General features: G+C 34.8%; 2 protein-coding genes across 2 annotated transcripts; one reads left to right on the forward strand and one right to left on the reverse strand.

Annotated features, from left to right (window-relative positions):
* Nucleotides 1-12,895: 12,895 nt before the first annotated feature.
* On the reverse strand, nucleotides 12,896-16,741 carry LOC120152902 (conserved oligomeric Golgi complex subunit 4-like). The gene is made up of 2 exons (XM_039164994.1): nucleotides 15,107-16,741; nucleotides 12,896-13,649 (listed from the first exon to the last, which is right to left on the reverse strand). Exons 1-2 carry the CDS (start codon nucleotides 16,730-16,732, stop codon nucleotides 13,020-13,022), a joined length of 2,256 nt encoding a protein of 751 aa, XP_039020925.1. The 5' UTR covers nucleotides 16,733-16,741; the 3' UTR covers nucleotides 12,896-13,019.
* A 12,903-nt stretch (nucleotides 16,742-29,644) lies between these two features.
* LOC120152664 lies at nucleotides 29,645-31,004 on the forward strand. Its single transcript, XM_039164848.1, has 2 exons — nucleotides 29,645-30,006; nucleotides 30,905-31,004. The coding sequence occupies exons 1-2, from the start codon at nucleotides 29,717-29,719 to the stop codon at nucleotides 30,945-30,947; spliced, it is 333 nt and encodes a 110-aa protein (XP_039020779.1). The 5' UTR covers nucleotides 29,645-29,716; the 3' UTR covers nucleotides 30,948-31,004.
* The last annotated feature ends 41,085 nt before the right edge of the window (nucleotides 31,005-72,089 follow it).

Here is a 72,089-nt window from a genome sequence, read left to right on the forward strand (position 1 = left end):
AAGCATAATCTATTAAGTATTAGTCAATTGTGTGATAAATGATACAATGTCTTGTTTGAATCAAATGGTTGTAAAGTTTTTTACATTGCATCTAATAGGCTTATGCTTATTAGTCATAGAATAGGAAATATATACATGGTGCATTTAGATTTAATTAATATGACTAATTTATGCCTAGTTGCCAAGGATGATCACGATAGTTGGTTATGGCATAGGAGACTAGGACATATAGGCATGAATGTTTTACAAAGGCTGATTCAAGGCAATTTAGTAAGGGATTTGCCAAAGCTAAAATTTGATAAAGATAAAATCTGTGATACATGTGCAAAAGGAAAACATAAGAAAGCTTCCTTTAAATCCATTAATGATGTATTAACTAGTAGAGTATTACAATTGATCCATATAGATCTTTTTGGGCCAATTAGAACTACTAGCTTGGGAGGAAAACAATATGGTTTTGTATTGGTAGATGACTATTCTAGATATACTTGGGTTCTATTCTTAAATACTAAAGATGAAGCATTAGAAAATTTTATCATTTTTTCAAAAGTAATCAAAAATGAAAAAGGTTACTCCATTTCAAGTGTTAGGAGTGATCATGGTACTAAATTTGAAAATCTTTGATTTACTGAATTTTGTAATTCAAATGGGATTAGCTATAATTTTTAAGCACTTAGAAACCCTTAACAAAATGGAGTTGTTGAGAGGAAAAATAGAATTTTAAATGAAATGGCTAGAACCATGCTTTGTGAAAACAATTTGCCAAAATATTTTTGGGCGGAAGGCACAAATACCTCTTGTTATGTAATTAACTGAGTAATGATTAGGCCTGTTTTGAAGAAAACTCCATATGAAATTTTCAAAAATAAAAATCCTAGCATTAGTTATTTACATCCTTTTGGATGCAAATGTTTTGTTTTAAACAATGGTAAAGACAACCTTGGCAAATTTGATGCTAAAAGTGATGAAGGAATTTTTTTGGGTTATTCCTTAAATTCTAAATCTTATCGAGTATTTAATAAAATAACTTTAGTGATAGAAGAGTCTATCCATGTTGTTTTCGATGATAATCCCCTTCCGAGGAAGGATTCTTGTGTTGATGATGACGTAGGTATTATAAATGCAAATGACATTGGAGAACCATCCTCAAAGGAAAAATTGAAGGATGAGAAAACTCAAGACGTCTTCAAGAATCTAACCATTGAAGAAATAGAAGTCACATACCCAATAGAGTACAACTATGTCAAGGATGTAGAGATTTTAGGTGATCCATCCAAAGGGGTAACTACTCGATCTTCTCTTAGGAATATTTGTAATTATGTTACATTTATCTCATGCATAGAGCCTAAAAATGCTAAAGAAACATTAAATGTTGAAAATTGAATCATGGCTATGCAAGAAGAGTTAAATCAATTTGACAGAAGTAAAGTATGGACATTAGTTGAAAGGCCTAATAATAAATCTAATGTAGGTACTAAATGGGTGTTTAAGAATAAGCTTGATGAAAGTGGTAACATAGTGAGGAACAAGGCTAGACTTTTTGCTCAAGGCTATACTCAAGAAGAGGGAATAGATTTTGATGAAACATATGCTCCCGTAGCTAGGATGGAAGCTATTAGAATGCTGTTGGCAATTTCATGTTTCAATGAATTTAAATTATATCAAATGAATGTTAAAAGTGCATTTTTAAATGGTTTTATAAAAGAAGAAGTGTATGTGGAACAACCTCCTGGTTTTGAATATTCAAAATTTCCAGATCATGTTTTTAAATTGACAAAAGTACTATATGGTTTAAAACAAGCTCATAGAGATTGGTATGAAATATTGTCAAATTTTTTAATTGAAAAAGGTTTTTCAAAAGGGAAGATTGACACTACATTGTTTTTAAAACGAAAAGGTAAATATTTATTAGTAGTTCAAATTTATGTTGATGATATAATATTTGGTTCTACTAATGATGCTCTTTGCCAAGAATTTTTTAAGCTAATGCAAGGTGAATTTGAGATGAGCATGATGGGGAAGCTTTTATTTTTCTTGGGGCTCCAAATCAAGCAAAAGAAAGATGAAATCTTCATAAATCAAGCAAAGTACGTCAAAGATATACTCAAAAAGTTTGGATTAGAAATTTTCAAACCCCAAGCCACTCCTATGAGCTCATCTACAAATCTTGACAAAGATGAAGGACGTAAATATGTAGATGTTAAACTTTATAGGTCTATGATTGGGTCTTTACTTTATCAAACCGCAAGTAGACCGTACATTATTTTTAATGTTTGCTTAGGTGCTAGATTTCAATCATGCCCTAAGGAATCACATCTACAAGACATTAAGATAATCTTTAGATACCTTAAGGACACTACTAGTATAGGACTTTGGTATCCTAGAGACTTTAGCTTTAGCTTCATGCCTTCTCGGATGTGGATTATGGATGATGCAAAATAGATAGGAAGAGCACCTCCGGTACTTGTCAACTCCTAGGAAATATGCTAATTTCTTGGTTTTCAAAGAAGCAAAATAGTGTTGCATTATCTACCACTGAAGGGGAATACATTTCAGCCGGTAGTTGTTGCGCACAAGTTTTATTGATGAAACAAAAACTTTTAGACTATGAAATTGAAGTTGTTACCATACCTATCAAGTGTGACAATATTAGTGCTATTTGTCTCACTAAAAATCCCATCCAACACTCTAGAACTAAACACATTGAACTTAGACATCATTTCATTAGAGATCATGTCACAAATGGAGATGTAGTTCTAGAATTTGTAGATACTTTGCATCAATTAGCGGAAATTTTTACAAAACCTTTAGACAAAGAAAGATTTTGGACACTTAGGAGAGAATTAGGTCTTACAAACCTACCTTGATTTGGTGTTTAAAATAATTTTAGCACTTTTAGTGATTAAGGAAAAAAACATGTAAAAATGACATTTTTGATTGCCTTCTATACTAATAGTTAGGGGAGTTTATGATCTTTAGTGAAAATTAATAATATGTTCAAATTAGGTTTAATTATGATTTTATTGATTGAATTTTCGTGATATGAGTTGCCAATACCACTAGAGCTGATTAATTTTGCATGCTAAGTGTTTAAATAAAGATTTTTGACAATTTTGTGCACTCAGTATCGATACTGGTAAACCAGTACCAATACTTCTCTTTTTAGGTATTGATACTACTAGCACAGTATCGATACTTCTTCAATAGGTACCGATACTATTCTTAACAGTACCGATACTCCTTGAATGTGTATCGATATCCCTAGAGGGGTACTGATACAGCCGGGTTTAGGCTTTAAAATCCCTAAAATATCATATTTTTGCAAAATCCCCAAATACACAAACACCCCGTCGTTCCTTCCCTCTCCTCTACCAAATCACCACATTGCTTCATTCCTTCGATTTCAAGTCGAAATTCAACAGTTTTTCAACTCCTAATCCTGCTAGTATCATTAAAATCATGCAAACAACACTACATTCCATCTCAATCCAATTTTTCAAGGTAAATTTTTCTAAAACACTATTTTATTGGTTTTTGAACATATGACTAGTTTTAGTCAATTCTAGTTCAAATTAGTGATCGGCCATTTTGTAGATTATGGTTTTACACTAGAATCTACAACTAATTTTATAAAAAACACAAGATTTTTCAAAAAAAAATTTTGAATTTCAAAATTAAAAAAAAATGTTTTTGATTTAATTGTTGTTTTTGATCTAATTATATCATTTTCATAAAAGCTATACATATTATGATTTATCAAACTTAGTTTTCAATATTGCCAATTAGATACTAAGTTAGAGAGCCTTGAATATTGAGGACTCATATTGAGTTTTTGGATTAATTATGTTGCATACATATGTTGTTTAATAGTAGGTTTATCATTCCAATTTCCTAAACCATGTCTAAAAGAGCTAGGTCTACTCGATCAAACTAACCACAAAATCCACCTCCTATTCCACCTCAAAATCCTATCCCTAATGAACCTGAAATGACCATCCTTAACTCTTGCTTTAACGAATCTAACTATAGGGGTCTCTACGAAAGGAACGTTACCCATTTTGAGTCTTATAACATTAGGGAAGAACGTATCCCATCTCTTAAGGCTATGGTAGAAATGAAATTTAAATACCTCCCTACCCTCAAATATTGGAAATTCGATAACCTTTTTAAGGTAAAACCAGTGGTTTATTAGCAACTTGTTCGTATTTTCTATTCAAATGTCGCGTGTGTACAAAATGAGTCTCAAACCGCGACCGAAAGTATTCTCTCTTATCTCTTAGGGAAATACATTAATATAGACTCAGACTATATAGCTAGTGCATTTGGACTACATAACCGAGGGTTAGATAATGAGAGAGATTTAGTATCGTCTCCTTATGAAGTCAAGTCTAGAGCGATTATTTTAGAGTACCAAGATTGTTTTCTTCATCTTATCATCTCTTGGTAGTTTAGACCATCCAGAGGAAAATACTCCACACTTATAGCTCTTGACTTATAGTGGATACATTGTATCCAACATAACAAGAAAATAAATCTCCCTTAAATTATTTTTGGGGAAATAGTAGACACCGTAAACAATATTCTTTCTAAACGAGTAGAAACTTTAGTTTATGGTTACCTACTTAGTAATATGTTTATAAAAGTCGGTCTTAAGGTAGACCTAGATGTATCTATCCCACTCACCTCCGAAATCAACTTTACATCTCTTCGAAAATTAGGATGGACGGGTGACAAAGACAATTGGGTTTGCTCAACAAAGAAAACTCTTGGTGCTAGATCCTCACGAGCTGCTCCGGCTCCGGCTCTAGAGCTTGAAGATCTCTTACAGGATGTTGACGATCCCGTAAACCATCCTGAAGATGAGCCAGCTAGGCAAGACAGTACAATGCCTCCATACTTTAAGTCTTTTATGGGATATTGGACTTGAGGTTCGCATCCTTGGAGTCCCACTTGACTGCTATGAGAACTCAACAGTTGGAGAATCAAAGGGAAAATCGAGCTCATCAAGAAGCAATGGAAAATAGATTCAATGTAGTAGATGAGAGACTCGACGCACTCACTCGCGATGTTACTTTCCTTAGAGCACATCGATTCGATCCCGATCCTCCTACGAATGATTGACCACTCTTGCTAGTTTTCTTTTAGTTGATCTTTGTTTTTGAACCTAACCATTGTCTTAACATTTTGATGGATTTATGTTTTGGATATTTTGTGTGTTGAATGCTTGACTTTGAATGATTAATATTTTGATCTTAAGTTTTTTGCATCTTAGTACAAATATGACGAATCTCAATTGCATATTGTTTATGAATGTTGATTCTGTGGACTAATGGCTAATATTTCTCTTGGTTTGATCTTAGCAGCTTAAACTATACATCAATTTGGCTATTTTGTTTAAAATTTATAAAGTCTTTTTGATTTAACAAAAAGGGGGATAATATAGTAAGGGAAAGTAATCAAAATCAATTTTTGAAAATAAAATGATTTTTCAAAAGAAAATCTTAAAATTTCAAAAATATTTTGTTATATCAAAAAGGGGGAGATTGTTGAAATTTTTTTGATGTTTTGATATAACAAATAAAGTGTATTAATTAGATTTTTTATATTTATTTGAATATTGCAAATATTACTCCAAGTCTTCAAATTTCAATTTTACTCCTTACTTAAATAAGAAATTGTGTTTCACTTTTAAAATATTTTTGAAACAATTTTTACAAAGTATTTCGAACCATAATCGAGTCAAAATTGAGTTTTAAATAGGGTAGTACCTATACCTCCTTGACAGCATCGATACCTGCTAAACATCGAATACAAAAGTGGTACCGAATACCCTACAGGGTACCAATACCCTTATATAGTAGTACCGATACTAGTTACGTGATTTTGACTCCGATACAAACATCGAATGCAAAATGGGTACCAATACCATGTGAGGTATCGATACCTTTGGTTTTGCAATGGTCAAAATATGTGAATTTTATACAGGAAGTATCGATACCCCTTAGTGGAGTACCGATACCCATACGCTTCCAATAGCTTTTTGAAGTGGAAAACATACAACAACTGCTCTATTGACTCCATGATCATCCCCAACATTCAGAATTCATTCAAGGGGCATTTAAACAAGTCTTGAAGCCATTGATGAAAAACAAGAAACAAGTTTTGAGAAAGAATTCAAAGAGAGAAAGCCTTAAACTTATTGTTTGAGCAAATCAAGTCTACATCCATTCAATATTCATTTTGCTTTCAAGAACACCATTTACTCAATTGTATTCATTCTTGAGTGTTCTTTCTATGTTCTAGAATTGTGCAAATATCTTACCTTCTGAGGTTTTTCTGTAAGTTTGCAAAGTTTGTAATTTTCTCTTTTAGAAGAGAGTGTCTCAAGAATTTCAGGTATAATTCTTGAGGGAGTTGTAAGGTTACTCTTTGTCCTCAAAAGAAAGACAAATTAGTGAATTTGTGGAAAATCCTTAGTGTGGATAGCTAAGGTAGTGGACGTAGACTTTGGTTGAGAAAGTCGAACCACTAAATCTTTGTGCAAATCTTTTCTATTTTCTGTCAAAGCTTCCACCAAAATTTTAATTGTCAATTCACCCCCTCTTGGCTATTTCATCCGATCGATTAACTCAACAGAAACGCCTCAATCGAACATCGGAAACTCAAGATATGCCCATTTTTGCGAAGATAGCGCGTGTACAAAATTTGATAAGGGCCCAATACGAGAATTTCAATTTATTACCAATTTCCAATTATTTTATTGATTATTTGTGAATAGATTCAGCTTTATACTTTTCACTATTTATTTAGGGTAATATAGTATCTTTTTTATGGCAGGATTTATTTTTCTTTTAATTAGTGTATCTAGCATTAATGAAAATATGTTAGGATTTTTTTTTTTGCTTTTAGGTTTTTTGATAGCCTATAAATAGTCACTCTTATTTTGTAATAAAAAGGGGAGAAAAAAGAGATGATTATAACAAAAAAAAAATACCAGCAATAAAAGAAAACCTTTAACTAAAGGTAATTCGTTCGCTTTATTTTTGTTCTTGTTACTTTGTTTAACTTCGATCTTATTTTAATTTTCTTCTTTTTCTTTTTAATTTTTTTAGGATAGGAAACCGAGGAACAAAGAAAAAAATGGCTTTTAAACTAATCTTCATGGATTTAGCCTTTCTTGAGATTTCTTAGTGAAAACCGATAATCTTCCTATTTTTTATCTTTATTTTATTATTATCATTATCATTATTATTATTTGTTTCAATCGATCGCATTCTTTATTTTACTTAAAAACTATGTGGGAGTAAAGAAAAACAAGGAACAAGGAACAAAGGCTTTTAAATAATTTTCATAGATTTAGCTTTGAGGTTTTTTTTTATGAAAATCAATGGTGGATCTTAGATGATTTTGTTTATTTATTACAACCAAGTTTGATTTCTTTCTTTCTTTTTTATTTTGCTTAATTCATTATGATGCTATTATTTAATTAAATTTCTTTCTATTTTCACTTTTAATCTGCTTTAAGTCTGTAACTCACATTTTTACAATTTATTTTGATTTTCATCCATTAATTTACTTTTGACCGTATATTTATTTTCTTTATTTTTTTTCATTTGTTAATTTGCTTACTATGAGTTCCGTATCTTTTTTTTAATTTACTTTGATTATTATTTTTTTCATTTTTATTCTAAATTAATTTTGTTTTGTTTTAGATTTTACGTCTATGTTACTTTTTCATCTGTTGTGTGTATTTTAAAACCTCTATTAATTTCATTTGTATTCTTATGCGTTATTTTTATATTGGTATCCATCATTCTTTAGCTTATTTTTGCTAATTAGACCCAAGTTCTTTTTTTAAATATTTTAGAAAACACTAATTTATTTTATTTTACAGTGATAAATTCTCAAAGGTAAGTAAACCAAATTGAATTTTTAAATTTTTATTTTAAATTTATAATTTTCATAGTTAAGACAACCCGATAATTGATTGGTACCGAAAAGGTGATTCAGGGGTTCTCATCCTTCCCCGATCGTAGAGGATTCCCGAATCCATCAATTCTCTAGTAAGATGCAGATTCGGTAAATGGAAAAATCAAGGTGTCTGATCTACCTCAATCGAAATTATTGGTGGCGACTCCATCACGATTCCAAGTTGAAGTTCAAACCCGGGATCACCCGAAGGACCGTTGCGACACTGGCAATTCCTGCAATCTTGCATGATGCATTATTACCCATCAATATAATTCCTGTTGACACAACTTCATAAGTTACAAACCAATCACAATTGGGACACATATGATAGGTACACCCAGAGTCAAGGATCCACTCTTCGCTAGCCTTTGCATTGTCGTTAGAAGCCACTAGGAGCTTGTACTTAACATCTTCTGCAACATCCACAATGTCAGATATCTCTGTGGAGTATTATTTAGCATCTCTCTTTATCTTATTCTAGAACTTGTAACTCTCTACTTTAATATAACCTTTCTTTTAAAAAAAATGACAAGTTTTACCTTGGTTGGATGATTTTGATCTGCTTCTTCCTTTACTATCAGAAGAACGCTCGGTAAGTATAATATGAGCAAAGTCTCAAAGATTCAAATTATATCTATTCGGTAAGTATAATGGGAGCGAAGTCTTTAAATATTCTAATGTTTCTCCCTTTGATGTTTTATATTCAAGGTCGAATATTTTTTAAGAGAGGGATGATGATACATGCATCACAAGGCTCACATCAAAGGAAGGTGGACTAACTCTTTCAATTGATCAACACGACCAAGCCTTGGAAAAAAGAACAAAATAGTAGCAGACTTGCGACTACTTTTTAAATAGAATTATGTTGTTATTTGTTTGACATGTTTTCTGGAGATACGATTGACTATCTCTTATATTTCCAACGGCTCTTGAATCGCATCAATCCAATAGCGGGAACACAAGATATGCCCATTTTAATGAAGATAATGCATGCATAAATCCAAATACGGGATTACTATGATATTTTTGTAAATATTACAAATTTTCAATATTTTTATTGATTATTTATAATATAATTTGAGATATGATGATGCATTATCTTTTATAATTATATTTAGTATTTTATTAGGGGTTAAGACAATTTCAAAACATTATTTTTAGTTTATCATTATTTTATTAGAATCAAAACATAATCTTTAGTTTATTAATATTTTATTCAGTAGTTACTTAGATTCATGAAACTCCTCATACTATATAAAGGAGGCTCTATTCACCATTGTAAATCAGATTTCTTTGATTAATAATACAACGAGAGTTCATTTTTACAAGTGTTGGTTGTCTTGTGCCTTCAAAGCATTCTTCATTATTGAGTTCTTTAAGTTCTTCGTAAGGGAGCTCTTCACACTCCGGTTTGCCATCTTATTACGATTAGGAGGGCTGGTTAAGTCGATTATCGAGTTTTCCTAGTCAATTGCCGCTAGGATAGTTCGTAGGACAACTATCTATCAATCACCACCGTAATCATCATCGTCAAATCACCATTATCACCCATCACTACCAAAACCCTACTTTTGGCTAAGTATTCATGATAAGCCCATAAAAAAGGCTATATTTTGTGTCTTTTTACTTAGTTTATTGGTTGTTTAAAAGCACGTTTAGTTGTATAGAGTTGTATTTAGACTCGTGTAGTTGTATATGGTGGTGATGTTTTGATACAACATTTTATTCACAAAATTGGTGCTTTTTAAAGGGAAAAGTGGTGTTTTGGTGGTGAATTGTGCAGGTGAAATAGGTTATAGGAGAATTAGAAAATGTCGTGACATTTTGGATAGAATTCCTGGGCGAAAAATGTTGCACCACTCTGGACGGTATTTCTGGGCGTAGAAAAAGACAAAACGACAAAGATATTTTATTGTTGTTGCCAGTTGTCACACATGAATCCCCTCTACCAGCTGTCCAGCCCACACATGTGAAGGAAATATTCCCTTAGGGCACGCAAAACATTAGGGCACAAAACCTTATGATCCCTTACTATAAATAGTTAAGGATACCCTCATTTTGAGGTAGAATAGGTTTTATGAGATAAGTGAGAAAAATAAGAGGTGGCCACTCTTCCTCATTCTCTTCTTCATCGTGGTGACCTCAATTGTTGGAGCTCTAAGGGGATAAAGCTTGTTAACCTTTGAGAGAAGCAAGGCACTAGAAGTGGTTCACAATAGTCCACGGTGGCTCACGGTTTTGAAGTTTTCTTTCTCCTTTAGTTGTTCTTTATCACTTCATCTTTTATTGGATATAGGTTGTATTAAATGGTTGATTTTGGATGCTATGTACCCAGCCATGAACTAACTTAAGTCGGCTTGGGTTTACCTTGGATGAAGTTGTTTTGTGTTCGAATGAATGTCGAAGCATTTCCAGTTTTATTCACTGTTTTATTTCTTAGATTTGTAAGAGCTTTCGAGAGACAACCTTTCTCTATGTTTGATGCTTGATATCGAGAGAGTTAAGCTTAGATCTATTTGGAAAATGGGGTTGAGCTGGAAAGCAAAACCTTAACTCGCCTTAGAGATAAGGAAAGAGTTTCAACGACTAAAAGGAGTAAGGCTTATTCGATAGTAATCTGTTACTGTTTATGTTGAGAGGTATTGCTGTAGCATTTTCACTATCAGGTTTCTTACTAGAGATAGCCTAGAAGCATCTTGGAAAACTATGTCGAGCATTGTATTAATTGGGAAATGTTAAACATTCATTGAGGGCAAGACATAGTATTCCAAGATAGACCCATCCATTTATCCAATTCTTGAGAGTTTTACATGTGTGAGGTCGTATCGTTGTCTTATCTTGTACACCCAGTTCTCAACACAAGTTTTCTACAACATTACATTACTTTACCATTTTGTCAAAGCATTTCACACTCCATACTTGACGCTTTGCCACAGGATTCACATCACCCTGTTCATACCATCATATATATATATATATATATAATTGTTTATAGTTTAAGTGCACGTATTTAACTTAAAATCCCTCCAATCCCTATGGTGATGATACTCACTCATCATTGTATTACGTGTTTGACGTGTATACTTGCACAGTTTATGTGCCATAATATTGTACACCCATACACGCATACAATTCCTATATTTATTCATTAATCATCTTTATTTATCTTTTGTTTATCGTCACTGCCTTAATCTTAATTTTTGTGTTCTTATCTTAATTTTTTAGCAGCTTTCTTCCTTATTCAAAACCTTAGATTGTGACAACAATCTAAACCATCTTCCATCTCATTCTTTGACTAAGTCTAGACCCCTAGGCTTGATTCCTCGACTTTGAGCAACGTTTATCACTCCGTTGCCATCCCCTATCACCAAGCAGGGTTGGGGTCATTGGTTAAATGGGATGTTGGGTATAAACGAGCTCTACAATTTGGATTGGAGGCTAATGGGTCTGATACGTGGGCTTCTCCTTTGAATTCGATTGATGTAATACATAAAATAAATAAAATTTAAAAAATTATTTAATATTTATGTTTTATGATTGTAAGCATGTTTTGAACTATTTACATTTTCATCATTAAATAAGCAAGCATGCTCAATTAAGTCCTTAAACGAAGTTCAATTAACCCAAAATTTGGTATATGTCTGATTGAGGATTAATAATAAATATTGGAAACTTTAATTTGTTGGAATATTCAATCAAATATGAAGCATGTGAAATTATCATTTTACCCTTGTGTATAAATTCGAGTGAATTGCAAAGTAGGTTGTTTGTTGAGTGAAGTATGATTGATTGTTAAATTATGTTATTATGAAATGAATGTTGAACGTTTAAGTTCAAATTGTTTTTGCTTAGTATACATGATTAGGGTTTGTTTGTTTGATTAATTTTAGAATATAATGTGTGCTCGGGGTATTTGGGTCATCCTATATGATCGGGTATTTAATGTTACAAAATTGAAAGTTGATCTTTACAAGCTCAATTATACAAATCCATTCTACTATACTTGATGCAATTCATAAGCATGCAAATCAAATATAAACATAAAAGCATGACACAAGTGTTTTAACTAATTTAATCGCCAATACTTGCAAACAAATAGTAATGTATGAAGATTTACATTAAAGGTTTTCTTTCGTATATCAATTCACATAAACATCTGGCTGACGACAGTGGAATTTAAATGTTGGATGGACGATAGTGGGATTCGACAAGGACGATAGTAAACATTCGGTGGCAGATAGGTAGTTGTTCGACGACAACCGACAACAATGATGAGGTTTAAAATTAGAGATTTAAAGGTTTATTTTTATTTAAATAAATTTGGACTTTTTTATACAAAAAATTAATTTAAAGTTTTTTTTTCTAAATAAAATTTAAAATATATATACATATATATGCGACATGTCAAATTTTGAGCAATTACAGACTGTTTTTAGCAGACGTCAAAATTAACCTTAAAATGATATAGGAGAGAATATTGAATATTTACTTTGTCAAAAAAAAAACTTTAAGCACTTAAATGAATAAGATGTATAATTTAAACATTTTTTTAATTAAGTATTAAAAAAACTCAAATGATTTTTTAAAAAGCACAAAACACAATTAAAAAAATTATTGGCTTTAAATTGATTTTTTTCGATTCCCAATATTTCTTCTAATAAATTCTCAATATTACAGTCGTTCTTGGGATTTCAATATTGTAAAATCTGCAATTTTTTAGTCACTGCCAAGGATAGGAGAAAAATCGTAAATCTTAAAACTCAAACTCAAACTCAAATCTGTCTTATTACATCTAAAACTCAAATCTGTCTTATTACATCTAAAATAATAAAATGAACCAACCAACTAAAATCCCAAAGGAGAGAAAAAAAAAAGCTTTTTTCAATTTTATGGTATTTATTCTAATGTTGAAAAGTAGAATTTTGTAAAACAATAACATTACAAAACAATGGCAGCAACAGTAAGGGAAATTATACTTAAAAGGACCATGCTCTTCTAAATGACAAGCATATATATATGTATTAAAAACAACGAGGAAGATGTACGGATTACAATTTCAAAGCAGCAATTGCTTCAGGTTTGAAATCAACCCTTAAACTCAGAACTCTCCTAACCTCAGCTGGGGTAAGTCTCCATGTCAAAGGACCCGAGTTTTCTCCCCAGAAATCGAGAATCTCCGAAGCATTTTCCAAGTTGAGGATGGTCGCCATCTGCGTAAGCCGAGAAAATTTGTCTCTCACGGTTCTCTGCGTCATCCCCGAAAAATGGCTTACCAGAGCTCGGGTATCTCTGTCGAGCTGAAGGCCGCCAAGTTGACTAAACCGTTTCTGCATCATTATCACTTCCAGCCTCTTTACGATGAAATCAATCACCAAATGTACGAACAAATCAAAGTTGTTTGTAGTCATTAGGGGTTGGAGCCAAGCCACGTTTATTTCAACAGCATGAAGAAGCCTCTGTACCCATGGATCATTCACCTCATTCTCAGCATATTCACTCTCTGATAGCTCATAGCTGATGGTTGCTACACTGTCTAGTACTGGACGGATTCTAGGTGTCACAGTAGCCACTAGTTGTTCCATTCCGGCATTCTGGGCTTGCTTGAAAGTGTTGCTCAAGTCAGCCAACTCGGACAAACAAGATTTTACCCTTTCCCTTTCAGCCGGTGCCGGAAAGACCTGAAGAGAATGAAAACGCATATACAATGCAGTACTTGGACGACAGGATAAATATGAAAAACAGGCACAGGCACAAGCAACAAAGCCTAATGTAAACTACAATACAATGTATAGAATCTCTACCTTAGTTAGTAATACAATCAATCTGCATACATCTATTCCAACATTAAAGGACTGAGGATATAAAACCTTTCATCAGCATGAACTATTCTCATTTTGGTACATGTGCTATTGAGTCATATAGTCAGCTAGAAGCAAGAATTGGCACCACATGGTATCTCGAGAGAAACAATCTCGGAAAATTATGAAGTTCTTGCATGCACGATATTCAACATGATGACATACTCTAGTACTAATCTTCAGGAACTTTCGGATCCATTAGTGCCAACCATTTTGCTTCTTTTACAACACACAAGTATAAAATATATCATATTGCTTGAAATATTAGGGAAGAGAGTTCAGTTTTGAAGGCAATGTTGTCCGAACAAGGTGCATTCTAGGTGCTAGAGAACTTATATTGCCAGAAGAGCAAGGTGCCAAAAGACGTGCCCTCCAAGGTAAAGTTAGGTGCAATATGTAACATGTATGTACATATGCGTCCGTGTATGTATATAAAATAAGCTTAAGATATGTAATTAGGTTAATGAACTCTAAAGAATGGTCTAATTTATCTAAAAAGCATGCAGAATTTTCTTTTTCTTTTGCTAGCCAATCTGCATGGTTTCCTTTTGGTCATCTTAGCTGTTGAATACTCGAAATAGAGAAGTAGAGAGTTTTATATCATCCCATTTCTTACTAGTAAAAGCACTAGTGGGAAAATGAAAGTTACAAGCAAAAGAAATTAAAGGCAAAGCCAATGAAGCAGGATATCTTTTTAGCTTCTATTGCCTTACAAAAAGGCATGTTGCGTATATCATTCAATAAGGAATACTGAGTCGAACCTAGAGTGTGGTCCTAACAGTACACCCACCACCTTTGGGTGTTGGACTTCCTGTAAAACTGGGATTCTACGGCCAACTCCTAAGTATCCCAGAATTCAGCCTAACACTTACATGGAAACACTATCAAAACATTAGCAAGTTGATGCAATCATAACATCATTATCCAACACAACATTTGTAGCTAAATAATAAAAAAAATTAAATACAATGTGTAAGGAGGTAATAATGATCCTTTATGAATTATTTTAATAGTCCATTTCCTCTTTACCTCCCCCTTTCTGAGTCCCTAAGAACCCTGCCTATAAATCGGAGCCTTCTGTAACTGTAATGCTTCTATGCATTAAGGAGAACCAGCAATGTTTCACAACTTATAACACCAGAAAGAAATAAACCATTTACTTCAAATAAGCAAAACAACAATCTTGAAAAATCAATAATATGTTTGTAGCAGCTGACTGAAACATACGAAATTTGATGCATAAACGAATTAGAACAAAAAGCAACTATATGACTGACCTCCGCACACTGCTCTTCAATTTCGTGTTTTAGTTTCAAGACATACTCACTGCTGAGATCTATATTATTGAGGGCCGTAGCTATCTCCGTCCCAGTCTTTTGAACGCCAACACCGCCCAAGAACAGCTTTGCCCCGAGATTTGGTTCACTTAATTTCAGTTGCATGGCTTCGTAGTATTCATTATTCAGCAAGCTACTAGCACCACTTAGTACAGCAACAACAGAGCTAATATTCGAAGTAGAAATAGCCCTTCGCAAGCAGCTCTGCAAAACATAAAATACATCGTCCACCATTGAAGTAGTAAGACTATCAGGTACAAGCTCATCAATCCCAATGGCTTTCCTCACATTTTCCACCATAAAGAACCCCTCTAAAATCACATAAAACCCAGTAATCTCTTGAGCAACCTTGCTAAAAGTTCCAGTAATAAAAGCTTTCGTAGCCCGTGGAACTAAATCCGGATCCACAGTTGTCATTCCCTTGATCTTTGAAATCATATATTGAGTGTAATCTTCACCAAGTTGCATCAATGACAAAATTTCTTCTAAATACAACTCGATCTCTCTTGGGTTTGGTCCTTCAGGCGCTCCAACGGTTAACAAACTCTTATTTTGAGAATTAATTTCAGATGACAATTTAGCCAATTTTCTAAATTCCATATATTTTTTCAAGATCAAAGAACCCCTCGAATCGCATTCCTCTTGCAGTTCAAAAATAGCATACACCACTCCATCTTCTCCACAAAGACTCCTTAAAATATCATCATTTTCCTCCACAGCTAAAACTATATCTTTGAACAAATTAGTCAAACACCCAACAAAATTTACCTGGCTATTCTGTTTTTGCCCATTACATTGTTCCTTAAGCTCGACCAAATTCTCATACTCTAACCTTGATCTCATCCCGATCACTTTCTTCAAATACCCGACATAAATTTGCAACCCTTCTTCCTCAAGTCCCAAAGGCGAATAAAGCTTAATGAATCGCAGAATCGTAGGATGATCCCTTTGATCCACGGCTTCCATTAGTTTTTTCTTTACAATCCCCTCCAATTGCTTCTTAGACGCCAACAACTGTTCCCTTTGGTCTGATCCGGAATCCTTATACTTATTATCTATTTCCAGAAAAGTCCTCACGTAGTTCGTGGCGGACTCGTAATCCTCAGCGTCGAGAGCGCTTTTGACGCCGTCGATGCAATTCCCTCTCTCAACAATGGCATCAATGCGATGGAGCGTGGAGTTGACGCGTGACTGAGCGAGGTCGAGCTCGCGGACCTTGCGGCTGACCTGGTCGGCGAGGTCGCAGGTGGAGGTGACGTTGGAGAGCATGTGGTCAGCTTCGGCCTTGACAATGTCGAGAACGTCGGCGGATCTTTGGAGGCTGTTGAGGCTCTTGTCGAGATCGGTGCGCTGGGAGAGGAGGGTGTCAAGGTCGACGTCGAGGGCGCGTTGGTAGGCGATGCACTCGTGGAGGAGGCGCGTCATTGTACCGACGTCGGTGAGGGAGCGGACATAGTCGACGGCCTCGGGAGTACCAAATTTGATGGAGGATGATGCGGAGGTGTCGTCCTGCTGCTCCGTCGCTTCCAGGGTTTTGGGGACGGAGACGCTCGGTGTCGACGGCATTTCTCTCTCTCTGTGTGTGTATCGCTTTCTAATTATTGAGAAGCAAATTTAGGAGCAATCGGGAGTTTCAGATCCAGATTCAGTTTTGGGAAGAAAAGAGAGATTGTGCACTGGTGCACAATGCAGTTTGGTGGTTCATGATCTCATGCCATTGGTAGGTTGGGCCAGGTCCAAATAGCATTTGGAGTTGGATTTTTTAATTTTGTGTTGCGTTTGGTTCACGGAATATAAGATTACCAGTAGGAATAAAATATTATCAGATAATAGGATTACTGGGAATGTTGTATTTTGTGTTTGGTTGATTTAGCAAGAATGTAAGATTACCGTGTTTGGTTAAAGGAATAAAAGATTATTGGAATGTATATTTGATCAAATTATCCTTTTTATATATTTGTTTTTTATCAAGTTAGAAAATATTTATATATTTTCTTTAAAAAATTTAAATTCATAAAATTTATATAATTTTTTTTATAAAATTGAAAATATAAAAAGGTTTAATGAAAGGGAAATTTTATTTAACCCCTGAACTTCATATAAATTTTAATTATATATTTTTTTGGAAATATAAAATAGTTTAAGGATAAATTTGTAATTTAACCTTCGTATAATTTTTATTATTCAATGACAGAATATGGATATTTTTGAAAAAAAATTAAGGGCATTTTAGTCCAAAACGCCGGTAATCCAACAATACCTAAGGAAAGGGAGGTAATGACATTTCCAGTAATATACCTAAAAAAATTCACTATTGGTAATGTAAGATTATCGGGAATGACATTCCCAGTCAACCAAACGGGGGAATGTAGATTCCATTCCCATAGGAATCTCTTATTCCCCCAACCAAACACACCCTTAGTGTAAAATCTGTTATTAGTACTTAAATTATAAGTTTTAGTCTATTTTAGTACTTAAATTTTTAATTTTTTCAAAATTATGTCTAACATTTAATTTTTTATTTTATTTTAGTACCCAATAAAAATCTAACGTTAAGTTTTTAAAAAAATTAAAAGTTTAGGTACTAAAACATGCCAAAATTGATAGTTTAGGTATTAAACACATTAAGTTTTTAAAGATGAGTACTAAAATAAAACAAAAACTGAACGCTAGATATGATTTTGAAAAAATTGAAAGCTTATGTACTAAAACGGATCAAAACTGATGGTTTAAGTATTAAATGTGTAATTTACTATTAATTTTATTTTAACTTTTATATTGATTAGGGCTATTCATATTTAGGTACCCACATTTTTTAGTATCTAAAATATCAAGTATATGAGATTTCAGGTATAAAAAATCGGGTCCATGTCGCAGCTCGTAAAGGGTGAGTATCTATAATTTGAATACATGTGAAACTTGGATACCCACATTTTTTAGTCATGGGTATTCGATTAATATTTATTTTATTCTATTTATTTGATCAGTGTTAAATTATTTTTAGAAACCAAATAGAAAAAAACATAAAATTTGTGATTAATACAAAAAAATACCCAAATTATACTTGTAATACTATAAACCTGATTGGGCCTAAAGTGCCATATTGGGTTGTCGAGACAACCCCTGATTTTCAAAACATGTTCATTTTCATTTCAAAACATATTGTATGGTACCATTATAGACGTAAATAACAGTTATAAAAACACTTTTATGAAGCTGAGCTCCGTGATACATTGTTAAAAACCAAAATAATACAAACTTAGAGTTTGATAAACCAATTACACGAGTAATATTTTATGAATACATATGCCTACTAAAGCTATTGTACAATACTCTGAGGAAGATGTTGGAAGTCCTACAGCACGGTGCTCCATGAACGATCCAAGTTAAAAACATGTGAATAAAAACATCTGAACGATGATCTTACAAATCTCAGCAGTATTTCGCTAATCTAGAGCAGCATTATGAGTTCTATAAACATATGCATGCTAAAGACATGGTACTAAGTAGTATGTACATGCATGATCTTAATCCATTGCTACCTACTTAATATTTAAATGTTATATCGCTAAAGTAGGAGTTTCATGTTTTCCTTAATCCTCACATCTTGTTGAAAGATGTTACTATCAAGACATGAGCTACAAGAATGAGTCATCTCATCCTACTCAGAATAATAATAACATTGACTATGCTACTGTTCAAGCTAACACTTGTGCTTATGGCAACTCCAATAGTGGAATGCTCTCTCTTTATAATAGGATCTATTATACTCCAACTCCTTCACTAACAACTTCTTAAAATTGTTCTATCTTTCTTCCATAGGTTCATTGATAACTTTTGAAAAGATTTATCATTTAGGATCTTTTTACCTAGGTTAAGTTTGAACTTTATCATCGTTAGGAGCATATTAGATTTATTTTAACATGTTTTTCATCAATTGCATCATGGGAGTAAATTATTAGTATTTGGGCTAATTTTATTGTTTTATGTTGCAAACTACTACACTATTGTTATGACATTGCTTGATTTTGTAGGTTTTGTTGTGCACCAATGATGGGCTAGAATGCTGAGCAGATCGTACAGTAACTGTTGAGTCACCAGGTAGTTTTGGATGATTTTGGAATGAGGACAACTGGTATGACAAGTGTAAATTGGCGGAAAAATTAAAGAAATTATAGAATTCTCTCATTGGATAAAGGCTTGACTTTTTTGACCTATAAAAAGAGGATGAAGTCACACCTTTTGAATCTTTTTCTTCTCCAAATTTTCTCCACAATTAATTTCTTAAAAGTTTCCATAACCACCTAAGTCACAACTTAAGGTGTTCAATGAAATGTTTTTCATTTTGATTTTGTTTATACAATACGTTTGTGTTGCTGGAGCTTTTAAATATTATTTTTAGAGATAAAAATAACTATTATGTATGTTTAATCTTGAGTTATTTTTAGAGATAGAAATTGCTGAAATTGCATACTACTTTGCTGTCAGCATTGATCATTTTGAGAATAATGTTAGTGCAGAGATAATTATGCTATCGATTATTACTGCCTCGTCAATAGCTTAATCAATAGAGTTAATGAGATTCAACCTATTTGATTAAGTGTTTAATTACTTGAAAAAAAGATTAATAAGTTGATCATTGCATGACACATAATTGTATTGTTACAACATTATCATGTTTAAAGCTACCATTACACATAATTGTATTGTTACAACATTATCATGTTGAAAGCTACCATTTGACATCAAAATTCTTGGTCCATTGGTCTGATTGCCCCCTTGATTGTTATTACATTCACTAACACTTTATTCTAATTTCAATACCTTTTCTATGTTTCTGTTACCACTCAATCACAACATTTACCTTTTTATATTCAAAGTTAATAATTCTAATATGTGATTCCTTGCACTTTGTGGGTTCTACATCCATTGCATTAGTTGCATCCAATTTTACTACTTGAATTCGATACACATATGTTGAATGTTGTAACACTAATCATAGCATCAAGTTTTTGAATTGTTGTCGGGGAACAATGGTTTTTGTATTAGTTTTTTTTCTTTTATTTTAATTGATTTTGTTTATTTTCAATGTGTATGTACCCTTTTATCATAGTGTTGTTGGTGCATGACCCGCAATAACAATGAAGATGTAGATCAATTCGATCCTAAAATTTAATGAACATTCCATCATCGTATATAAGCGAATCAACATCAACTAAATATGAATCATCAAGGTGTTGGTAGCAATGGTTTACCACCATTGCGGAATGGTGAAAATGATTTGTCGATTAACAATGAATGAGTGATTCCACCTTTATCGAATATTCAAATGCCACCAATTTTCTATAACATCGGTAACTGAAATAGGCCAGTTCGAGAGCATTTTATGCCAACTTTAAATGATATGAATCCTGGCATCATGAGACCTGCCATCCATGTTGCCCACTTAGAGTTAATGTGTGTCATGTTCCAAATGTTGCAATTGATGAGGCAGTATAGCGGGTCATTTATAGAGGATTCTAGAGAACACATAAGAGCATTCATGGAAGTGTATAATTGTTTTGTACAATAGGAGTCTCGAAGAAAGCCTTGGAGCTGAAGTTGTTTCCTTACGCTCTTCATGACAAAGCAAAGGTATAGCTTAATTCGCTGTCACATGGTACTATAACATCGTGGAATGAACTTGCTAAAAAGACTTGCTAAAAACTTTTTACTTTGTTTCAACTCTCCTAATATGAATGCTAAATTGAGGAATGATCTCACATCATTCAAGTAAATGGAGAACGAAAACCTTTATGAACCTTAGGAGTGCTTCAAAAATTTGATGCGTAAAAAATTCACGACGCATGGTTTCCACTATTGGACACAAATTGAGATGTTTTACAATGGATTTAATATGCAAACGATGATGGTTATGGATGTTTCAGCCAATGAAGCATTGCTGGATAAGACTTATAATGAAGCCTATGACATTTTGGAGAGGATATCCAACAATGACTACCAATACCTCAATACATTTTAGAGAGGATATCCAACATCATTGATAGAAATGATGAAGAAAATGCAAAAGCCTGGAGGTATGTTTGAGGTAAAAGCTACTTCCATTATTTCTTGTGTTTATTGTGGTGATAACCATGATTTTGAGGAATGCCCACAAAATCATGAATCGATGTATTTGTAAGAAATTAAAAAAGGAATGAAAATGTCAATGACTATGTGTAACACATTTTTCCCGTAAACATACCCGAATACAAGTTAGAGATGTCACACAACTTGTGCAAACATTCTACAATTGAAAACCAGTAAAAATTTGTTTCTTTAAAATTTTCCAATTTAATATTTTCAAACAAAGTAATTTAATTTCGTAAAACATAATTATAATATTTAAAATCCAATTCGAGTTCAGTTCAGGCAGTAAATTAATAGTTCAATGCTGATTCATATCATAAATATAACTGCCTAAATTAAAACTCATTTCGATAGCATTTTAAATAATATTTAATAAACTACTATTTATGCAAAATACTAGTTTTACCTAATAATAGTTATATAAAGTCCATATAGATTATATCATACAAACCAGTCTATGACTACGTTCTACGATAACAAGACAATATAACAAAATATATAGTGTACACGCCATTAATAAGTCAAAAGAAAACATCAGAGGATGTTCATACTGATACTGGCTGTAGATCTGATTCTGCCAGTGATGCTCTGTACTCATCACTCCGTAGACTTATCATTTCCTTTACCTACGCGTGAAAACAATCACACACTAAGTTTAACTTAGTGAGACATTAAAATAAAGTTAAAATAGTACAATTCGTCATATAAAACAAACCGACTTAAATAAGTCATTTTCCTCATCATTAAACCTATAAAACCAATATCTCACATATTAATAAAATCACAAAAAACAATGCCAAATCACATTAATCAATAAAAATATTCATTTTCATTCGATCACATATCCAGCTCTCCAAACTTGAATTTTCACATTTTATATTCATAGCCCATTGTATATCTAAAGAGAATGCAAGGTACGTGAGTCAGTTGAGCGTGCCACATATAATGTATACAAATGTACTATATCAGTATCAGTAAATAATGATCACTCCACCCCATGGCATGCCAATTATACCTAAGACTCTCAGTGCAACATAAAATTGAGCTTTACGATAAAATCATTTCATTTGTATATCCAATAAACACAATATCATCATATCAGAAATATCAGTTATCAAAAATCAATGCATTGGACAGTTCATACCCTAAAATAAATCATAAATCATTTTCAGTAAACATTATGGAAAGATTCCATAATTTAACTCAAACCTTTTCTTTTAAAATCATCCGAGGTTGACTCATCTCAAGTTTTCCTCATTCACATATAATTTAAAATAAATAAAATGCACTCACCTTATTTTCCTCACTATCGAACCTTTAACGTCGGTTCCCTTTTATTATCGTACTTGATCATTCTCTTTCGGTTCATTTTGATCACAAAATTTATCTCAATCTAGATAAAATCATTTTTAGCTACCAAAATTATCCAACAATACCTAAGAAAAATGAGGTAATGACATTCCCGGTAATATACTCTAAAAAATCTACTATTGGTAATCTTATATTACCGGGAATGAGATTTCCGGGCTAACCAAACGGGAAAATGTGGATTTCATTCCCATGGGAATCTCACATTCCCCCATCCAAACACCCCCTTAGGATCAATGAGACTACCCTTGAAGATGCCTTTAACCAATTGCACCCAGTCGGGCCTACGGTTGCCCATTGGTTTTGAAAGAAGAGGACGTAGAACGTGTCTTTCCCCGGAGCCTTGAAGGGGTTCATGTTAAAAAGGGCCATCCTTATTTCTTCATTTTTAACGGGAACATCGAGCCTTTGGGAATCCTTTAAACATAGTTTCGGAAAAGCATTCTTGATGGGAAACTTACCATACTGACCCCCTTCGTCATGGTATAGCTCAGCATAAAAGGAAGTAGCCTCCGCCCGATGCACATCTTCATCACAGATCCACTCGCCGTTGCTTAATTTTAATGCTTGAATTTGGTTAACCTTTCGACGAGCGAGAGTACTCCTATAGAAGTATTTAGTGTTTCGGTCACCCTCAAGGATCCATTTACTTCATGATTTTTGGTGTCAAAGAAGAAAATAGGAGTAGAGATGAAGAACAAAAGGGAAAAGAAAAAAGAAAAAAAAAAAGAGAAATAACATATCCGGAACGGCTGAAACAAATGAAGAATTTAAGAAAAAAACCCTAAATAACATATAAATAGGGAACAGCTTTTTCTTAAATAAATTTATATTTAACTTAAAGTAAATGTGATATAATTTAAATTTGATATTATTGATATTTTATTTAAATAAATTTTATATTATCTTTGTATCTCTTATCAATTATATGTTTATTGTATAGTTTAAATTAAAAACAATTATATTATGTATATATCAATATTTTTAAATAAATTATTTTACCTGAATAAATAAAATCATTTTTAGTAAGATTTAATTTTAGAGATTATTGTCTATTAAAAAAGTAGAGATTATTGTCGAACTTTTGATAAGATTGTTAATAATAACTTATTTTATAAACTAATTTATAATTTTTTTAACAAGTATATTACTCAAGAATTAACGTAAGATTTTTGTTAAATTTTTTGTGTTAAAAAATGTTCACTTTAATATGAATTTGTTTTATTTTAATAAAAATAGAAAAATTTCAATATGTTTATTAATATTAGCATATATGTGAGTAAATAAAAAAATTTAATAATTGGACAATAGTAAAAAAAGAGACATTTTTTATTAATGAGATTAAAATGAATGATTTATTTTTTTACATAAAAAATTACACAAAGGTGACAGGTCAAGCTCAACACGTACATGATCAATGTCAGGACCTATAGATGACCAGACCAAAGTTGATAATTTTTATTTTTAAAAATAAATAATATTATAATATTTTTAATTAGTCAGAATAAGATATAAAAAAAATCTTGGCGCAAAACATTAAGTGACATAATTTCATGATGTCATTTAAAATCGTCATACAAAAAATAGGGATAACAATAAGTGACAAATAATTAATTTCATCATGCTAAAATTAATTTTTCTCACAATAATAAAACGTCACTTTTAATGTTTTCTAAATTATGACAAATCAAATTGTCACGAATAAAACTAATTAGTGAATGTCACTAATTCAAATCGAAATGTCATTATAATAAATCGTCACTAATACATTTTTTTCATTAGAGACAATTTTGTAACGTCGTCATTTTATCTAAATATCATTAAAATGTTTCTTACCAAAGTTTTTGGAGGGAATATTTTGGCGCCAAACATATAGTGACGAAAATCAATGACTATTTTTAAAATTGTCATAAAAGATATACTATTAATCACTAAATATGACGAAAAGAAAAAAGCGTCACATTATAGTATATATTGTGATGTTATACGCAACGTCATATAAAAATTTTGTCACAAAATTGATAAATTTGTTATAGTGAAGTTGGTCAAACAAATCTTCGATCTTGGAAGTGGATATCAATTCTTAATCATCAACTTATTCAATTGTCGATAGTTGATACACAATCTAATCAACCCATCTTTTTTTCACAAATAACACTGGTACTTCACACAGTTATATACTAGGCCGAAAGAACCTTTGATCCAACATTTCTTGAATTTAGGCCTTAAGCTCTCTTAACTCTGTCAGTTCCACATGGTAGGGAGTGACGGACACTGAAGTCGGTCCTGACAATACTTCAATGTTGAACTCTAACTCACGACGAATGTAACCCTGCCAATTCTTTCGAAAATATCTCAGAAAAAGTACCTCACAATATAGATATGTTCAATCATCAGACTCAAAACTATGGTACCTAATACGTGAGCTAGGAACGCCTTACAACCCTGATTAATGAACCTCTAGAAATTAATGCAGATACCATCTTGGAAACACATATAAGTCTTTCGCCAGTCATTACAACCTTGGTGTTGTCTTCCATGCTACACTTAAGTTTCCTAACCATATATCTTAAACTCATGTCATGCTCAGACAATCAATCCATTCTAAGGATTAGGTCAAACTCTCATAAGGGTAATTTCATAAGGTTAGCAGGAATGATTTGACTTTGAACTTCAACTGGACATCTACAGTAAACCTTATCCACTATAAAATATAACCCTAGGGGAATTAAACCCTAACCTTAACCTTAAGATATTCAATCAAAAATATATCATTCTGAGGTAAACTCTAGACAAATATATGAATACGTAGACCCATATCTATCCAAGAAGTAATAAGTGTACTGAAAATGGTAAAGATTCATAAAATAACATATACTGGCTCACAGTGCTCTTGGGATCTCTCTTCATACTGACTTGAGGCAACCCTAGACTATGTTTTAGCTATTAATTCGATAGTGCCCCAACTCTGTTGTCCTGAAACTGATCTACAACCCATTCTAATGAATCCTCAACCCCTTTGAACCGACTGAACTAATATCTGAGCAACAGGCAGTTTCCCGTCCCACACCTCGGGATAGTCTTGAACAAAATGCTTTAGTGAACCGCAACCAAAACAAACCTTGGAAAGTCGGTAGTACTCTCTAGTATGCCACTTGCCACAATGACCACACATGGAATATTGTGAACTACATCTTGTTCCTCTAGTGGTCACTACATATGCTGAAGTCAGAGGACTCTTACAAGGCTTTGACCCCTGTCAACACCCTGAACTATGCCCTGCCCTCCGAGACTATGATGGGTAGGACCACCTCACTCCTTAGAAATCCCTAGCCCTCTTGGCCAAAGACTGAGATGGTCTAACTGAATACGATGTTCTCCGGCTCTGACCTCCTGAACCACCCAACAGACATGTTATCATCGAATATACCCTCTTGATCATATTGGCCTAATGAATTATCTTTGCAAAGATTTTAGAGGGATCAACTGCCAGGTCGGTGAAGATGTCATTGTAAATCCCTTCCTTAAACCTCCTATAGCAAAGGTTATTGGTCGCAACCAACTTAGGAGGGTGTTGCCCTTCAATAATGCGGTGACACACTTCAACTTACCTTCAAGGGTAAAGTACAACTATTTGAGACTTAGGAGGGTCTTGCGAAGCCACTGGTCCGTGGTAATAGGTTTATCATCCTCTGAACCCAAGAAATTAGTAGTCCTGTAGCGGTAAAGTCTCTCTATTGGAAATTCTTGAGGCACTATAGGTGATAGAACGGGTGGTCGGGTGTGGCAGGTGCTCTCAGGTTGATTGTAACGATATGTCTAAGGTAGTTTTAAGGTCCTTAAAGAAGGTGGCATCATCTATCCCCACGTCCTTTGGGATTAGAGTATGCGAAAAACTCATCGTTAATGTCTCCAACGAGTGAGACATGACTCTCGTCTCGCCCCTCCAAACTACGAGCAAGATCGTCACTTATATCCTACAAAATTAAAAGAAAAAAACGAAGTCAATATCGCTATTCCAAATGTTTAAGTACTCTCAAAACTCTAGAGGCATGCATTTTAATGACATTTATTGACTTTAACTCGAGGGTCCTAGGAACGACTAAACCTGATGCTTTAATACCACTAAATTTAACACCCAAATCCAATTCAACATGAAATCTAGAAGATTTGGATATTACACAAAACCACCGAAGTGGCTAACTATTTTTATGAAACTATTTCTTAGAACAAAATCAATCATCCATAAATAAATAAAAAACATAAACAATTAAGTTTAAAACTGAGGAGCTCCCAAAACAGTTTCTCAAAAATAACATCCAAGTTTAATAGAAGAGTTACGACCTGACTACACACAAGGTCTATGAATTATATTATCATCTAAAATAATCAAGATGTACTTTGCAGTTTGACTAAATATGGAATCTGACTCCGACGATAAGCTCCTCTAAATGGTACCTAAGAACCTGCGAACAGAAACACATTTCAAATGCTAAGCTACAAGCTTAGTGCCACACAGATAACTCTATTATACCACATGCATCCATTACATGCGTATGCCAACAAGAATAGTCATGGGGTAACAAAATGCATCAAGTGTAAAATATAAAAAAAATATCGAATGCAAGTACATACATATATAATACAATCTTCATATCGTGGATTTTCCATCGATTAATGAAATTTCCATAGCACTGGTACTAAAGTGCCTCAGCACTGATATAGAAGTGTATTCATACTGATACTAAAGTGCCTTCGCACTGATAAGAGAATATCATGATATCTCATACGTATATAATAGATAAACATCATACAATCAAGTAACTCAGGTGTTATTATTGTTTCCCAAGAATCAAACAAAAGTTTAAGTCTTATGCATTATTCCTTTATAACATTTGTTTACTTCTCATACAACATTTGGGATTTTTACTTTCAAACTTATTGGAGTAACTAAGGTGGTTTGAATCCCTTCTCAATCCCCTTAACCAAAAATTAGGCTTCTTGCTCAATTCAGTATGAGGGTACCAATACTAACCCCTTTAGTATCGATACTTACCTTTACTATCAGTACCCACCCTTAGTGCCAATACCAAAATGGGCTACTGGAATCTGAGGAAAATTGCCAGTACTGATACCCTTGCTTCGAGTATCGGTACTTCAATACTAAGGTATCAATATCATCTTAAGTATCGATACCAAATTTAGGTTTGATGTTTCAAGAAAATTACTTAGTATCGATACCCTTACTTCGGGTATAGATACCCTGCATATGGTATTGATACTCCCATGAGTATCGATACCAAAATTAGCTACTGGAATTTGGAATCTGAAGTTTGTACCGATACTTTACCTTTGAGTATTGGTACCCAAAGTATAGTAGCGATACCCAAAAAGGTATCGATACTACTAGCCAAAAATCCTTTGTTTTAGGCTATTTGAAGAACAATATCGGTCTTGTTCATCTAGTAATGATATCCAAACCCATAAATGCTCTATTTTGAACACGAAAATATAACCCAACTTCCCTCATAAATCCCTCTAAGACCCTTAAATATTATTTAAGTTTTATGAAAGGTTAAGGGGATCATAAAATGTAAATTTAGAGCATAATAAACATCAAAACATCACATTTCCCGATTCAACAACCCAAAATGCACTCATGCATACATACATACATACATGCAAATCACACTTAATGATCTAAAAGTGGTATAGGTGACTTAGGAGTGTGTTTATTAAAAGTTGCTGGGAAAATGTCCACAAGATAACCCAAACACTAACTTCTCCTTGTTCTTGCCTTTTGAGCTTTCCCTAATTTCTCTTATTAACCAAAGGAAATGAAATAGATTACTAACCTCCTTACAAACTTTAAATGAGTAGAAACATAATTTTTAACCCTTATAAACAAATTATATCCAAAACTCTAGAACTCAAAACCCTAACCAAACCTCACTATGGCCAAACCTAAGGATCAAGGGCTCAAAGTGAAGCTCTAAGTAAGGAGATCGACATTCTCACCTTTACAATTTCAAACTAGGGTTCTGAAGTAATAAAGCTATCACCTTTGGTTGTTTGTAACGATGAAGGGAAGAGAGAAAGATGGAGGGGAAAAAGATAATAGGGGGTTCTCCTCTTCCAACGTGTGACCTCACCCCATTTAAAGAAAATCAGCCTTATTTTCAGACAATGGGCCAATTACTCCTTTGGTCTCTCCTTGATTGATTCCTAATCAAAAATGTCATTTTTGTTATCTTTTGGGCATACCCCAAGCCCAAATCTATGTCAAGCTTAACCCAATTGATTTATAAGGGCCTACCATGACACTCTAAGCCCAACCAGTTTACCCGAAACTACTAACTTGATTTTCGGGGTGTTACAAATTTAGAATGAAGTTTATAGTTTAAGGATGAAATTGATATATTCATAGTTTGAGGACTAATTTAGAACATTAACTATAGTTTAAAGATGAAATTGAAACATTTAAAAGTTTACATGCCAATTTAAAATGGCATACATACTTTGAGAATATGTGATGCAATTAACTCTAAAATAATGCATACAACATAAATGGGATACATGGCTGAAGCTGAAAAGCAACAAATAAAGTTGAATGATACTGATGTAGTTTAGCCTAATAAAAAACTCCATACAACTAGGGCTGGCAGGTCGACAGTATACTGGAGTTCCTCATTCCCCTTCCGAATGTTGAGCTATGAACCCATGACCGTTAGGTATTTACACTTAGTCCTACCAACAATTCAATTTACAACTCCACCAATAGGCAATTTTCTCATTTTCTAATACATAATTTTTTTATATTGAATATCAAATTGAAACATAAACTAAACATTAAGTATGATTTTAAAAATATAAAATTAAGGTACCAAAATGGAATAAAAAATAATAATTTAGATGATAAAATGTTTATCCTTAAAAAATAACATTCAGCAAATCTGATGGCATATTGCAACCTTACAAAAGTGTATTGCCCTCCCTTTCCTGAACCACCACTATCTTCAATAGAGAAGACGCAGAAGAGTTTAGTGATCTATCATGCATGAAGTGAAGAATGGAAACGTATCCGCGTCATCGTCTCCACCGACGCCACCGACGCCACTCCCCATTAGTATAGGAGCCTTCGACCAAAAGTACCTGTTTTCACCCTCTCCGACTCCGTCACCGCCGTTCTCGCCACCACTTTCCAGCCATGGTTCCGCTGAAAGCCTCTCACTTTTGCACCATCACCCGACCTTGATCCAAGCTCGAATTACTTCAGCTTTTTCACTGGACCGTAAAGACCTCGATGAATATCACCATAAAAGTCCATCATGCCTTTGGGATCTGTAAGTTCACTTCTTCTCCTTCAACTTTTTACTGCAATATATGCATGGAGAATACAATTACATGAGCATAGAGCTTAGTTTAGTTCATTTATACAATCACTTTTAAGAAATGATATTTAACAATTTTAAGATTTGATTCGAATATTTGTATCGATGTCATCTCTTTATCTTCAAATCATGACCTTATAAATATTACAATATTTATACGACACTTGAATTTAGAATTTAGTTCATTTGATTTATGTAGATGATATTTTACGATTTTAATTTTTTAAACTTATATTTATTATCTTGTTATTAAATATGTTAGACACATACATATATAATATTTAAACTTAAATCGAAATCGAATAACTTAACATTGGTACTGGATCTTAGAATTTGGGAGTCCTTTGCTCAAGACTATGGAAATTCAACACCCAACAGCCAGTCAATAGGCTGCAAATGCAAAGCTGAATAAGGGTAGCTTCAGTTTAGCTTCTGACTGGCTGGTAATAAAAAATTATTCTGTTTTGATTATCATTTAGGAGAGTCGGATAAAATTAAGGGTAAATTACACATTTAGTACACTAACTATCACTTTTATTTTATTTTGGTCGCCCAATTATTTTTTTCAAAATTTAACCTAATATTAAAAAAATTCAATGATAACATAATATGACATTACCTTATAGTGACACATTAACATCACTGTTAAATTTTTAAAGGTGGGTGATTAAAATGTAATAATAGGTATGATTCTAAAACAAAGAATAATTGAATGACTCAGATAGAATAAAAGTGATAGTTAAAGAACTAAAAATGTAATACCCTAAAATTAAATTAGATGGAAGCGAGATCAAGTGCAGATATATTAATAAAAGTTGGTTTGAAACAGATGTATTTTTATGAAAAACAGGTTGGAATGGTTGGTGCAAAAATGCTGCAGTTGCTGTTTCTAATTCCATGGATGCATATCAGTCATTCCAAGTCAAATCTCACTTCTTCAGGGCAGAGCCTTGGACAACATTATTTTCTTCTGGAATAATTTGAGTGGTTATGAGTAAAGTATTTATTTAGAATTTTTTTAATTTATTGACAATACATACATACACTGCAGATGCAGTTGCTCGAACCCTGAAATGCTAAGGAGATCAATATTCTCTTTTAACATTGAACCCATTTATTAGTTCCATTTACATCAAATTTTATAAAATGATTCTTCAAACATCCATTTTTCTTTTTTCCAATAAAATCTGCTCCTAAATGTCTTCAAAGATAACAATAACTCGGGTTGAATAGAGCTAGAAATTCATGTATTTATATTATATATATATATATATATATATTAAAATTATAGTAATATCTTTTAAATTTAGTTTAAGGGATAAATTTATTTTCGTAGTCTTCAAAATTAATAATATCGTTCTCTATTTTTAATTGTTTCAATTAAACGTTTAAACTCTTCAAATTGTATTAATATTATATTTTTATCCACAAAAATCGTTATCTATTATAATATTGGCGTGTCAGTTAAAAACTATAAGACAGTGGTCTATTTCACTAACATGATAATTCATATGTAAATGATGAAATAATAAAAGAATTTATCTGAATTTTTAGACAAATGTGAGAGTATAATTGATTTTTATAAAAAGTTTGATGACATATTTAATCTCTAAATAAAAAGTTCAAACTTTAAGATATTATTAAAAAATAAAAATCAATATTAAAAATCACTAAAAATTAAAAAAATTATTAATTATTATGCAAATAGAACCACTAGTTTTATTAAAAAAAAATATATATTTAAACTTACAATGAAGCTTGAAAATTAAACATATAATTAGAATATTTTTCTATAAGTATTGATACAATAAACTAGTTTGGGATCATTTAAGGACCATACAAGGAAAAAGTTAAAATTCATACAAGAAACTAGAAACAAAAGACAGATACAAATAAATCTGATCACATAGACAAACAAATCACAACAGGTGTAATGCCTTAATCATCTAGTTAGTAGTTTCGGGTTAACCCGAGTGAGTTATGGATAAACCTACCAGTCTAACATGAAGCTTTGGGTCAAGACTTAGGTTGTTTTGAGATCGGGTTGAGAGCAAATGAGATTGAAAAGGGTATTTTTGAATTGTGGTTGAAAGAAAAGTGACCAAGGGTAAATTTTACCAATTGTTTTTGAAAGGCTGATCTCCCATTAATTTTGGTGAGATCACGGCGGGAGAGAAGGGGTGAAAAGCTGAAAACCCCTTCCTCATTTTCTTCACAATGATAAAACACATGTATAAGTATTGTCTTTAAACACTTAATAAGTGTACGTTAAATGATACATATTTATTTATTCATTTTTTTAAATAATTTGTGGTGATTATAAAATAATATCCGTTTATAAGTTTTTTAACTATTGACGAAGCTAAGATACTTTATAGACGTAACTACTAATACATAGGAGCTTAAGACCCAAGGTAGAATATTTTTTTTCTTTGTTACAAAAAGGAAGTTTACTGAGTTAACAACTTCTAGGACTTCTTCTCAATCCAGCTTTGTCAGCCATGAGGGTGCGTTGAACTTCATTTGGAGGGTTCTTAAAAAGGCACAGTCCCATCCCTCTACCACGACTAAGCGTAGCCACAGCATCTGCCAAATGATTGGCTTCCCGGGGTATATGCTCGATGGTAACATTCCATTGAAGGTTGAGCAGGCTTAGAATCCTTCTGATGAATATAACTTCATATATTCATGTAGAAGCCAATGACCCAGTCGCTATGTTATCGCGAAGAACGCCCCCGCCGGTGGCCTCCATCTTTCTCGTGTTAACACCACCATCCGTATCGAGCCTGAAGATGCCAACAAGGGGTGGTTTCCAGAAATTTCTCTTATTCTTGAACACCTTGGTATTCGAGCCTTTAAACGGGTTTTCCTTGATGTTATAGCCCATGTTCGAGATGCCTGGTAAATGGATTTCGTCGAGCATATTTGGCTGTTAAGGATAAAATTGTTTCGTTGCTTCCATAACTTTTAGATAATAATTTTGAATATATGCCTCCATTGAAACTCAGTCTGATCAAAGCATGCATTTTTATTCAAGTTAGTCTGAAGCCAAATAAAGATAGAGGATGAAAAGAAAACCGTTCGTAAATGGCTCGGAATGATTTATGTTCAGAGAAATGTTACTGAATGTTAGCAGAACTGCTTGCTGTAGACATGCACGTATAATAGCATGACTAATAGCATGCGGTTAGTTTTAGTTAGATTTGGTGCCAGAGTTTGTTAGATTGTTAGAGCAGTTATTAGCTCAACACTAGCTATAAAGCTAGTACACTTGTAAATGAGAAAGAATAAGAAATTCATATACAGTTCTTTGTATTATGTTCTTTAATATGGTATCTTTCGTCGATTGATCTTGCACTTCTTAATTCACACCTTGTGTCTGCGCATCTTTGCTTGAAGCTTTCTGGAGTCGTTCACACGCACCAGCTTCTCTCAAGAGATCAATGTAGTTCTTGATGAGACGAATTTCCTACTGTGGAAGCAACAAATTCTGCTCACGGTAAGGAGTCACCGACTTGAACGTCTACTAACTGGAGTGCTCAGGCCACCACCGGAGACAATACTTGATGACATTGGGGTAACTCGTACCAATGATGCATTCGAAGATTATGTAGCGCAGGATAGTGCGTTGGCCTCCTGGCTTCTATCAACCATCAACTCCCCCTGCTTCCTCACTTTGTGGGTGCTGAATCTGCAGCTGACGTATGGAATGTTGTTCAACAACTCTTTTCTAGCAGGTCCACGACTGCTGCCATGAGCTTGCACTGCAAACTACAGTCACTCAAGAAAGGCAATGACAATATGTGGGTATATCTAACTCGAGTGAAGGAAGTGTGTGATGCACTTGCATCGTGTGGCAGCGCTGTTTCACACGTTAGCCATGTTGCAAGCATTTTGAAAGGCCTGCCCAGGGAATATCAACCATTTATGGCTATCATCACCACAATGAAGGAAACGTTATCTTTGGATTGTTTACATACTATTCTATTAGATGCTGAAGCACAGCTGGCCGGGTTTGATGAGCAATTAGACCATGTACCTATGGCTGCCAACATAGCTGAAAGAGAGGAAGTTCATGACTCATGTTTTAATGGGCGTCGAGACTCTAAAAACATACGCTCATCGACTGTCAACAGAACTGGTGGTCGAGGTCGAAACCGAGTCAAAGTTTAATGCCAGCTTTGTGACAAAGTTGGTCACCTGGTCGATCGCTGCTGGCACCGCTTTGACTAGGAATTTATGTGTGTGACGTTTGACTCTTAAACTCATAATACTCATAAAGGTCAGTCTATCAACGCTCATTACTTGGCTGCTGATACTTCGAGCCTCGACTGTGAATGTTGCAAGGGCCACTCACAAGAAATAGGTAGTATGCAAGCCAGCACTGCTTCCAGATCCAGTAACCACTGAATGGTCGACTCTGGAGCCACGCATCATATCACCCCAGATGCAACAAATGTTTCAAACACTACTGAATTTTGAGGTCCATGTAAACTCACTATTGGCAATGGGGTCTCTATTGATATTCATAATATTGGCACTGCTCAACTTCTTCTTACTACTGACTCGTCAAGAACCTTGATCTTGAATGAGTTGTTACATGTACCTTATATAACCAAAAATTTTCTTTCTTTATCCAAGCTTGCTAGGGACAACAAGGTTTATCTTGAATTCCATACTGAAAGATGTCTTGTTCGTGATGAACATTCCAAGGTGATCTTACTTCAAGGCGTAGAGAAAGGTTGTTTATATGTGTTTTCGCTAAGCGGGTTTGGTGCAGAAAAGAAGACTGTTGAAGCTAACCTTGCGTCTGCCTCTCAATCTGAGCTGTGGCATCAACGGTTGGGGCATCCAGCTAATTTTGCGTTTAGTAGAGTTGCAAAAGAACTTGATGTAAGACTTGACCTTGATATTAATAAAACTTGTGTGGCTTACTTTATGGGTAAAAGTCACAAGCAACCGTTTTCTTCATCGAGTACCCAATACAGTGCACTATTTGAGCTAATTTTCTCTGATCTTTGGGGACCTCCCCATGTTGCTTCAAATGGTTATCGATATTATGTGACGTTTATAGACGTCTTTACTCGTTTTACTTGGCTTTATCTACTCAAAGATAAAGCTCAAACAGTTGAGGCATTCAAGGGATTTCACAAGTTAGTTGCAAATCAATTAGGTGTATCAATTAAATCCTTGCAGTCAGATTGGGGTGGAGAATATCGGGTGTTTTCTGCCTTACTTGCTAAATCCGGGATAGTGCACCGATTGACCTGCCCTCATACGTCTGAGCAGAACGGGGTGGTCGAACGCAAGCATCGCCATGTCGTTGAGTTAGGTCTTGTACTGCTGGCCCAAGCTACGTTGCCTATGTAATACTGGTCATATGCCTTTGTAACTGTTGTTCACTTAATAAATCGTCTTCCAACAGCCGTGCTTAGAGGGATAACACCGTACGAGAAGTTGACTCAAAGAAAACCGGATTATGCTTCCCTCAAGGTCTTTGGATGCCAGTGTTTTCCGCATCTCAGACCCTTCCAAAAAAATAAACTATGTTTTCGATCACAATCCTGTATTTTCTTGGCATTAGCCCTCAACACAAGGGCTACCAGTGCTTGGAAAACAATGGTAGAGTCTACATCTCTAGGCATGTGGTATTTAACAAGTCTATTTTTCCATTTGCAGAAAAAAAATGCAGCCTGCTCATTGCGTGGTTCACAGGGTGTTTTCTTGCAAGACATTCCGATTGTAGCTGATGTAAGGAAGTTGAGTCGTGACATTATGCCTACAAACCATCAAGGTGATGCAATTACTGAGGACAGTAGTGAACAACAGTGCCAGAATACGGTTCAACCAGATAGCAATAATGTTGGGGACAGTGGTGAACAACAGTGCCAGAATATGGTTGAATCAAATAACAACAATGCTGAGACCTCACAAGATGAAGGGTCAATTCTTATTGTTGGCTCGGGGGAAGAATTCAGTGTACCTGTTATAAATGATACTGATATAGTAACTAGCTCAAACCGAGAGTATGAAGAATTAGTGTCACCTACTGTTGCAACTACTTTACCGGTGATGGAAAATCATCATCCGATGATAACACGCAGTAAATGTGGTATTTACAAACTCAAGTTATATACTACTCATTTTGATAATGAGATACCCTCCTTGGTACAAGAGGCACTACAGACGGCCGAGTGGAAGGAGGCAGTGCAAGCTAAGTTCGAAGCACTTCAAAGGAACAATACATGGGAACTGGTCAAATTGCCAGAAGGTCGTGCTCCTATTGGGTGCAAATGGTTGTTTAAGCTAAAGCGTAACCCAGATGGTTATATACACCGCTATAAGGCATGACTGGTTGGGAAAGGCTACTCGCAAATACTAGGACATGATTTCCTCAACACGTTTAGCCCGGTTGTTAAGTTCGCTTCCCTTAATGCAATATTGGCGTTGGCAGTATCTAATAACTGGGAGTTGAGACACATTGATGTGAACAATGCCTTCCTCAATGGTGATCTCACTGAGGACGTATTCATGCATTAACCACCAGGATTTGAACAATTTGCTGAAGATGGATCTACACTGGTCTGTAAGCTTCAAAAGGCCCTGTATGGACTACACCAGGCGCCTAGGAATTGGCACGCTAAGCTCCGCGACAACCTTGTAAAGATTGGTTTTACAGTATCACGAGTAGATGCATCCCTTTTTGTTTGTAAACGAGGTACTGGCAATGTGTTTGCATTAGTATACGTTGATGATATTGTCATTACGGGGTATTCGTCGTGTGAGATTCAAGCAGTAATCCAGTTACTCAGTGTTGTATTTTCACTTAAGGATCTTGATGCACTTCGTTTCTTCTTGGGAATTGAAGTTCATCGCTCCCGTGAATGTCTCTTCTTGAATCAGAAGAAGTTTGTGCTTGAGTTGCTGGAAAAAAACGACCATGACAAGGGCAGCTGCTTGTTATACACCAATGATTCTGGCACCAAAGCTATCAAAGGATGCTGGAGAGTTACTATCGAATGCAAGTGAATATCGCAGTGTAGTAGGGTCGTTGCTATACTTATGCCACACCTGACCTGATTTGTCCTATAGTGTGGGAAAGCTGGCGCAATTTATGCATGCACCACGAGAAACGCATTGGCTTGCAGTCAAGCGAATCCTTCGCTATCTGGTTGGTACGGTAGATTACGGGTTAATGTTTCAAGCAAGCGAGGCAGAATTGACTATATCAGTATTTACAGATGCTGATTGGGGAGCAAATGTAGATGATCGAAGATCAATCTCTAGCTATGGTGTGTTCATTGGAAAATGTTTAGTTGCATGGAGTTCAAAGAAACAGAAAATCTTAAATATAAGAGTTTGGTTGATGCAATAGCTGAAGTCACTTGGATGAGCTCTTTGATTGTAGATTTGGGGTTTCAATAATGGAGAGAGCTAGTGATTTGGTGTGACAACACAGGAGTAGTAGCTATGAGTGCTAATCTCGTGTATCATGCTCAATCGAAGCATATAGATCTCGATATACACTTCGTTAAGGAGAAGGTTGCAGCTGGCCAGTTGAGGGTTAACTACATACCAGCCGAGCATCAAATAGCTGATGGCTTCACCAAGCCGCTCTCCAAATCTGCATTTAAAGAATTTTTCCGCAGTGTGTATGTTGTACCAAGGCTGTAGTATTGTCTTAGTTAAAAAAAGGAAGAAAAGAGTATAGGAAATGTTAGCAGAACTGCTTGCTGTAGACATGCACGTATAATCGCATGACTAATAGCATGCAGTTAGTTTCGGTTAGATTTGGCGCCAGAGTTTGTTAGATTGTTAGAGAAGTTATTAGCTCAACACTAGCTATAAATCTAGTACACTTGTAAATGAGAAAGAATGAGAAATTTATATACAATTCTTTGTATTTTGTTATTCAATACCGGATGACAGTCACGCAGAATGTGTATGATTGTTTCTTCTATTACACCACAGACCAAGCAGAATTGAATGAAGGAGAAACCATATTTCAATTATTTGACATTTATCATCAATTTATTGTGCAATACCAACCAAATGAATTGTCGAACTCGTTAAGGGCCATCATACTCCCAAGCCAGCCTCCAAACGTTGTCCTCAGCATCCCAAACGTTTTGTTGGATAAGAGTGAAAGCTGACTAGACATTGCACTTTCCATTTTTTCTCTCATCTCCAAGTTGGATGGTCCTGGCCCATGGAATCGTAAGGTTTTGGAACAGCCATGATACATTGGATAGTATCTTCATCAAGGAGACATCACATAAGATTAGTATTCCACTCGCCCCCACTTGAAATTGAATCACGTACAGTTGCTTGCTGGTTAGGAATAGTAGTCGAGCTAATGGATTCAACGATAGGATTAATGCTCGGAATCCATGAGTCTAACCATAATTAGTATTCTGACCGTCACCTATTGACCAACAAACATTATTGTAAATACACAAGAAAACCCAAACGAGGGACTTCCAAACGAATGAGTCATTCTTAGCCTCAATATTTTTCGGCAGAACTTCCTTTCTTTTATATTTGGAGCGAACAATCCTCAGCCATCGAGTTCAGAAGCGGGAGGAAATTGTATCCCAATTTGACAAGGAATGCTTCATTTTGGGATTTAAGAGGCCAAAATCTCAATCAACTTCTTATGGGGAGCTTTGAAGCGACCTATTTATTGAGCTTGTTTTGAACTTTGTTGACGTTGAATTGGAAAGTGCTTTTAGTAACTCTTCGGTGGAAAAGAAGTATGCCCAAATAATTTCCAAGATTCGTTGAGAGTTGAAAATCAAGCGAGGAGCAAAGATTCTTTTCTTGTTCTTTTTCAACATTATCAGATAAAAGGATTCGAGTTCACTTTATGCCCCGAGAATCTATTAAATTGCTCGAGGGTGGCTTTAAGAAGGTTCACCTGATTAAGGTAGGCCTTAAAAAAAGAACTAAATCCTTAACGAAAAATAAGTGAGAGAGAAGAGGGTCATCTCGAGACAGGATTATCAGCGCCTATAAGCCGACATCCATGGCATAGTGGATGTTGTGGCCCAACCTCTTCATACAAAGGACAAAAAGGTAACGGGATAGAGGGCATCCCTATCGAATTCCTCTAGATGATTTGAATTCTACCGAAAAGGACTCCTTCTAAAGAATCTGCACAAAAAAGGAGAAACTGATTCCATGATTATGGGTGAATGTTATCCGAGCATTCATATCCATAAGAGAGTCAGATAAGAAATGTCATACAACGTGGTCATAGGCTTTTTCAAGGTCTAATTTTACTGCCATCTAATGGGCGCCTTTTCCTTTTTTCAGCATTGAGTGAATGGCCAAAAATGACCCTCATTGCCACCATCATCAACACCGATGTTGACCCCGATAAACCCCCATTGACATTTCGTCGTGATATGCTATAGTTTGCTTAGAGAATAGTTCAAATTTTTTTCGGATTTTAAGCCATCATTGTCGTTCTTTGTCGATTCCGACCGATTTTGATGTCCATAAGCCACACTGCTGCCACCATTCGAACCATCGTGCTATTCTGATTAAAACCAAACCGTCACCAACAACAGTGATGACTGGAGATGGCCTGAGACCGTTTGAGTTAAGAAATTTAAATTGGGAATTGGGTATTTCGATATTGGGGATTTTAAATTTAGAGATTTTGGGTGATGGTAAGGACGACGATTGATTAATGGGTGGCTGGCGACAGGTGGGTGACCATTTGTCGATCACTATGGTGGTAAGAGACGGCTGACAACGGTTGATAAAGGGTTTGAATAATTTCAGTTAAAGATTGGGTTTTTTATAAATAAATTAAACTTTTTTAATTAAAAATAATTTCTTCATTATTAAAAAAAATAAAAAATAAACGGTGGGAGCACTAAAACATTTTTCGATGCATAATTTGGACACTTATTTTTGTATTATAACTGAATACAAAAATAAGTGTCCAAACTATGTCTCAAAAAATATTTTAGTGCCTAAAGATTTTTTTTCTAAAAATAGGTGTCTATCATTTTCTCCGATATACTTTAAGGTGCCCATCCTTTATTTTTAATAATAAAAACTTATTTCTAATTAAAAAAGTTTAATTTATTTATAAAAAAAACCCCAATTCTCACTAAAATTTTATTTTAAAAAACCCTAAAAACTTAAATCTCTTATTTCAACCCCATTACCAACCATCGTCGCCTATCTCCGCCCACCATCATCATCGTTGAACGATCACCCACCCATCGCCATCCACCCTTTGATTAATCGTCATCCTTACCGTAACCCAAAATCCTTAATTCCCAATTTTAATTTTCTAAACCAAACGACAATCGACCATCATCGCCGTTGCCAACGATTTGGTTTTGATCAAAATTGCACGGTGGTTCGAATGGTGGCAGCGGTGTGGCTTATGGACATTAGAATCGGTCGGAATCGACGAAAAACAGTGACAGTACCTAACAAACCTTTGAACACTTCTCCACAGCAAACAGTGAGATATTACGACGAAAAGTCAATGGGGGTTTGATCGGGGGTCTACACCAGTGCTGATGATGGTGGCGGTGACTGTCAACGTCGCTCAAACGACTATAGAAGGGGAAAGGGAAAGGAGAATGAAGAAATGGGGAGAGGAGAGAGGGCATGTGGCCGCTGGGTTGGTTTTTTTAACATAAAAAATTATTCTTCTATTTTTTAAATAAATTTTCAAAATCACCAAAATGTGACACGTGTCACTTAATGAAGATATTTAACTGTGGTTAACACCCAGACACCTAAAAATATAACATTTGAAACATTAAATACCTATTTTTAACCAAAAAAATCTTTAAACACGAAAATATTTTTCGAAAAATAGTTCAAACACTTATTTTTGTATTAAGCTTTTAACCTTAAAAATGGTATAATAGATAAAATGGTATACATTCAAGGCGATAACACCCAAAAATCACCCTGACGCACTTTAATTACATGTCAGACACCCTTTCATCTTTATTTACCGATCTAACACCCTTTTCAGGAAGGCACGCCCCATGCACCGCGCCTTACGCTGATCTGGCGCCACGTGGGGTAAGGCACGGCCCATGCATCGTGCCTTATGATGACATGGTGACACACTGGGTAAGGCACAGTGCATGGGCCGCGCCTCCTGCCATGTAGGGGTATAGCGTGATGCATGTGCCGCGCCTTTTCTTCAATTATGACACGCGTCAGAAAGGCGCAGTGCATGGGTCGCGCCTTTGCTTTAATTTCTCAACCACCCGCCCGTTTACACCCACATTCCCTCCCTATAAATACCTTCATTCTCAATCATTTTCATCACACCAAATCCTCTCAACTTCTCTCAAATACTCTTATATTCTCTTATAGCTCTTTAAGGTATATTTTATTATATTTAATATTTTGTTAGTATTTTATTTAACTATTTAAATTTTTTAATATTTTATTTAATTAATTTTTTTGTAGCTATAAAATGGAAGTCAGTCTGCTTCGTTTGGATGGAAATCATATATCTTGACATTTTGCTGATACGGTAACATTTTTACATTTTAATTTAATTTAAATTATTAGTAATAATTTATTTATTTAATGCATGATTATTAGTTTATAAATTAATTTTTGTAATTATTAATATTTTAGGAGAGTGACCGTATATTAGATCATTTTATTAGGAACCTTAAGTTAGCGATATCTACCCGTGTCTGGCCGTATTTAGTCGAGGCTGGATTCGGTCACATAGCTAGATATGAAGGCCATTGTAAGATAGAACCAAACCTGATTTCTGCATTAGTGGAGTGGTGAAGGCCGGAGACTCACACATTCTATCTTCCGTGCGGAGAGTGCACGATTACGCTTGAGGATGTTTCTATTCTCTTGGGGCTTTTGGTGGATGGAGATGTGATTTCAAGGATGGCGCACGGTAACTGGACTACTTTGTGCCAGGATTATCTAGGAGGTATCCCGTGAAATTTTAACGGTGGTCGGATACCGTTAAATTGGTTAAATGCAAATTTTCAGAATTTGAGTGAGGATGCCTCAGATGATCAAGTTAAAATGTATGCATGGGCATGCATACTGCAGCTGATAGAAGGGTTGTTGATGCCGGAAAAATCGCGCAACCAAGTTCACTGTATGTGGTTGGGACGTCTTGGCGACTTGTTGGGGCTTGGCAGTTTTGGCATTCCTGTATAGGGAGATGTGTCGAGCGACTAACTACAGGAAAAATGCTATCGGCGGATGTCTCATTCTGCTGCAGTCTTGGGCATGGTATCACTTGCCCTTTTTATGTCCTATTGTGAAGACCCCTTTCGTATTTCCGCTACTATTAAGGTAATTACAAAACTGATTTCGTATATTAATCATTTTATCTAGTGTATAATATAAAAAATTCCTTGAATATGTGGTCTATTGACAGGAAAAATCATCGGGATCTACCTAATGAATTAGAAATAATCAGGCTGCTAATCAATCAGAATGATGGCACAGAGGTATGCATTTTAATGTTTGAAAATCGATTTTGTATTATAGTTATATAATTAGATTATTATTTTGATAAAAATTATATATATTTGTTTTAGTTTGAATGGGCTCCATATTCTAATGATGATATGAGGATGTGCATCCCACCTGAGTTGAGGGGCCCATTTGATGTTTAGATGGCGGTGGTCCCTCTGATATGTTATGCGATTGTCGAGTGGCACCCCACTAATCGCGTGCTTCGGCAATTTGGTTTTGTACAACCAATTCCAGAAGCACCTCGCAATATGGACCAGTTACATAATACAGAACAACGCGGCAAGATGGATACAGATTGGCTGGTGAAGCATTATGAGTGGGTCATGATGTGGGAGGATCGACATCGGTGCCTTTCCCATAGAGAGCCCATTTATGTTGACCACTTGAAGGTTGCAGATGATTATTATGAGTGGTTCAACAGTAACGGGGAACCGTTTCTTCTTTTTGACGATGCACGATGACAGAGCATTCATCGACGTCGACAGAGACGTGCACCGTCATAACCCCATCATCCCTGACTCGTGGACAGAGAGCATGAGCTTCCATTTCGTCGTCAGTTGTGCCACCAGAACCTTCACAGCAACCACCACCTTATTAGATGCCGCCGTTACCACTGTCACAGAGTTATATAACCCCTCCTGGAGGATATTATGGGATTATGTTTGTATATCCAACTTGGGGTTCATATGCTAGTTATTTAGCGGGTGTAGCCTCATCACCGACGGCCGCCGCAGAGATACCTCCTATACAGTTTTCACACTCATCGATGTCTGTGTTTTCTGAGTTTTCCCAGTTTTCAATGAGCGGTGAGATAGTCAGTCATACACCTCCAGGGTCCTTATTCTATGGAGGTACTGCATCGTCATCAGTTTCTCGTCAACAAAATATATCTACTCCTGACGACAATGACGATGATGATGGTGATGATGATGACAGTGAGGAGTCAGAACCAGTTATACGAAGAAATCCTTCTCGAGACAGACAGCCATCGCCCTACGAAACACATTCGCATCGCAGACATCGATAGATTTTGATATTTTGTTATATTTTTATTTAGTTGTTTATTGGATTTATTTATTGTAATTTTTTTATTATTTATCATTTAATACTTAATTTATTTTGTTACTTTTTTGGACTTTTTGTTAATTTATTTTGTTAATTTTGTTTATTACCATTTAATATCAGTTATTATAATTTTTTTATTATTTACCATTTAATACTTATTTTAAGTTTGTTGTATTTAAAATTATATTCAAATACCAAATTGCTATTAGTTTAATAAAATTTAATAATTGTGTTTAATAATTTTCTTAAGTTTGTCACTTATTATCTCTTTTATTATAATCACATGTGACGCCAACGTCGAATCTCGTTTTCTTGTATCATTTTTTTAATATTCATCAGCGGTTATCAAATGACATTAACTTTAAGTAAATGTAAATTAAACTACAATAATTATTATTTGATAAACAACAACTACATCAGTTCCTCATCAATGGTTACTTGATGACAACAGAAGTGGACATGTTCTTCTAGTGTGTCCAAAGTTTCTACAATGCCCATATTTTTTGTCGTGTCTAGATTTTTCTTGAATATCCATATCACAATGAATTCGAGTGGATTTTGGACGACCAAGGTCCCTCAATAAAGTCGGATCTGGTATAATCAGAACCCAATTCTGAACCTCATTAGGGTCTTTGTCATTACCTATAGGGGGAACTCAAATTCATATACCTTAAACAGTTCTGATAGTAGGTATACGGGATCCACAAAATGGTTATAGTCTTAACGGGTATGCGAGCAAGCTGCTATCACATAAGATCATGGATACTTCAGATCTTGAAAAAACCAGCAGTCACACCATCTGTCCCGTAGATTTACTCGTAACGACACACCTTCAATCCCTTGAAGAGGTCGCGAGAACTCTGTGACACAAAACAATTCATGCGTTCTAGAGAAGCTTGTTACAGACATTCCATTTGATGCAACATTTTTTTGTATATCTGTAACTAATCTAGGGTGATAGACATGATCGCCTTGCATCCATGTTTGAGCTTGTCCCCCGAGCTTCGCAAAAAGTGCCCCCAAACGAAAATATGTAGTTTTTACCAAAGTCGTTACAGGTAAGTGACGTGTACCCTTTAAGGTTGAATTGATTTCCTCAGCCAAGTTGGTCGTCATGTGTCCATATCTACATCCACCATCATATGTGTTTGTCCACATTTCTTTATCGATGAGACTAATCTAATCGTATCCTTCCTCGTTCTTTGCCCGTAAATCTTGAAGCATGGATTCAAATGTTTGAGGTAGTAGTTCTTAACCTGATCATAAAATATAGAACTTACTAACTTTGTTTCTTTAAAAAAATGAAAATGATCAAAAGAAAAAGGGTGGTTTCACTTGCCATGCGCACAAGTAATTGACACTCATCATTCTTCTTGAACTTTCCATGGTAGTTCGCAGCAATGTGTCGGATACAATACCTATGTTGGACAAAGAGTGGCTACCACAATGGACCCAAATACTCCATTGCTGCTTTGATCCCAGCTCCGCGATCTGAAATGACACAGATTTGTTCCCTCGTGATAACATGTGAATGTAAGTTTCGAAGGAAAAAAAGCCCAAGAATATGTATCTTCTCCTTCAACAAGAGCAAAAACAACTGGAAGAATATTGCGAAACCATATTGTACAACTTCCAATAGTAAAACTTGCTTGTATTTTCCATACAAGAAAGTCCCGTCGATTTGGACCACAGACTTGCAATATTTGACAGTATTAATTCACTATGGGTAAGTCTAGAAAACCCGGTAGAATTGGCATCGATCGCGAAGAACTCGATCATTATGGTATGCATGGAAGGTTTCGAAGTCCACAATTATCTCAGAATTCAACCTTCGTACCAGCCTAAACCAACTTGGAAGTTCATTGTAAGTTCATTGTAAGATGCATCGCATTCGCCGTGAAGTTTTTTAATGGCATTCTGCTTTGCCTTCCATACTTTTCTGTATGAGACGAAATACCCATAATGCGATTGTATAGCTGAAATCAACACAACAATAGCTATATATGAGCTTGCTTTTACCATGGGCATGATGGCTTGGCAGATCACTTCAGAGTCCAAGTTGAGATGATCTTGGTTGATCCCTCTAGCACAACATGTGTGAGGATCGTTGTATATCGTTAGTTCTCATATATTATTTTTCCTCTTTAATACGCAAACCATCCAATTGCATCCGTTTTTACGTCGGACACAGTGGCATACATATTTTTCCTCTTGATTGAACAGAATTACGGATATTGTAATTTTTTTATAGCCATCATCGCTTCTTTTTTGTTTGAAAACTCCATGCCTAAAGATAATTCACCTTTATTTATTGATGAGTAAAATCCATAATCACTGAGATTAGGCATATCTGCAAATTTTGGCTCGTACATTGCACCATAATCAGCTTCATACATGTATGCTGGAGGGTCAGTTTGTTCCATATTTGAGGGAAATTCATCTACATTCTCGAAGTTGAATTGTGGTGATTCTGGGTGATCTCAGCACCATCCGCACATGGCTCACGAAGCGGTTCTTCTGGTGGAGATGATGGTTCCTCTATGCTCTCCACATTTAGGTCGAAGAACCTTCTACTTGCATGCCTTACCCTTGAACTAGAAGGCATATCAACATTGAGATCGAAAAAGCTCGCAGTCGAATGCCTCCCCTAGAGCTTGAAGCCATCGTGTCAAATGGAACTGCACAGATTGTTACGTCGAGGGCATCTCCATATTAAGGTCAAAGAAATTTGCAGATGAATGTCTTCCCCTTGAACTGGATGCGATGTTGCCATACGGATTGTTCGTGGACACACCTCGGTACAGATCGTAAGGAGTTACTGATGAATGTCTCCCTATTGAAGTTGATGGGACGATAGCATGATGCAGATTTCCCATTATGGCATTAAAATCATTACATATTACTGTAGTCGAGCTGTCAACTTGATCAACTTGTTCAACCATCCCATAGTGGGAGCTTAATGACAGACCTCGAACAATACGCACTTCAACAAACTTTGCATACATCTGCATATCAGCGTCTGAATAATTACTTTGAGAATCAACCATCATTTCAACATCATCATTGTTCGATAGTTCGAACGTTGTATAAGTTAATGGCAACAATGATGCTGGAAATCTATACTGAAGCGACGACATTCTTCTAGTACTTCCAACATGAATCTTCCTTAAAATCTTCGTTATCAGCTCCTCAAGAGTTATGTTTCTCTTGAATAATATTTTAACATAATGATTTGATACGGAAACAACGCCGGTTTCATCTTCCCGAATTTCTCCATCATAATAAACAATAGCTGAAATTCGCGCTATTCTTAGAGTTTGAAAGTAAGACAATAATATATCTGCAAAAAAACCCTGAAATAAACGTAATTAAATAAATAATATATGAATTAAAATATAACATAATAAATTTTTTACACATAAACGTAAATAATTTAAATAATATAATTTTATATTATTATCGTATCGACAAAAATATTTCGACGTATGCTCCTGCTTTCCAATTTTACAATAACAAAAATTAATTGAAAACAATTAATACAATATTTTTTTTTTCAAATAATCATATATAATTATAAAAAATGTTATAAAAAATTACCTTATAATGAAATATCGGACGGTCTTCTTAATAAAATATAAGAGGATTGTCGGGTGTTTTTTACTGATTGAGAGGATTATTGTATTAGTTTCTCAATTGAGAGGTAGTTGTGAGAGAATTTACGGGAGATATGGGTATTTATAGCCGAGAGGAGATGCTTTAAACGTTAGAAGTGCGGATGCAATTATGTAATGTGCGATCCATGCACCGCGCCATTCTGAGGCATATCATAATTGCAAGAAGGTGTGATTCAAGCACCGCGTAATATCCCTACGTGGCAGAAGACGCGGCCCATGCACCGCGTCTTATCCAACGTGTTGTCATGTCAGCATAAGATGCGGTTCATGGGCCGCACTTTCTTCACGTGACGCCATATCAACGTAAGACGCGATGCATGAGGTGTACCTTCTTACAAAGAGTATTAGATCAATAAATAAAAATAAAAAGATATCTGACATGTAAATAAAAATGAGGATGACTTTTTGGTGTTATCGCCTACATTCAATACCTTTATTTTGTTTTAATGGCACTTTCCCTTTTTCAAACCACAATAAAGCACACCCCAATCTTCAAAAACCGTCCTTCCTCGTCTCGTCTCCTTTCCCTCCGACCCCAATCCAACCGATCCGACTTTCCTGACGCCGATGATCTTTTCTCCGACGCCGACCCCACTCCGTTCTGCTCCTTCAGAAACTCGAAAACGCCATCCACCGGATCATTGTCCGCCGTTCAGCACCCGATTGGCTTCCTTTCCTCCCGGGATCATCTTACTGGGTCCCGCCACCCACCGCTCAATCTTATGGCCTTACCCGGCTGATTGAGAAATTGGCCCCGGAAGACCCCATTTCCTCCTCCACCTCAACCACCGTCCGAGGTTGGCCCTCCTCCGACTACTTCATCAAAGGTAATTTAAATTTTCCAATTACGTATTAATTTTGGGCAAAAAATTACTCCCACATTAGAATTCGAATTTAATGTACAATTCAACTTGGCATTGTAGATTTATTTGGATTTTGTGTTTTTGACACGATTTTTCTTGAATTGGGCATAGCTTAATGAGATTTCGCTATCGTGGTTGCTTTTGAAGTTTACCTATTGAAAAGTTGACTTAACCGTGTAAAAGATAAGAATATGTTTGTGCTTGACAGAAAATAAAAATCTCAACATTTTTACTGTAAACTTTACCACCTGATTCCTTTTTTTTTTTAACAATACTACTTGATTCTTGTATAATGCAATGCCGAATGAAGCCTTTGAAGTTCACAGCAAGTAACAGATAACCTCTTTTATCTTGAACTTTTGAATTGCAGTTTGCTTCTCTATGTTTACCAACAAAGTTTGCAAATGCTAGGGCTACGCACGAAAATTTGAATAATAATTTGCTTTTGGGGTTTCTTTATCTATATGTTATTTGTTCTTTTTGCACTTATACGGTTGCTTTTGGTGTGACACCAATTCAAATATGATGGGGATACAATCTCCCCGCAGATTGAGACTATGGATACCCGTTTCCTAAGAATTTCTGATTGACGAAATATAATGTTCTTTTTTCCTCCCCTTTTTTTTACAAATAAAATCGAGTTGCGAATTATGTTACTTGGATCTTCTGTCTGATATGGCTATGGTTAATATTTTTTTTTGAAGTTTTTCCATATATTTGGAAGGTCTTAAAGGGACATATCTCCTTACACAGGTCCGGATATCTGTCAGACAAAAGGGTTGAGCACTTGTAAAAAAAATAGAGTGTCTAAGCAACATTTAGTATAGGGATAGAAGGAATTAAAGATGATGAGATCTGACCTAGTAGATATAACTTCTTAAAGGTTATTGCATCAAATAATTGTGCTAATTTTTTGTTTCAATATCCTCAGTCCAACTCTTCGAGTTGGAACAGCATATAATATAGGCATAGTAGTAATTAAAGATGTTGAGAATCAACCTATTAGATGTCAACTCTTAATTGTAATTGCATATACTAAATCAGCTATGTTTCTGCTTCAATATAATGTTCTTTTCAACATTGCAGGCAGAGCCCCACATCCACCAGAGGTGGACATGACTTCAAATACTTCAAAATCTGAGGATGAGGAAGGATGAAGCCTTGCACTAATATGGGGTAAGCTATATTTTGCTTGCTGGTTAAAAATTCTGCATGTCTAATAGAAGTGTGGAGTTTTTATTGCTTTTATGAAGTTTTTCTAGTACCAATCATAGCTAATGGGATATTTGCTGGCTCGTCTAAAATTGTGAAGTTGTAGAAACAGTAGACCTGGAAATTTGTGTATTCATGTGGAGGTAGTGTTCGAGTTTGGCTTAAACTAGAAAAATAAAAGTCCCGAAACTATACCCTTTTTGCTTTAAGCCCCTAAACTATTTTTGGTCAAAATAAGTCCTTAACTATCATATTTAACCAGTTCCTTTTTGGGCAAAATAAATCCTTAAACTATACCCCGTTTTTGCTTTAATCCACTAAACAACTTTTTTTTGTCAGAACAAGTACTTAATTTTGTGTGACATGTCAACATCTCATTGGCCGAAAGAAATTTTTGTAATTGAAAAAATGGTAGGGCCTAAAGTGGTTACATATAATAGTTTAAGGACTTATTTTGATTAAAAAATAGTTTACGGATTTGAAGAAAAAAGAGGAGTATAGTTTAGGGATATATTTTACTTTAATCCTTTGAGTTTTGTGTCATGTTGCGTTTTAGTTAATTTTTGTCATGTTATGATATTGTCTCGCATTGGCAGGTCTAGAAAGGGTGCAAGGACACATTCCTGAAAAAGCTAATATTTCAGTCCGACTGGAGGAATTGTACAGGTGCAGTGTAGTCTAGTGGAGTATAAATAAATAGTTTCTAAAATTTCACAGCTCAAATGCATCTCATGTCAGGTTTGTTGTAATTCATGTGATTTAGGTTTGTTATATTTCATTTTTTTTTCTTGTGTAAGTAATCAAATCTTATGAATATTGATTGTAAAATTTAAACTTTATTATATATTCCTTGAATCAATCAATCAAGGAGACTGGCAAAGAGGAGTGGATTAGTAATAAAAATTCGTTGAAAACTTTATTATATATATGTGTATTATGTTATATCAAAATCATTATGTTTATCAATGTCTCCCTTTTTGATATAACAAAATAATTTGTAAAAATTTTCTTAGTTCAAAATTTGTCATAAATGTGTCATATTATATATCATTCAAATTTAATGAAAATAGATTTTCATTTCACTCCGCTTTGAAAATGATTTTAAAGCTATAAAATTTTAGTCAAAAATTTATATAAAAAATAAATGTTTATCAACAATGTTTTTGATACTTTTTTTCACTTTTTGTTAGATCAAAATCATTTAGCTACAAGAGAGGAAAAAATATTACAGCAACATAAATAAGTCTAGAGAATATAATCACATAAAATAAGCTAAAATATATAAAATAAGCATTCAACATAAATATCCATAATGATGTCATAGGAAATAGATATACAAAAATAATTGAACCATCCAAACATGAAATTCTAAAAATCCAAATGCAATAATATCTATCCCAAATGTATCATAAAATATTAAATGAAATGTGATGATCATTTTTTCATTATCTGAATAAGAAGATGATCCTAGCGGGGGATAAGGATCCGAAAATGAGCCCCCAATGCACTAATATAGGCATCTATGGCATCAAAAGTGTGAAAAATGTCATCAAATCTATCTGTCATGTAGTCATATAGCGACTCCAAAGTAACGGCAGAATGCTGAGGAAGAGCAACAACTCCATGATCATCAGGAACATCGACATGCTCAACATCGCTTCTGGGAGCTTCTCCAGCTTGATCTTATCAAAAGCAAATCCATTCACCATTAATAAAGTCATATCCAGTCTTATGAGTCGAGGTAAGATCGATGGAGCTAGAGAGGGGAACAAATGTGTCATAGAGTAAGCTAACCTAACACTTAGTAAAAATGTAGCTAAGAACATAAGCGTAGGTAAAGAGAGTTTAGTTGAAAACCCTTTGGTAACGGTATTGACAAGCTCGTTAAAGATAATTTAAGCAAGGTGAGGACGTGTTTTTTGAGCGAAAATGATAAATCCACCAATAGTCAAGGTCTCTGATAACTCCATGAAAATGTCATATTTAGGGCCTTTTCACATAAGTTATTGACTATCTAAGAGCTCATATAGGATCATATAGATGCATTTAGGAGAATATAATTGCATGTTCTGGAAATATATTTTGTCGTGGGATTTTATTTTGAAAACGATGATGCGTTATGGGGAAGGTGTTTTGTTTGATGATGTGCAGGATTTAGGAGCAAGGATGAGTGAGGAGAATTGTCATGACAAATTGTGAATGCTGAGCAGAATGCAAATGCCAACTCAGATGACATTTCGGAAGCGAAAAAGAGAAAATATATTTTTAAGAGTCAGCCTTGTCTTCACGTGCCTTCAGCTGCCTGACAACTAGGAGGAAACATCTTCCACCCTTGTCTGGACGTACGCCCAGCTACCAGCCTTTTCTGCACGTACGCCCAGCTGCCAGCCTTCCAGAATGGACCATTGCCAGCCGCACAAGAGGGGACCACTTCCATCTTTGCATCACCCCTCACGTGAAGGGAACAAACTTGGGGTATCATTGAAATTTTTACACAAATCCCTAAGTTTATTCCCCACTATAAATAGGAGATGAAGCCACCAAATGAGAGACTTCTTTACACACCGTTTTGAGCTTAATTTCAAAAGAAAAGGTCTCTCCTTTTTTCGTCAATCGTTTTTGCTATGACATTCCTTCATTAACAAGCTAGAGGGAGTGGCGAGCTAGGCATCCAAGAGGAGCTAGCGAACTAGGGCAGTTCGTAGGGTCCAACGGCCGAAAGAGCACCGCACGTCGCGTGGTGTCTGGTGCGCTCCGGCGGCCCATGAAAATCCGGAGGACCAAGTGTTGTCTGCACCCGATCGTACTCATAACCGCATCAGGTCTCCAAGGTGAACAACCTTTGGTCGATAGAATAATGTAGGCAAGAGAAGTTGGCTATCGGTGCACTACTCGAGTTGTTCCCGTGGCAAGAGCAGGTCACCACGTACCGGTCGGGGGACGGACTGGGAACGGCTCCTTCGGGGGCCTTCCCCGGGCGACGAATAGCTCGTGGTGCACGTCGAAGGCTTTTCCTCCATCCCTTTGCTTTTTTTATCACTTATTAAATTTGGGTTGTATGGAACAAATGATCTTAATGCCTTATTGCTTGGAATATTCGAACCCCACCATGAACTAGCCTTATTTGGTGGGAGTTCATTATGGATGCTTAAGTTTTAATTTAATGGATGGTTGTTTTTCTATGTTGTTATTTGTTTTTCTTATGATACTTAATGCCTTAAGGTTGTAGGAGCTATGAGAGTAGTCATTCCATAGGAGAATGCTTAGTGTTCGAGAGAATGACTAAGTAACATATCTTTAGTGTTCGAGAGAAACTAAGGAGGATCAGCATAAGCAATAGGTTCTAGATAATAACTAGACCTAATCCACCCTTAGACATAAGGCTAGGATTTCAAAGAATAAAAGGAGTAGTGCTCAGTCGAGAGGTTAGATGCTAGTGCTGATGCTGAGTGGTATTCCCTAAACCTACTAACGCCGAGAGATATTGACATGGCATTCTCAATTTGTGGAGTCCCTTAACTAGAGATAGCATAGGGAACCTTTTTTAAACTTTGTCGGGCAAGTAAGGCATAGAAGTAAGAACATCCTGAGAAGATAGACTTAAGTTTCCTAAGTAACTCCTATCATTCATTCCCATACTAGCTTGTGGTTTAAGGATTGTAAAGTCATTTTATTCAAAGTCGAGTGTTTACATTTTCTTTTGCCTTTACATTTCCATTTGATTTAGCTACACTCGATTTATTTTTCCTAGACATTTCCATCTATTTTGCCGTGACATCTTCATTTTGTTTTACATGACACTATCATCCCATCTCCACCAACATCCATTTCATTTTGCCTCAGCATTCTAATTAGTACATACCATCACACTAACTATACTTAGATGAAGTAGTTCTTTGTTGTGATTAAACTTATAATTTTCCTCCAATCCCTGTGGATATGATACTCACTCAACATTATATTACTTGTTCGATTGTGTATACTTGCACACTTCGAATCTATATATAGTGCTCACTCATCACAAGTTTTTGGTGCCGTTGCCAGGGATTGGCAACTGGAAGTTAATTAGTTTTGTCATAGCATTTTTTTAATTCTTCGTTTTTTATATAGTTTTACTTGTTATTTTCCTTGTCTTTTTAGGTTTTTCTTGGTGTATGACAATAATACACTCTAACGAGCCATAAGAACCAATTGAACCTGAGATTGAGAGGTTATTTAGGCAAAGAAGATGCGCTCAACGTGCAAACATGTATCAAATTGGAAATCAAGGTATTGGTCAAGAGGAAGATCAGAATGCCGAGGCAATTCTGAATGCTGGGAATGAAGCCAGGCCTCGTGCGATTCAAGATCAGTTAAATCCTATCTTGGAGGACTTAAATCCAGGAATTGTGGCACCCGAGATTCAGGCAACCCATTTTGAGCTCAAACATGTTATGTTCAATATGCTAAATTCTATAGGGCAGTTTGGGGGAATGCCTAATGAAGATGTCAGGCAACATATTCGTAACTTCTTGGAGGTGTGCGATTCTTTTCGACAACAAGAAGTGCACAAAGATGTATTAAAGTTAAAGTTATTTCCATATTCTCTGTGTGACCGAGCAAGGGCTTGGTTAAGTGGTGTTCTAGTGGGTTTGATGGAGTCTTGGACTAATCTGTGCAAAAGTTTTTTACTGCGGTATAATCAGCCAAACATGAACACCCTACTAAGGAACGACATTGCTTCTTTTCATCAAGTTGATGACGAATCAATGTATGAATATTGGGATCGGTATAAAGGATTGCTTCGTAAATGTTCAAATCATGGTTTTCAAGATTGGACTCAAGTTGTAATGTTTTATAATGGAGTAAATGCACCCATGAGGATTATGCTAAATACCTCAGCAAATGGGACATTGCTCGATAAGTCACCTGCAGAGGCATTTTACATTCTGGATATGATTGCCAACAATGATTATCAATTTCCATCTACAAGGCTTGTAATTGGACGAAAAACGCATGGGCATTTAAGTTAGATATTAAGGATTTCGTGTCCGCCCAACTTGCTGCCATCACCAATATGTTGAAGAATTTGCAATGATCGAGTGAGGTGAAAGAAGTGAAGGTAACCATCTCAGCATGTTTATTATTCCATGGCAATCACCATAAGAGCAAGTGCCCGACCAATCAGGAATCCATCAACTATGTAGGAAATTATAATCAAGGTAACAACAACCCCTATTCTAACACCTATAATCCTGGATAGCATCAACATCCAAACTTCTTGTGGGGAAATGAAGGAACCAACAATACTAATCAGCCCATTCGGTCGAAGAAATTCAATGACTCCCAAGGTTTTCATATAAATATGCCATGGAATAATTCTAACAAGGGAGTACCATCTTCATCCAACACAAGTTTTTTTGAGGCCACAATCCAAGATTTTATAGCAACCATGAAGATAATGATGCAAGAACATGCTACTTCCATAAAAAACCAAGGAGTTTTTCTTCAAAGCCACAAGTCATCTACGAAGGCTTTGGAGGGTCAGGTTGGTCAAATTATTGTGGCATTACAACAACATCAGCCAAGTCGTCTGCCGAGTGACACTGAAGTCACTAAACCTTATGGGAAGGAGCAATGTAGTACACTCACTTTATGGAGTGGCACCTGAATCATAAAGACAAGTTTAGGGGAAGAAAGAATGACGATTTAACCCCCGTAACCATGCAAGTTGAGCATACAATAACAGAAGAGACACAAGTTGAGGAGGATAAAAATGAAGGTTCATCTAGTGAAACTACAGAGGGAGCAAACAAAAATGCCATGACAAATGTTGTTCTCATTCCTTCATTAGAGGGAGTCAGACCCCCACAACCTTTCCCACAAAGACTAAAGAATAATAATGATGACATTCAATTCAAGAAGTTTTTTTACATTCTGGACCAACTCCACATCAATTTTCCTTTTCTTAAAGCCTTAGAAAAAATGCCGACATATGCTAAATTTCTCAAAAAGATTGTTACCAAGAAAAGAAAAGCTGAGAAGTACTAGATTGTTGCCACGAAAAAAGCATATTACTTTGCCTTAAGTAAGCTTCTGCCAAAGCGATAAGATCCAGGCAACTTTATCATTTCATGTTCGATAGGAGAAAAATATGTTGGGAAGGCACTATGTAACCTTGGCTCAAGCGTGAAATTAATGCTTAAGTCAATCTTCGTGAAGCTTGGAATAATAAATGCAAGACCCACCTCTATTATCTTCCAACTAGTTGACCACTCACATATTTGTCTCGAGGGGAGAGTCGAGGATGTCATTGTAAAGGTAGACAAATTTGTGTTTCCAGTGGACTTCCTTATACTTGATTGTGAGGTTGATGCCACGGCACCCATAATCTTGGGGAGACCCTTCCTAGCTACTGGTGTATTCTTATCGACTGTAAGAAGGGTGAGCTCACCATGAGAGTGGTTAACCAATGTGTCACCGTCAATTTTTTCCATGTTCTTAAGTACATGGATAAGTTTGAAGAATATCATAGCATTTTCGAAGTGGATTCATTGATAGCAGGAGAAGCTAATCAATTTTTCCATGACAATTTCATTCAGCTGGAAAATTATGAGAGGCTCATTGAAGAATAAAGTGTCGAGAAGCTCAATAACTTTTCTTTGAAGGTGCAACAGGCTAGCTTTCTCATAGCTAGCCCAGGTACACGCTTTGAACCTCTTGATTTTTATGAGTTTGTTCCTCTTAAGCCCTCATTACAGCATGCCCTAGAGCTAAAGAATTTTCCACAACATCTTAAATATGCTTATCTGGGTAGTAATGAAACTTAAACTATTATTATTTCCTTTGCCCTTACTCCTAACCAAGAATGTATTTGTTAAGTGTTTTGTCACAACACAAAAATGTGTTATGATGGACTATGGAGGGTCTGAAGGGGATCAATCCCACTATTTGCATGCACAAGATCCTGTTGGAAGAATGCCATGGAAAATCTATACAGCCATAAAGAAGACTAAACATAATCATGAAGAAAATAGTGATGAAAGAAATTCTCAAATAGCTTGATGCTGGAGTGATTTACCCCATATCTAATAGTTCATAGGTGAGTTCTGTCCAATGTGTGTCAAAGAAGGGAGGCACGACCATAGTGATTAGCGAGGACAATGAGTTGTCGCCAACACGCACAGTCACTGGGTGGAGGATATGCATGGACTATCTCTAGCTCAACAAGGACACCAAGAAAGATCACTTTACTTTACCCTTCATCAATCAAATGATGGATCGATTGGCAGACAAGCAAGGCATTTTACTGCTTCTTGGACAGATATTCGGGGTATAATCAAATTTCCATCCCACTAGAGGACCAGGAGAAGACTACGTTCATGTGTCCTTATGACACTTATGCTTTTCGGATGATGCTTTTTGGACTCTGTAATGCCCCGACAACTTTTCAACGCTTTATGCAAGCTATCTTTTTTGACATGGTTGAGCACTTCCTAGAAATCTTTATGGATGACTTCTTTATTTCTGGAGATGACTTTGAGAAATGCCTCGGTAATTTGGCAAAGGTACTCAAGCGCTGTAAGGAGGCCGACCTCGTGATGAATTGGGAAAAGTGTCACTTCATGGTGACCGAATTCATTGTGCTAGGACATAAGATCTCGCATAATGGATTGAAGTGGACAAAGGCAAAATCGAGGTGATTGAGAAGCTACCCCACCAACATCTGTCAAGGGCATTAGGAGTTTTCTTTGATAAGTTGGGTTCTATAGAAGATTTATCAAGGACTTCTCCATGATATCTAAGCCCTTGTGCACCCTACTTCAACAAAATCAAACCTTCATGTTCAATAAAAATTATCATGACACATTCATCGAGCTAAAAAAATACTTGTCTCTGCGCCCATTGTGTTTCCCACTAATTGGACGTCACCATTTGAGCTAATGTGTGATGCGAGCGATTTTGCCGTGGGAGCTGTGCTTGGACAACGCCGAGGTAAAATTTTTCATGCTATATATTATGCTAGTCGTACCTTGAATGAAGCAAAAAAGAATTGTACGACCAATGTGAATGAATTACTTGTCGTGGTATTTGCATTTGACAAGTTTAGGTCATACTTGATAGGCACAAAAGTTATTGTTCACACTGATCATTCATTTATAAAATACTTACTGAACAAGAAAGATGTCAAGCCTAGACTCATTAGGTGGATATTATTGTTGTAAGAATTTGACATAAAGGTGATAGATAGAAAATGTACTGAGAACCAAGTTGCATATCATTTATCTATGCTAGAAAACAATTCTGAATGCTATGACATTTTAGATATACAAGAAGCATTCCCCGATGAGAAAATTTTATATGCCACGAAAATTTTGTGTTACGCTTACATAATCAATTTTCTTGTTAGTGGTATTTTTCCTTTTGAATTGAACAATCATGGAAGGAAGAAGTTCAAGAATAATGCCAAGTTCTACTTTTGGGATAAGCCATATTTATTCAAACAATGTGTCGATCAAATAATTTGATGTTGTGTCCCTGAGGAGGAGCAAAGAGATATTCTACACCATTGCCACATAGCCCCCTGTGGAGGCAATTTTTGAGGTGAAAAGACTGCAACTAAGGTCCTTCAATCAAGATTTTATTGGCCTTCACTGTTCAAAGATGCTCATGAGTTTTTCAAAGCGTGTAATAGATGCTAGTGCACTGGGAACATTTCCAGGCGACATAAAATGCCATTGCAAAATATTCTGGAGATCGAGCTCTTTAATGTGTAGGGCATTGACTTCATGGGACGCTTCCTATATTCTTTTGTAGACTTATATATCTTGCTTGCTTTAGACTACGTATCTAAGTGAGTTGAAGCAATTGCCACACCAAAGAATGACTCTAAAACCATGCTCAAGTTCCTTCACGAGAACATCTTCACTCGATTTAGAGAACCTAGAGCCATCATTAATGATAAGGGCACTCAATTTGATAACAAGTTAATTGCCAAGGCTTTACAAAGATATGAAGTACAACACAAACTTGCCACGGCATATCACCAAAAACCAACGGGCAAGCTGAAGTGTCCAACCGAGAGATTAAGCAAATCCTGGAGAATATGGTGAATCCTAGAAGGAATGACTGGTCCCCGAAGCTTGACAAAGCACTGTGGGCTTATTGAACAACATTCAAAATGCCTTTAGAAATGTCACCTTTCAAGATAGTATATGGGAAAGCATGCCACCTACCTGTGGAGTTAGAGCATAAGGTATATTGGGTTATCAAGAAGCTTAATTTTGCTGTGCAATTAGCTGGGGAGAAATGATTGCTCGATCTGAATGAAATAGAAGAATTTATAGCATAAACATATGAAAATGCCAAGATTTACAAGGAAAAAACTAAGAAGTGGCATGATCGAATGTTTTTGCCAAGGCATTTTCATATTGGCATTTTCATATCGACCCCTTGAAGTACACCATGTTTACCCTCATGGCAATGTTGATATCAAGAATATAGATGATGGGACCAGTTTCAAAGTTAATGGTCAGCGTCTGAAATCTTATCAACGAGCTCCACCCTTGCGTGACAAATCAACACTCTTCTTGTAAGATCCCGGAACGTGGAGAGCATTTTTATGGTGCCATGACATTTCGAATTTACTCCTGTGCATTAATAAATATTTATTTTATTTTATTTTATTCTTAATTATTTCTCAGTTAATTATTCTATTTGAATTTTTAGGGACCTACGTAGAAGGCATATTAGAATCGTACGGTTAAGGACATAGGAATATGCTGCACCAAGACAAAAATAGGAGGGAAAATCTTCACTTTTGACTTTTTGAATTTTTTCCTTTTTTGGGTTTACTTTTACATTTAATTCTTTTGTTTTTTTCCCCAACCCACACCCCATCCACCCGTTAAATAAACCCATTTTCCCCTTTTAATTTATTTCTATATTTTTACTCTCTAACTTCAACTTCATATCTTCTTCTTCTTCCCTCCTTCAAATAGCACACCATAGCCGAAAAGCTTCAAGGTTTTTTATCTTTTCTTTCTGTTGTTAACCAAACAATAGTGCACTCACTTCTTCCAAGTATAGTTCCTTCATCTCCACCGCATTTCATCGATGAATCGGTGCAAGAACAGTTTCAAGGGTTTAAAAATCATTAGTCTTCTTTAAGTTAGGATTTCTCTTCTCCAACGCTGAAGATATCGACCTTGGCGGTGATTTCATGGACATTTTTCACCAAAAAAAGTGGCAAAAAATTGCTAGGCATCCGGGGAACATGAATGCATCTCTTGTGAAGGAGTTTTATGCCAACTTAACTGACCTAAATTATCATGTCGTGGTGGTTCATGATATTTCTATTTGATTTATCTCTTCGGCTATTAATCATTACTTTAACTTGCAGGATATTGTTGATAGCACACCATATTCGCAAAGGAGGTAGATAATGAGTCTTAATAGAGCATATTAAAGGACCGTTGTTTTTCAAACACAAAGTGGAATAGGCAACAAGCCATCCAATAAACAGTGAATCGTAAGAGGCTACAACTGAGGGCTAAGTTGTGGAATTATTTCATAAAGCATAAGTTTCTCCCCATTGCCCACAACACCACTATCTCACTATCGATGATGCTTCTGTTGCACTCTATTTTGGTGGGCCACTCCATTGACATAGGGAAAATAATCGTGGAACAAGTTCATACTTGTTTGAAGAGACCAGCCAGTCCATTGGTATTTTCAAACCTCATTACAAAACTCTATCATAAGAAGAAGGTGCTGGAGGACTAGTTTTAACGAAATATTGCCTGGGTTGTCTAGTATTATATAGGCCAAGTTACATATGTTTCTTGGATTCAAGGAAAAAAAGCGCAAGGAAAAAGTGGAGAGCACATCCCGAGCTAATGCAAACCAAGATGCCATGGCAAAACTTGTTGCTCTAGAGGAGGTCGCTAAGTGGACCCAAGATCACATGGCATAGCTGACCAGCAACCTGGCGACCTTCTTTGCCTATGTCAAGCACATGAAGAGTTTGTGACAACAGCCTTCATGGAGCTCCTTTTGCACGTTGCACTTGATCTCCCAGTCTTCCCTGATACGCTCTTGTTTACCTCTACGGATGCCACAGCATCAGCAGATGCTCCCCGGCCCGCTAATGATGAGGAGCCAGAAGATTTTAATCCAATCCACTCAGTTCCAACAACCAAACGCCAAGAGACTGATCTCCAACTATCAATATTTCCAGTACCCTCACAACCCACAGAGCCACTTGATGCATCACAATTAGAAATGCCATAGCAATTCCCTCTACGAAGGAGTCGACGCCGTCTGAATAAGACATTTCAACGTAAGGAGCCTCAATTCACCCCGATCCCTGAAGGCCTTAGAACCCCTACTGCACTACCAATAGATTCTGAACAATCTATCCCTACACCATTGTACAAGCGCCCGCATCGCACGACAGTTATAGGTCCACCACCATAAATAGTCAAGGTACCTTGTATTGCATTGCATAGCATGTAGTCTAGTTTTTACTTAGTTTTTATTTAGCATTAAGGACAATGCTTCTCTCAAGTTTGGGGGACGTAGGGTTCTCAAGTCATTGCATGATAGTATTAGTAAAATGAATATGTCGTGACATTAGTAAGTGTTTGAGTTAGTTCTTTGAAATAAATTAATGATGCCCAATGATGATGAACTCTTTATGGATAGAATTTAATGTACATGACTGTTAAGGATGATAGAACCAACTCTAGGACTTGTTTCTTTGTAACTTTTGATACACGATTATATGTTTTCCATGCTTAATACACTTAGAAATTTTGTATAAGAGAAATCTTGCATGTCTTGGCATAAAATTTTGACAATGTCCTTGAATGATGAACCCCACATGTTCCTGAAAAAATGAAAAATGATAAAAAAATGAAGTTGCAAATAAATGCTTCGGTATAACTGTATAGGGACACTCCGCTATGCCATGGCATTGCCTGGATACTGCATTTAAATAAATGATAGCCACAACATATGATTGAATGAAAGTAGTCACGGGATAACTCTGCCCAATAAGCTAGGGAATGGAGTGTTTGCTCTACCTCATTGTGAAGTCTAAAATGATAGGTGTGATGAGCTGACTCCCCTCGTAGCAGTGATAAAGAAGAAGAAAAAAACAATGTGGGAATAAACTTGTAAAAGCCATGGCAAAACAAGAGACTTATTTAGAAATTTTCTAGATTTGTTAAGCATGGACTTGATACAATCACGCACTCACACACAAAGGATCTTTCCCTAGGAGACAATACTTGATTTCTCAAATTAGTCTAGCATGTTGAAGACAATTGTTCTGAGGGTTGAAATTCTATCCCATATGACTATCTTGAACCTGAACTTGTCATGGTATTTTTATTTTGCTTACTACTATCCATTTTTTTAGGACAAGCAATAGCTTAAGTTTGGGGGTATGATAACTCCATAAAAAGGTAATATTTAGGGCATTTTCACTTAAGTTATTGATTGTCTAAGAGCTCATATATGATCATATAGATGCATTTAGGAGCATATAATTGCATGCGGTGGAAATATATTTTGTCGTGGCATTTTATTTTGAAAACGGTGTTGCGTTATGGGGAAGGTGCTTTGTTTGATGATGTACAGGATTTGGGAGTAAAGATGAGTGAGGAGAATTTTCGTGACAAATTGGGAATGCTGAGCATAATACAAATACCAACTCGGACGACATTTCAGAAACGAAAAAGACAAAAAAGATATTTTTAAGAGGAACTTGTCCTTGTCTTCACGTGCCTTCAGTTGCCTGACACTTAGGAGGGAACATCTGCCATCCTTGTCAGCCAACCTTGTATATACATATGCCTAGCTACCAGCCTTCCAGGATAGACCACTACAAGCCGTATAAGAGTGGAACACTACCATCTTTACATCACTCATCAAGTGAAGGGAATAAACTTGGGGTATCATAGGAATTTTGACACAAATCCCTTGGTTTATTCCCCACTATAAATAGAAGATGAGGCCATCGAATGAGAGACTTATTTACACACCGTTTTGAGCTTAATTTCAAAGAAAATGTCCCTCATTTTTCCTTTCAATTGTTGTTTCCATTGCATTCCTCCATTAATAAGTTAGAGGGAGTGGCGAGCTAGGTGTCCGAGAGGAGCTAGCGAGTTAGGGCAGTTCATGGTGACCGAGGGGAGCTCTGGCAGTGCACATCGAAGGCTTTTCCTCCATCCCTTTATTGGTTTTATCACTTATCATATTTGGGTTGTATGGAATGAATGATCTTCATGCCTTCTTGCTTGGAATATTCAAAACCCCACCATGAACTATCCTTATTTGGAGGGATTTCATTATGGATGCTTAAGTTTTAATTTAATGGATGGTTGCTTTTGTATGTTGTTATTTGTTTTGCTTATGATGCTTAATGCCTCAAGGTTATAAGAGTTATGAGAGTAGCCATTCCTTAAGAGAATTCTTAGTGTTCGAGAGAATGACTAAGTAACATATCTTTAGTGTTCGAGAGAAACTAAGGAGGATCGACATAAGCAATGGGTTCTAGATAGTAACTAAACCTAATCCACTCTTAGAGATAAGGCTAGGATTTTAATCGACAAAAAGGAGTAGTGCTCAATTGAGAGGTTAGATGCTAGTGTTGATGCTGAGTGGTATTATCTTGACATATTCTATTGATCTGAACCAATAGAATCTATGCACCTGCTAATGCCAAGAGGTATTGCCATGGCATTCTCAACCTATCGAGTCCCTTGAATAGAGATAACATAGGGCACCTTTTGTAAACTCTGTCGGGCAAGTAAGGCATAGAAGTAAGACCATTCTGAGAAAATAAACTTAAGTTCCCCAAGTGACTCCTATCATTCATTCCAATAATAGCTTGATGTGTGAGGATTGTAAAGTCATTTTATTCAAAGTCTAGTGTTTACATTTTGTTTTGCCTTTACATTTCCATTTGATTTCGCTACACTCAATTTATTTTGCCAATACATTTTCATTCATTTTGCCACTACATCTCCATTTTGTTTTACATCACACTATCATCCCATCTCCACCAACATCCATTTCATTTTTCCTCAGCATTCTCATTAGTACATGTCATCACACTAACTATACTTACATGAAGTAGTTTTTTGATTTGATTAAACTTATAAATTTCCTTTAATCCCTATAGATACGATACTCACTCATCATTATATTACTTGTTCGATTGTGTATACTTGCTCATACTTCGCGTCTATATTTAGTACTCACAAAACACATACAACCTCTCATATGGATGGTTTTCCACCTGAAAGACGGAGAAACCAAGTCCAAAAAAGGTACAAGAGATGCTCCTCAATGTCTAAAAGGGTAGGATTAGATCTAGAATAGGAGCTATGGCAATTTTGACATCCTCATTAAAGGGATCATTACAAGAAATACTAAGTTAGTGTTAATAGACTGAACGAAGAGCTCGATGATATTTCCCCCGAGATAAGATTTTTTTTCACTTTTTAGTAAGGTTAAGCCAATATATACTTAAAGATAACTCTCAACCATTTGACATTGAACGTTCAAACCCCTAACATTCATGGTACTCAAATTTGAGACCTCTAGGAATAATAACAATTCATTTACCCTGAGGTAGGATTGAATGACAACAACTTTGTGTGAAGGTTTTTCATGAAGTAGAACAACTAGCAAAATAAAGCTCAGACATGGTTCAGATAAATGTTATCGGCAATAAGCATAAGGTCAAGCCACCTCCAATTGGTGAAGAGCTCAAGAAAACTGAAATTATAGGTGGTGGAGAAAAGTAATTTAACATCAAATTTCTTTTTCGGTCTTATAGCTCTATCACGATAATGGTCACGGAACCTATGATGATCATCGTCAGATTAAAAGTAAGAGAGTCAAAGGAATCGAAAGGGGTGGATGATTAGCTAACTCTAAGATGTTGGTGGGATATTTTAGGAGCCATTTAAAGGATATGGTAAAGGAAAAAAATTTGTTTAGAATTTTTTATCGAATGATTGGTATACAAGACTAAAAACGAGGGTTCTAAGAGAAATTGACAAAATTGTAAGTCTCTTACAGCAAACAAATATACATTTAACACTAAGATTCAACCCTATTGCAACAAAAACAATCCAATTTTCATATAATTTAATATTTTCAAAATCCTTTTTAACAATTTTTTGAGGTAATCATGAAATGCAAATGATATGAATGTGATAAAAAAAACTTGAGCAAGAAAAACTAACTCAAAATTGATAAAAAAAATATAAAACAATTATGAAAATGGGCTATTAAGGTTATGCATTATTACCTTAAAAATGTTAAAAGTAGGAGAGAAATGGTGCACGGGCGGCGACTAGAGTATGCCAAGGTTGACAGAGGAAGAAACTTACCTCTTTAGAACAACAAGCCTCTATGTAACAACGAACGAATGATGTCAAGGAAGAATATAGGATTTAAAAAATGGGGGGTCGAATGATGTGGAGTGGAAACAAGAATGGGTTTTGAAAAAAAATAGGTTTAAATCCTATTTAGAACAGTAGTCGTGGGACAAGTTTTGAAACTTTACAAGGAGTTTCAAAACTTTTGAAACTTCTGGAAAAGTTTTGATACTCCAAAACACATTGGTTTTGTAAGTTTCAAAATATTTTGGGGAGTTTCAAAACTTTCATCCATGTTTTGAAATTAATAGGGGAGTTCTGAAACTTTAAGTGTGGAAAAAGCAATTTTATTATTTTTAAGCCCTAAAATCATCCAAAATATAATTTTAACATATATAACAGCATCGTAAAGTTAGAAAGCATATAAAAAAATATTGAAAATGTATGACATATTTTCTATATATATGAACATACAAAATCACATTTATGCATACTTGGAAATTTGAAAGTGTTCAAACCTAGTCCAAAATTATATGAAATGACATATATATATCTCGCTTACTATTTGCATTGTAGAAACAAAATTTTGGACTAAGGTCTAAGGAAAGCTAGAAAGTCCTAACTCTCTCCTAGGTATCCAAAATATTTTTGATCTAAAAACTTGGTGAAAATATCAATTACTTGATGCAAAATATCAATATATTCTAGAACTACATTTTTCTTAAGGACATGATCTCTAATGAAATGATGCATAATTTCAATGTGTTTAGTCCTAAAATGTTGGATGAGATTTTTAGTGAGACAAATTACACTAGTGTTGTCACACATTATGGGAATGGTATCAACATCAATTTCATAATCTAAAAGTTGTTGTTTCATCCATAAAACTTATGCACAACAACTACCGATTGAAATGTGTTTTATCTCGGTGTTTAATAATGTAAAACTATTTTTTTCTTAGAGAATCATGCAATTAGCATATTTCCAATGAATTGACATGTACTATATATGTTTTTCTATCTAATTTACAACCTCCAAAATTTGTATTTGAGAAAGCATGCAAGCTAAACTTTGAGTCTATAGGATAACAAAGGTCTAAACTAAGAGTGTCCCCAAGATATCTAAAGATCCTCTTAATGGCATGTAAATGAGATTCCTTATGACAAAATTGATATCTAACACATAAACAAACACTAAACATTATATTCAGTCTACATGCTGTAAGATAAGCAAAGAACCAATCATTGACCTATATAATTTGGGATAAACTACAAGTTCAGTACCCAAACTATCAGTTTTAGTTTGTTTTGGAACTTAAGTTTCAATTTTTTTTTCAAAACCATACATAATGTTTAGTTTTTGTTTCATTTTAGTACCCCCATCGTTAAAAATTAATGGCAGAGCTGACGTGACATTATTAAAATTATTTACTTAATTTTTTAAATTATTTTTTATATTATTATTTAATTAATTTTCTTCAACTAATTAATTTAAAAATTAAGAAAATAATTATAAAATGTCACGCCAGCTTTGTCGTTAAATTTTTAATGGTGGGTTACTAAAATGAAACCAAAACTAAACATTAGGTATGATTTTGAAAAAGTGAAAGTTTAGGTACTAAAATGGACCAAAACTGATAGTTTAGGTACTAAATGTGTATTTTACCCAATAATTTAACATCTACACATTTAGCTTGATTAATGAAGATGTCGCCCTTCAAAGACTTGATTTGGAGTCCTAAAAAGAAAGAGAGCTCCCCGACATGCTCATCCCAAATTCACCTAGCATCAACTTAGAAAATTCTTGACAAAGAATATAATATCATCAACATAAATTTGTACTACTAATATGTCAGTTTCTTTTGTTTTAATAAAAAAAGTGTAGTATCCACCTTTTCTTTAGAAAAACGTTTTTTTCAATTAAAATTGATAATCTTTTATACCAAGATCTAGGAGATTATTTCAAACATACAAAGCTTTAGAGTTTTAAAAAATATAGGTTGAAAATTTGGAATTTTCAAAATCGGGAGGTTGTTTGACATACAATTCTTCATTAATAAAGCCATTTAGAAAAACACTTTCAACATCTATGCGATAAAAATTAAAATTATTAAAACATGCAAAAGCGAGTAATAATCTAATGGCTTTCATTTTGGCTACGGGAGTATATGTCTCATTGAAATCTATTTCACCTAATTGAGTGTAACATTGAGCAATTAGTCTAGCCTTATTTCTCACTACGTTACCACTCTCATCTAGCTTGTTTCTATAAACTCATTTAGTACCTATAGTAGACCTATTACTAAGTCTTTCAAGTAATTTATATACTTGACTTCTCTCAAATTGATTTAATTCTTCTTACATAGTCATAATTCGATGTTTTTCATTTAATGCTCCTTTGATATTCTTAGGCTCTATGCATGAGATAAATATAACATAATTACAAATATTTTTAAGAGAAGATCTAGTGGTTAACCCTTTGGATGAATCACTCAAAATTTCACCACCTTTAGTGTAGTTGTATTGCCTTAGGTATGATATTTTCCTTTTCTATAAAGTTAGATTATTGAGAGCATCTTGAGTTTTCTCATGATTTATGATTCACCAATTTCATTTGAGTTTATAATACTTACATCATCATCAACAAAAGAATAATTTCTCGAAAGGAGTTATCATTGAAAATAACATGAATAGACTTTTCTACCACTAGAGTTGTTTTATTAAATTCGATAAGCTTTAAAATTTAAAGAATAATTCTTTCATAACTTTATGTATCAAATTTGTCAAGATTTTCATCATTTAAAACAAAACACTTGCATCCAAAAGGATAAAAACAAATAATGTTAGACTTTTTATTTTTGAAAAGTTCATATAGAGTTTTCTTTAAAAAAATGTCTAATCATTACTCTATTACTCACATAACAAGCATTATTTGTAGCTTCCGTCCAAAATAATTTGGTAAATTATTTTCACAAAGCATGATCCTAACTAGTTCTTTTAAAGTTCTATTTTTCTTCTTAACAACTTTATTTTGTTGATGGGTTCTAGGGGGAAATTATGACTAATACCATTGAAATTACAAAATTTATCAAAACCAAGATTTTGATATTTCATTCCACGATCACTTCTAACACTTAAAATTGAGTAACATTCTTCATTTTAGTTTATTTTAGAAATGTAATGAAATTTTATAAAGCTTTATCTTTTGTACTTGAAAAACGAACTTAGGTAAATCTAGAATAGTCATCTACCAACACAAATGCATATTGTTTTTCACCCAAGACATTAGTTCTAATAGACTCAAAAAGATCTATATGGTTCCATTGTAGAAATTTACTAGACGATATATCATTAATAGGTTTAAAAGAAGTTCTTTTATGTTTGAACAAATCTTAGCAGATGCGTCGTAAATCTTATCGGGATCAAATTTTATCTTAGGCAAACCTCTTACTAGATTACTTTGAACAAATTTTTGTAAAAACTAATGCTAACATGTCCTTATGTTATAACCAACAATCATTCTCCTTTTTAGCAACCAAACATACATTAGAAATGTCAATGTTATCTAGATGCACCATGCAAATATTTCCTATCCTATGACCAATAAGCATAATCATATGAGATGCAGTGTCAATTATTTTACAACCATTAAACTCAAATAAGACATTGTATCCCTTATCATACAATTGACTAATACTATGTAGATTATGCTTCAACACATTCACATATAAAAATTTAAATAAAAATGAAAGGTTTGTTATCAATATAACCAATTCTTTCAATGTGGCCTTTTAAGTTGTCAAGTTGACAAGCTTCATTTTACACACTTCATTTCAAAAACATAATACTATGTATAAACTCTTATCTGTCAAATTTAAACATAAAACCACTCATAAGTCATAACATTAAAACGGAGTAATCTGATTCAAGTTGAAGCTTTTTAACTAGAAATATCGATGGCTTTGACATCAGGCTTTTTACCGCTTTTCCACTTTTAGCTTTAAGCTCCAAGTGTAACTCCCTTTGTTCGACCTAGAAGAAATAGGTTGGAACCATAGATTTTATGTAGTAATTTGTCCCTAACGAACTCTGTGTTTGATTTAAAACTTAAAAAATAATGATTGTATTATTGAAACGGTTCACAAGTTCAATACTACATAATTTTATTAAAATAAAATATCCGAGGAAGATCCAATATAAATACTAATTGTTCCAAAATCATACATAAATAATCTATAATAATTGTAATGTCTAAAGTCTCAAATTATATAAATAATAATAATTTTACAATATGTGTAATAATTTTTAATCTAAAAAACGAAGTAACACTCCAAGTACTAAGTCACCTAAAAACGAGTATCTGAAAAAGAAACTATAAGGATGTAAGCTATTAATATTAGTTTATCTCTAAAGTGCAACAGTCACAAGTCTCACATCAAAAGTTAAAACCACAATTAGATTCAATAAAAATATTCACAACCTGGTTAATATAAAATGAATATGCACCCATACATCTTATATTGTCCAAAGAGTAAGTTCCCCATAATCATTATTTACTAAAACCATCTTGAAGTGTGGTCTACTTCGAAGGGAGGAGTGACTGAATCCAAAGTGAAATTCTCCCCGTTAGGTAAATATATAATGAACTTCTCCATTAATCCCAACCTAGTATGACATGGTAACAGTTATATATTCGATTTCCTATCAGATCTGAATGTAAAATTACATATCACATAACATTTATCCCAATTGCATTTAATGTTTCATAAAACAATCATGTTGTCAATTCTATTTTCAATCAATCAATTAGCCAACACAAAATAAATATAAAACCGGATAAAGACACACCTTGACAAAATAACTCTAACGACGATCGTGACTTCTCCGACGGTTAACTCAAAGAGTGGGTTGGACCAAATCAATTCATACGAAATAATTTAATAAATAAAAGAATGTAATTAACGTTAAGAGCCAAACGAACTAAAACTTTTAAACCAACATTCATAGTCCACTCCAGTAACATGGGTCGATTCGAAATTAGTGGGGTAACAAAGGAGGGGCAGTAAATCCGTTTTGGGTTTAATAACTTCTATAAAAATTATGACATTCACATAAAAATTTCAATAAACTATATTCTACATTAAAATGACGTAAAAATACTCTTTTTTTTTTTTAAATGAGGAAATAATAAGGGGTGTTTGGTTCAAGGATTGTGGGACATTCTCATGTTTGGTTGGTCGGGAATCTCATTCCCGATAATATTTTATTACTAATAGTATATTTTTTGGGTATATTACCGGGAATGTCATTACCTCCCTTCCCTTAGGTATTGTAACATTATCGGCGTTTTGGACTAAAATACCCTTAAATTTTTATTTTTTTAAAAAAATATAATTCTTCTGTTATTGAATAATAAAATTCTATGAATATTAAATTACAAATTTATCCTTAAATTATTTTAGATTTACAAAAAAAATCTATAATTAAAATTTTATATGAAGTTCAAGGGTTAAAAAAAATTTACCCTTTCATTAAACTTTTTTTATATTTTTAATTTTGTAAAAAAATATATATAAATATTATGAATTTAATTTTTTAAAGAAAATATATATAAATATTGTACAATTTGTAATATTTTACAATTTGTAATATTTTACAATTTGTAATATTATACAAATATATAATAAGGACAATTTGGTTAAATATACATTCCAATAATCTTTTATTCCTTTAATCAAACACGGTAATCTTACATTCCTACTAAACTAACCAAACACAAAATACAACATTCTCAATAATCCTAAATACAACATTCTCAGTAATCATATTCTCTGGTAATCTTTTATTCCCAGTGGTAATCTTACATTCTGTGAATCAAACGCACTAGATTTTGCTTCGAATATAGAGGTTTTCAATTTAAGAAATTAGAAATATCGATCAACTACCCCTAGGCCAGCTGGCAGGGAAAACCGTGATAGTAGCCACAAGTGGCAACAGTAACCACACACCCACACAATGAGGGCAGCGGTGCGGGAGGGGCGACAGTGGTGTTCTATGGCCATTCAAGGCGCCATTCGATCGAATCCGACTGTCTAGGCCTACTCTCAAGAAGACCCGACCAACGGACGGTCAAGAACAACCCTGGCGGTGATGGTGCAATACGAACAGGCTCCATTTCTTTACCAAAATAGTATGGTGATGAAAAAAGAAAGGAACGAATAGAGGGGTAAGACGACGAACTCGCGATAGGCCTCGTCGGTGACCTTACCACTTAAAGAAACGACGGCGGCAAGGAGATTAGAGTAACGATAGCGAGATTAATATGAAACAAAGAAAGGAAAAATGGGAGATAAGGGCGGCCACACGAGGACAAGAAGAGTTAGGATAGAACTTTAAAAAAAATTGGTTTACAGATTTGGTTCTCGAACTTTCTAAGGTTTACGAAATAAACTACAACGTTTCTAATTTTGCAATTAGGTCACCAAATAGAAATTATAGATTTAAGGAAAATAATTCCCAAATCCTAGGGTTTCTAATTAAGGGCTAATTTAGGGTGTTACACCAAGAATCAACTCTTATCATTGGTCATATGTCTTGAGCATTCACTATCAATGTACTATGAATTTGAACTTTTATTTTGTGTCTTGTAGCAATACTCCTCCACCTACAAACATATATCAAGTTTTTATTTTTTGTACCAAAATTCTTCAGGTCCATAAACATTATATCTCAATAATCTTGTTCCCTTAGGTATTCATTTTAAGGATATCCTTATCATTAGTAGCAATGAATCCTTTGGGAACCCATACGTTTTTAATAACCTTTCTATATGAGGTTTTTTAGGTATGTCCATGGTTGTAATATTTAAAGTTATTTTTAAAATAGTTGAGTTTTGAATTTTCACCTTTTTCAAATCTTTTTGCCCCAATGTGGTTAAAAGAAGCTTTAAGATCATCAATTTTTTTATGATCATCACGAACCCTTAAAAGCAAGTTATGTAAATTTTGATTTTTCTTTTCAAACTCTTCAAGTTTGACTTTCATATCTTTTACTTGACTTTCAAGGTCAATATTAATCTTAGAAATGATAAAAAAATTATTTTTCATTTTAAAATTATTTTTCTTATTTTTTAAAAATTCATGATCTCAAATTATAAGGCTAAATCATCATATGCCTCTTATAATTCATAAAAAAATATAATCAATTGAGATAGATTAATTAGAGGTTACCTTGGAATCATTCTCTATGACCATGAGACATGAGTTGGCTACTTCTCCCTCTTCTTCATTTGAGGACTCAAGATCACTCCATGTAATTATATGTCTTGTGATTTTTCTT

The sequence above is a fragment of the Hibiscus syriacus genome, unplaced genomic scaffold, assembly GCF_006381635.1.
Source record: "Hibiscus syriacus cultivar Baekdansim isolate YM2019G1 unplaced genomic scaffold, ASM638163v2 tig00111095_pilon, whole genome shotgun sequence".
In the NCBI taxonomy this organism is placed as follows: Eukaryota; Viridiplantae; Streptophyta; class Magnoliopsida; order Malvales; family Malvaceae; genus Hibiscus; species Hibiscus syriacus.

Excerpts from the sequence above, each read along its gene's own strand:
- LOC120152902 (XM_039164994.1), bottom strand. The coding sequence starts at position 16,732 with ATGCCGTCGACACCGAGCGTCTCCGTCCCCAAAACCCTGGAAGCGACG. Across the intron at positions 13,650-15,106 it reads TTGAAGAGCAGTGTGCGGAG|GTCTTTCCGGCACCGGCTGA; the intron begins GTCAGTCATATA and ends CATTCTCTTCAG.
- LOC120152664 (XM_039164848.1), top strand. The coding sequence starts at position 29,717 with ATGCATGAAGTGAAGAATGGAAACGTATCCGCGTCATCGTCTCCACCG. Across the intron at positions 30,007-30,904 it reads CCATCATGCCTTTGGGATCT|GTTGGAATGGTTGGTGCAAA; the intron begins GTAAGTTCACTT and ends TATGAAAAACAG.